Raw genomic sequence first — 72,089 nt, forward strand, 5'->3', positions numbered from 1 at the left:
ATAGCTTCAAATCCTACTGTCACTATTTTAATGTTAGTCTACAGTCCAGGTGAGGTTCCAAGCCCTTTTCTACTTTTTCTATGCTACTAATTTTTATATTAGAACCCATTACCAGTTTCCTATGTGCAGGACTAGAATATCTGTTCCATGTTCACTCATTCCATCTTTTCCAGAGGATTATGCTTCTGCTTTTATTGAGTACGAGTCCCTAAGACACTCTACCTCAACAGGAGGTGAGAGGATTGGTTCCTCACCTAAACCAATGGTAAGCTTCCTAACTGACCAATGGAAAGCTTTCTGGCTTTAGTAATCACAACACTAGGAAAACGTCCAGGACACTTGCCCAGGCTTCCCCGATGAGGTAGAATCCTACTGACTCACTCATTCAAAGTTACTTATGAATTAGGAATATTCACAGTGATCCTATTTCACTAAGAGCTCTAGTTCAAGTTGCCAGTATAGCTGCACTCACCAGAGGTTGTAAGTTCTTGCTTATTGTAACTTCTGGCTTTTCATGGAAATGCTACAAAGTCTGCTGCAAATGTTGGCGCAGTTTTATGAATTCCAGTGATCTTTGTGCTGCTGCACCAGGATTTTCTGTAATAGCCAGTGGAACTATTGCAGATCCCTCATCCAACTCACCAGGACCTCAGGAATGCATTTATCAAAAGAGTCTGTACCTTTGCTGCCATTGTCAACAACAAGTAGTAGGCTTTGCTTCTACTACTCCAAGTCAAGAATCACTCCACTTCGAGTCTCTTCTTAACCAAGCTTACTACATGGACACATTCACACACAAGCACACACTGTTAATGAAGATCATTCTGTATAATGTTTTATTTAAAACAAGAGTGACTCCAGTCTTTTGCACTCCTTCAGACCAGGAGATGGATTAATGGAATTACACATCAGGATTAGTTGCATAATGTATAGTAGATCCTTGAAGGACATCTGTGCCCTAATATGGTTTATAATGCATTGTTAAGTTACTTCTATTTTTGAATTGCCTGTAATTTATTGGTGGTTAAGTAATTCTTGTTTACACAGCAGAAGAGATCTTGTAAAGATAGTTCTCAAGTCTGGTGGAGATAACACTACTAGTATGCTTCTTCCAGAATATCTAGCTCTTTTCCTCTATTACTTAGTTTTATTTTTTGATATGTATCACCACTCAATTGGGTGACTTAAAATTGAATGTAATACTGTGCATTTGCATACAATCATCCACAACTTTGTTTTCCTATGCTACACAAGTAAGATACTGTAACTTGAATGACTGGAAATATCACAGTCCAGCAGGATTCCGTAACTTATCTGTAATACATCAAGCAGTTGTTGACTAGTCATTATTACAGCCTTCTCAAGTGGAAGATTATCCATTATGCACACGAAAAAACGACACCACTGTTTACTGCTGACTTGTCAAGTTCTTGACTTTCTGTTCTGTGGTCTGTCTGTACTCAGAAATTGTTATTTTTCATTGCTTTTCCCATAGTTCTTCTTCTCTAATTATATTATCTCACAACTCAGTTCTTAAGTGCTTTTATTAGATGCTGCTCTTTCAGACAAAGAATTGCAGTACAACCAGAAATGTACAGTGGCAATATTGAAAGACTGAAGTCTGGTTGTGGGCTGCACTTCCACTCTTGCTCTTAAGATGGTAGCCTCAACTAGGGTATGGAATCCATGCACTTTAGTTTTGCCCATAACTGAAATGACAGAAATTTCTCTTGTGATTTCTGAAGTAGGAATTTTTTAAGAGCAATTTTTAATGAGAGGTAAGGTGAAAGATTTTTGTGAATTGGAGAAAAAAAATAGAAAATGTAATTTATTTTGAAAATTTGAGCATATATGTGAAACAGAAAGTATATATGGAACAAGACAGGGAGGAATATGCAGTGGAAGAATAAGAGCTTCTGAAACTTGCCACCCAGATTTGAGGGGCAAATTTGGAAGGCAAATGTAGATAATTTCAATTAATCATAATAAATCAGTTGATTTCCCTTTCTTTCCTTTGTCTTCAAAAACCACTTTGCATAAGTTTTCCTATACCATTCATTACCCACTCTCTTGTTCTTAACAGAAACCTTCAAATATTTTCAGAAGATAAAAATGAGGGACTTCTACCATGTACAGCTAACATTGTTCTCCTTTAGGTTCAGCAGGCTTCTTTGCTTTTACAATGTCTTTTATCTTTTCTGTTTCCTGCTTATCACAATTCACATTCTCATGGATTTTGTGAAAGTCTAGGATTACATTTGTATCTTTGTAGTAACATTAAAATATCACCCAGCTCTTGCAGTTTTCCCCTCTCTTAATAACCTGCAAAGGAAAACCAGAAGGAGGAAAAAAATAACATGCACACCCTTTCTGAATTGTCACCAGATAAGCACATTGGATTAAATCCTACATACCTTCAGCACTCAGAATTTTCAGAAAGGTTAACAGGAGTTTTGTGAGAACATGGAATGTAAGGGTCAGGGCTATTCAGAAGGAAAGGAATCCATGCCATGTACTGTGCAAATTATGTCTGACTCTGCATTAGCACTGAAATTACTTTTATAATAGGCCAGGTAATAGCCATTTTGATTTATGTTTGAAAGGAAGGAGTTGAAGAGGTGGCTGGGATGACGAAAAACTGGAGACTATGTAGAACATTTTCCTGGAGTCTTTTTCTAGAATTTTTCTGTAGTAAGTTTTCCCTCTCAGGCATGTCACCAAAAGTCAGTTTGTGCATACTCAGTTATTCAGATTTATGCTTTTTTTAAAAAAAATTTCCTTCCATAAATCTAGGCTGACCTAAATGAAATGCACTGTGAAAAGTGTATAGTATCTCTGGCAAGATTGCAATTCCCAGTGGCAAAAGTGGCTTTCTTATTCACTTGCATTTGTAGCAGGAATGTGAAAACAGGCATTCTTTGCCTGTTGCCTAAGTATTTCCATATACTGGCTTACTTAAAATTTCTGTATTCCTACAAAGGGCAACACATCCTAACTGTGCCATATGATATATTGATAAGTCCCCTAGAACCATGGGGTGACTGAACTGCACAGAACCTACATTTCCCTATGATTGATAGTCTGCTCCTAATTTTGTGCTGTTAGACACTGTGATATGAGAAACACATTTTGCATGGTCATGCTTTGTATTTCTTCATGCTTATGTGGCTACTCATGGCCTACAGCCATAAGAGGGAAATTTTGTGCAAAGAGATTTTGACATATGCTGTGGTATTTGTTAGGTAGGGCCAAGCTGGAATTAAGAGATCCCAGGAATCAGGTCAGTGAGAATCAGCCTGTCAGAAACAAGACAATCAAGACACACACCAGGGAAGGGCATCACTGGCAGCTAGGGTAAAGACCTTATTTGCCTGGAACTTTGAGAATTAGGGCTAGGAGCCAGAGGAGACTCAGGAGCCATGAAAAGGAATTCAAAGAGCTAAAAGCAGGTACCAGGTATGTGGGAAAACACATTCACCAAAACTACAGAGTTACAATCCACCCCTCAACTACTAGCCCTTATCAGGACCTTAGTTTTTGAAAAACTGTCTATAGCCTCCTGCTAGACTGAATGGCCATGATCTGCTAAAGAGACTTTGGTCCTCGCAATATTCTTACATATTTAATCCATCCTCTATCTCTGTATTCTATTACATTTGAAAACTAACCCTATTGCAAATTGCAAGAAAACACGCTTTTGCACTATTATGACTTTACATTCATACAAGTGGGTAAAGGAGAACTGTTGAGTCAGATTTACTGCAATCTGAATCTATCTGATTTTATCCTGAGAGCTGTAATGACCCCACCCCACACATGACAACGTGGGGAATCCACCTGAGACAGTGGTTTGCAGGTGTTTGAATTACCCTAGCTGCTGCAGCTGTTGCCTTTATGGCCAGCTGAGACCTCTACCTGCTGTCTTGACGGTTACTTCTTTTACCTTAGAGCTGCTGTCTGGATAGCAGTAGCACTACTCCCCAGAAGAGGGAGGAGTGTGTCAGTACTTGCTTGTCCTGCTGATTCCAGCCCTCTAGGGCTGTGGAGAGACAGTAGGAAGCATTCTCTGCTTGGGAAAACAGCCTAGGAAAACAGAGATTGTGTTTGTCTATCATAGGCACATAACTTCAGTGTCTAAACATATTTCTCAGCTTTGAGTGGAGTTGCTTCCTCTTCCTCAAGAATATTAGGAGGATTGTTACAAAGCCCTCACATTTTGCTCATAACATCTGGCTGGTGTTACACTCTGTCCTCTCAATGTAGCAAGTAATATTTTTTCCCTATTATTACACTTTAACTTGATGCTTCCTCCTAGAACTGGACAATACAGTGAATCTTACATTTTAGCATATGATTCCTGACGTTTGCCTTAAAGCATTGTTTTTTCTGTGTAGCAATTTATGTTATTGTAGAATAGAATACATTATGGGTTTGCAAACATTTGGATGTGAATCCTGGTTTGATAAGTCTAAGTAACCACTAAAGAAAGCAGGAGTTTCAAAGAGATGACTCAGCTCAATTACTTTACATACTCCCTTACCTACTGATTCTGCCTAGGTCCAGGCATCCTGAAAAGAATAATTTTCCACTACAGAAGGAGTAAGAATGAAGGGACATTACTCTTGATTCAAGATACAAGAATATTAGGAGAGGTCTTCAGTGAAGGTAAGATTAGAAGCTAGAAGCATTTTTATTTTATTTTTTTTCTCCTGCATAGCTTCCAGCTTCTTCACAAGAGCTGTGGCTCCTCTCTTCATTTTGATATTTTTTCTACTGCTCTGCAGACATCCCCCCATGACACTGATTATGTTTTCCTATACCAAAACCTGTTTTTTGTTAAATAGAAATTTTTATCCCTTTCCTGAACAAGCTTTCCTGGAAGAAATGTGATGAAACAATGAGATATTTTAGAACGTTAAAGGAAAATTAAATATACAAGGTTTGCTCATTAATCTACATAAACTCTGAATCTAGCTTGTGAAGTAAAGTGATTTTGTTTGACTCAGAGAAGGTGGAGTCTATAATGATAATTTCTTTAAATGGGATTTGCAGACAGTTGGTGTGGGAGGTGTGTCCTTCTCTACACTACCTTCCCAGAGCACAGTATCTTTTAGGGCACGTTCCCACATGTTCACTCACCTAAAAGCTGTTTTGCCTGACTTGTTCAGCTGTCTATTTCAAAATTGTTTAGATGTTGATTTCCAGAAGAGCTCAAGAATATATAAGGAGGATTATTACTTCTAAATTTTAGACTTCAGAAATGAAATACCAGAAGCCTAGGATGTTGGTGCTGTATGAATTCTTCGGTGCTGTATAGGGTCTTTGTGAGGGGTAAGGCTGCTGGTGAGCAGTTTCTAAATCAGACACACCTTTGGGTTGGGCTATTTTGGAAACTAAGTACTTGATGAGGTTCAAGGTATGTTTGTTAGGGACAAGTGATTTTATTTTGTGTTTTTACATGTACTTTGATCAGCTGATGCAGCTGACAGACAATCTCCTCTGTAAGTAACAAACTGGGGGCAGAGGAGTGGTGAACTATAGTGAGCTTTCCCTGACTTTTTTTTTTTCAGAGCAGGGATTGCTAGTTTTCAGGCAGCTAGGCAAGAGAGAAAAAGGAACGTGCTATGGGGGTACCTTTATTTGGGGATAGCAAGCCTTTCTACTTCCGGATCTGGAATGGATTAAGTCAGAAACTGCAAGGCAAAAAATCCTGGGATAAACATCTGGATGAAATCTACTTAATCCAGCAGAAAAGGTACAGTGAATTTCAGTCTTCTTGTCTTCCCTTTCTTCTGCTGCTCTCTCCTTGTAGCTGATTCTCACTCTTTTCCCTCAGGCTTTTCTGCCAGTAGATAAACTTTAAACAACCCTGGAGCACTTCTCTCTATCAGATTTCTTCTTTCAAGGTGGAATGCTTCTGGAGTTCCAATCTTATCGGCTTTCACAGGTGGGTTTAGTAGGTCGCAATTGAATTATCTTGAGTGCAGGACTTCAGTCACAAAATAATAATGTATCCTCTTGTCTTTTCTGCTTCATCAGTAAAGCTCACAAAATCCACGAGGGTTTGTTTGTGCTGTTTATTTTTTTATTGAGTATGTGACGTGTGCTGCAGTTGGCTGAAGTGATGGCTTTTTTTTTTTTTCTTCTCAAATATTCTGCTTTCTTTTTCTCTAAAGATTGCCAATATTGTGGCATAGAGCAGACAATGTCATTCCACATTCTGGTGGTCAGTCACTTCCTGGGTCAGACTGCTCTTTCTCACTCCCATGGCCCAGGTGTCAACATGTACAGTGACTCCTCTTGTATGTTACGTTCTCAAGAAGACTGACTGCATCTTCACATGTAAATACTGAATCAAAGCTGTGTGTTACTGCTCTCCAGGCTTACTCCCTTCACACACAGGAATGCAGGAGTATCCATGGAAATCAGCTGAATATGTTTTTTGTTGTTTCTTGTAGTTTCTTCATGCACAAACACTGCAGTACTCAAAGAACACGTTGTTTCCAGTCCCTTGTAATATTTGTTTGTTCTTTTCTTACAAAACTGAACATCTCTGGGGACAAAAAGGTGCATGAGTGGGAGAAAATCTATCATCTGTATGTACATATGTATGTACGTATGCACACACGTATAGAAGTAAGTAGGATAGTACTTTAAGAGGGATGAAAGTACATATCTGTCTTTATAGAAGGACCTTATATATCTATATTATAATTTCTGACGAAATAACAAAAGCACATTCTATTTTACTTTAGAGCAGTGAAATGTAAATACACATAAAATGGAAGGGAACGACAGTATCTCCATAAGAATGTTGAAGTGTTTATCTTTTGGTATGTTTTTGAAAAGCAATACAGGTAACTGGGAAATAAGTTCTCAGCAGGTTCTGTAATATCCAAATGAATTTGTGCAAAAGAAAAGTATAAATATATTAATATTTTTATCATTATAACATTGTCTTTACATTTTTAAGTCATAGAGATATGCAAGGATCCTCTGTCTAACCTCCAGCTTGAAGCTGGTCTATTGCCAGCAATGGATCACTCACATTGCTTTGGCTTAGTCTACCTCAGTCTGGAAAGTCTTGCAGGATATAGATTCCACTTTATGTTTAGGTACCTGTTACAATGTTTTAACTTCCTAGTGAAAATGGGTTTTTTTTGTAATGTTCAACCTGAACCTCCAAAATAATCATTTGATGCTGTAATCCCTTGTTTTACCATCAGCTGTCACCAAGAAGGATTTAGCCCCTTTGTTTTTGTTGCTCCCTTTCACATAGGCTGCTATTAGATTATCATTCGACCTTCTCTTTTCTGGACAATCCTCATTACTCATGTGCTGGAGGCCCATGGTCATCTTGTGTGTTGCTATTGCTAGAGAAAAACAGAAAAAAAGTTAGGCATATAAACCCTTCTTCATAAACTTAAATCACTGTAGTGCAGCTGTCCCCAGATCTAACATTTCTGTGTTTCTTTATGAACTCTATGTAGCAACACAAGTAACACAGACAATATCATTGTCTGTGAAATCAGAGTTGCATGGGGACACAATTATTTATTTTGGTTTAGGTCTGTATGTTTCCCACAGCTTTCAGCTAACGTAAATGACTCTTCTGCTAGGTAATCAGAAGTAACATGATGCCAATATGTGGATATGCTTTTCCTGAAATGGAACAGGACTGTTTCTCCCCCTTATTTCTCTGCTCTTTCCTTTCTTGTCCCCAGAGATGCTCAGAGTTTGAGGAGGAAGAAAATCGACATTTTGCAGGGGACTGGAGTTATTTTATTGCTTTCATATTCCTAATTATGTGCAGATAGAAAAGCACAACAGGAAAACCTTCAGTGGTGACTTGTGTATGGTAAATACTCTTAAAAAACATTTGCTTTTGTGGAAAAAAACTGTTGCAACCCAAGGGTGGTTTCACTTCATCTTGTAATTTTGTTGTATGAAATTTCAGTGTGTTTTGGCTTCATCTTCAGTTCTTCTTAGTGTTAATGGTGCTGGAATACATACAATAATAAACAGGAATTAAATTCTACTATTATCTTATTGAAAGCCAGTGGTAAATATATTTCTATTTAACTAATATGCTATGGCTGCACACAGAAAGTCTGCAAGTTAAGAGCAATGATATTTCCCATCGTAAAACTGGTGATGATAATAACTTAAAGCTATTTCAGTAGTTCTCATCTTCATTGAAATTGCCATTCATTCTCTTTCCTCAAGTGTAATAGTTCTTTGAATCTCGTTGACAGTTGATATCAGCATTATCTACAGTGAGGGATTTCTTTGGCTTAAGCCTGCACTGTATAACATTTCCCACAGGGACATCCATGTTCAGAAAATGTGATTCAATCTCATAATATTAAAGAGGACTTTGAGTTTATCTTGCCTTACTCTGCTGGTTTCTTTCTTTTCAAGACTCATTTTAAAACAGCCTGTAGTTCAGTGTGGAGTCCTGTTCAGTGGTGACGTGTCCTATGTCCTTTCTAGAATTATCTTTGGAAGTAAACTCTGGAATCTACATAGCCTGGAGCATATGAACATAAAATCCCAATATAGGTCATAATCATGGGGAAAAAAAGAGATAAATACTTATGGAAATTCAACCGTGATAGAGGTGAAGAGGAATCACATGCCTGTCACACTCTAAGAGATCTTCCAGAAATTATGAAAGCTATTGCTCTCATAATAATAAGGAATCGTATACAAAATCTCCTTAGCATGTACTTTTAGAAATTCCACCATATGAGAACTGCACTGTTCATAAAAAAAGCCCTAATAAATAGATAAAAGCAAGTGATTATGTGGATCCAGGGAAATTATATTTTTCTTTTTGCTATTGCCTGCTTTTGAAACTTTGAGTATTAAATAATGTATCTTCTGTGTGACTCCTCTTTCACAGCTGCTGCTTAGAGATGAATGATATCACCTGGCCTTCATGGAATGCTCTGAGGCCTAATTATTCTAATGACAATAAAACACTTACTTTGTATGATTAAAAAACCCAAACAAACCAAAACAAAAATCAAAACAAAGAGCTTTTACACATTAATTAACTATATAATAATACATTAGAAGTGCTTGGGGCAATTTGCTTAACTTGCAGAATGCTATGGTTTTTCCAAACATGTCTCGATAAAAACTTTATATGCTCATCAGTTTCTAATTTTATATTTTTTTTTTTGTGGCTCTTTAGTCTCACAGACATAGTAGCAAAGTGCTTTGCTTGACCTGAAAACAAACATGGCGTAAATCAAAAGTAGCTCGGCCTCATGTTATTAAACTGAGTTACTTAAGAGTTGTACAGAGACAGAGAGCCTTCATATCCTAAACAAATCTTTCTCAGGCTAGTAGGGAATGAGACATTTCACTGTTCTGCTGTTCATTTGACTAAACATTACTGAGTTTACAGTGCACAAATTAACATAGGACTGTCCTGTCTCAAAATCCACAGTGCCTGTCAGTCTTAACTGGTTCCTCTGATCCCAAAGGTGACAGTGAAATAAAGATGCCAACTCCCAGTTCCATCTCTTAATTTGTCATAGGTTTCAATAACAGTGCTTCTGAGTAGTTCAGATGCAAAGAACACCCTGTTGGAAACTCTGCTGCTACATGTAAAATGAAGTCAAAGACATCACTGACAGCATTTCTGGTCTTTTCTTATGCTGTTCCACCTTCATCCTAATGGAAGTTTGGAGTCTGACAGTGGAAAACAATCCTCCTTCATTTCACAAGTGTAAAAGTCCTCCAGAACACACATTTTGCCAACGATGTACACACATCTGGCCTGAGTGCCTAAGATGTATCTTAGCCTCATAGATGTAGATATTTGTCTTCTCAAACTTGGCTATAGGTTTCCTTGTGAAGAAGTAAACATGAAATTTATGCTCTGGAAAAAAAACCCCACCCCAAATTAAAAAGTCTTTAGGGAAAACTAATTAGATGCAGGGTGAGGAAAACAACCTAGAATAAAACTGCAGGAAATTTCTATTGAAGATGTTTGGAAGTTTTGATGCAGGATGAGCTTATGCTTCACAGAACAAATTTGTTGTATGAATAACTCAGTGATAATAAATAATAACTAATATCTGCTAAACTGTTAATCCAGGTCTAACATGAGATTATTCTTAGGATGGTCTGAGATGCAGAATTAAAAAGAGTTTAATGATTGATGCAAGGAGATTGCCCTGTTGAAAGTGACAGAGCAAGATTTTTATTGCTTAGTGTGGTGGATAGATAAATATCTGAAGAGATAAGACTTCACTATCAGTTGCTTGTCTAGTAGCACCAGCAATTAGTAGTCTGGTTAATTTATTTCCAGAGAAGCTCTGTTTACTATCAGCTGAAGGGGCTTTGACATACACAAGAAGTTCCAGTTAATTGTTGAATACTGCTGTCTGTCAGTGCTGAAGAAATTTGCTGAACCTGTCCCTGTCTTGACGGTTCAAACCCCAGTTACCTCTCTCCTTTTCATATCATGCTATTACTTCCTAACTGATTCTTTAGCATCTTGCTAGGTGGTTGCATCAATCCTTTTTCTGGCTGGTTAGCTTCTTCTGAGCACTTCTCTGCTCTCCTGAAATCTTGCGCTCATTTACATGTATGTATCAGCAGAAGGAAGGAAGAAAATTAATCTCCTTTGGCAATTTCATGAGAGACTATTGATCATGGATATTCTGAGCAGCACAACAGGGAGAGAAAAGAAAGCTGAAATAATATCCTGGTGATGAATGCATAGGTGAGTTAAAAGAATTTCTTTAGACCCTCAGCAGCTGATGTGGCTATGGCAAGAAAGCATGAAGCTAGCAGATGCCCAACTTAAGCTAGAGCAAACAATAAGAAAATTCTATGCAGTGAATGACTCGAATAGAATCTGAGAAGGGAAGGACAAAGGAGAAGGAGAAGCTCCATTGTATCTCTGGTGAGCTCAGTCTGGAAAAATAGTTTTAGATTGGTTGTTGTCCAGACAGTTCACATACTTAACATATTTCCTTGTTTTAAAAGAATAACCTTATGAATCCCAATTCTTCTTTTTATAACAGAGTTAAGACTTACGGACTTGTCCTTGCATTCTTTATGTCTTCATAAATGTAGCATAAATGAGCAGGGTGGACTCCAAAATAAGTGCTTAAGAAGCTGTAAATCCAAAAGAGTAAATATTGCCCACAGAAAGTGCTTGTGAAAGCCTTAACCATTTTTTTATGTTATTCCCTCAGTCAGAATCTAACCTACATTCTATCTTCTCTTTGTTTCACAATGGATTTTTGGGTGTTCCTGATTTTGTACTCACCTATATTGAAAAACAAGCCACAGCTTCCTGCGCATATAATTGAATCATCTGTTAAAACTGATAGTAATGCATGATCAAGACTTACTAAGTGGTTCAACACAGCTACATTCCTTAGCTCAGTAAGAAGAAGCCAGTAGCACTTTCAGGTGGATACTGTTGTGGTTTTCATTGCCCATCAGATCTACTGGTTAGCTAGGTAGCTGTACTTATCCTAAACTGATCCTATAAGACAACATCAGTACTTCCTAATGTTACAGACCTAGCTTAGCTGGCTAATAAGGAGCTTAGTGTCCCTTGATGACATAGCTGATGAAGAGAATGATCTAGAACAGGAGTTTAACTCTGATGCTCTGAATTATCTTCTCAGAGCATCTTAACCAGTCTCTGCTGCATCATTCTCTGAAAGCCACCTTCTCCATCCAGGGAATAGAGTTGTAAAATGTACAATTAATGCTGTGTTTCATGGGTCAGGAAGAAAATTGGTTAAATATGCAGAACTTCAAGACATTAAAATGTTCTGAAGGTTCTAGATTCCCATGACTTTTAAAATATTGATAAATTTGGCTCACCTAGTACTTGACATTTATATGCCCAGCACATTAATGTATTAAAAAATAGTTTATAATTGCAATGGTATGTTTTAAAGGAGAATAAAATGTTTCCCCAGTTGTGGGACAGAAAATTAAATGAGAGTAAAAGCATATGATAGAAACATGTAAGTCATGGACCTTTGAAGCATCAGAGGCAGTGTGCCATGACATTTATCAATATTTCTGTGTCCTTTAACAGCTTGCTGTTTGGCTTGAAATCTCTACTGCTTTAATCCCAGTTGGAGATTCTCACAATAAGTAGAAAGGTTTGACAATTTTGCCCTACATTTCTGAAACCTGAGGATAGTAGTTATTAGGTGTTTTCCACTTAGCAGGCTTGTAATTTAATTAGTTGTTTACAAGGGCTTTTGAGAATTTTGTGAGAAATGTATGGTGTTTATGTCCTCCCACACTATCTCTTACTCAATCCTTCCTCCTCTCTGAGGTCATTTGAGGGATAAAGGCCTACCCAGTAAAGCATCAACATACTAATTGTAGCAGAGGTTGCAAGCATGCTTTACTTATACTGGATCTTAAAACTTTTACTCAGAGTGCCTCTTTATTTTGTTCTATTTGTCTGATACAAAATGCAATTTCATGTAATTAGCAACTATTGCAACTGATGTGTAAGTAAGCTAGAGAAGCAGCAAGGCTGAGTTTGAACGACACGTAAAAATACCTCAGAATGGCTCCTGTTTTGCTCGGGATGGTTCTGTATATGCTGAATATTTTTATTTCTTCTTTGTTCTTCAGTTATTTTCTAGTTTCTTTTCTAGTAAGTTTGATAAGGAGATGCTGTGGATAACAGGAAACACTCATTTTATGGAATGATAAATGTAATGTTGAGTTATGCTTTAATTACTTGTATCCTGTGCCCATTAGTTTACATGTATTCAAATCATTCCTACTTATCTGTGTAATTCTGGTTGTCTTTGTTTTGATTTATCCCCCAAATTCTCTTAATTGTGTCAGTATTTTTCTGCTATAAAGATATGCAGAACTCACAAATTTCAAGTGGATTAAATCCAGACACAATGACATATCAAATGATAATAATTATTATTTTTCTTCAAGATTATATTGTTCATAGAATTGTAGGATCACAGAATGGTTTGGGTTGGAAGGGACCTTAAAGATCATCCAGTTCCAACCCGCCTGCATGGGCAGGGACACCTCCCACTAGACCAGGTTGCTCAGAGCCCCATCCAACCTGCCCTTGAACACTTCCAGGGATGGGGCTTTCACAACTTCCCTGGGCAACCTGTTCCAGTGTCTCGCCACTATCATGCTAAATAATTTCCTCCTAATGTCTAACCTAACTCTCCCCTCTTCCAGTTTTGATCCATTACATCTTAAAGAATAATTTAAAGGAAGGAATATATATTTCTGTAAGCCTTAGAATTTATGTTGCCTGTTTTCCTATGTTTTTATTGTTAAATTATCCTATACATAATAACCACAAGGTCTGTTAAAACATGTTGTGCAGTCAGCCCATATTCTCTCTCTCTGATACGGGTTTTCTTGTGGCTTACAATTGAGTTATATTAATAAATAATATATTCTAAAGTCAGTATTTTCACTTAGTACAAAACACCTATTGCTTTATATTATATTTACCTATAAACTGTATCTAAAAAATCTTGTAACTAAATAATACTATAATACAAGGAAGAAATTTGGGTCATCACAAGGAGAAAACATTGAATATATCTGTAGGTATATGGCTTTACTATTTTTTTTTCCCCCATGTTTTGGTTGTTTTGGGGTTTTTTGTATGTGTGAGACTATTGGCTCTTGTCCAGTCTATTGGCTCTTCTTAGATTGTAGTAAATTGACAGACTGAGGCTGATAGGAAAATGAAGGCAGGCTGATGTTCTCCTAGTTCTTATCAGCTTGAATTTGTCATTGTTCTACTGTGTTCCTTGGACTTATTCCACGTTACAACTTGACCTGAGCCATGCTAGGTAATTAAGAACAAATTATACATCTCTACTACAAGAAAGCAGACATGAGATAAAAGCACAAAATTTGCTTCTGAACAGAGATCAAAAACTGAACTTACCCTGTTTGAAGCGAGGAATCTTTTTCTTAATCATACTGAAAATTCATGAGAAGTAACCTGTTCCTTTGTGTTTGATGGTCTTTATTCCCTTTAAATCTTTAGCTCCTGAATTTGGGCTACTTATAATTCTTTATTTGTATAAAACCAAAAATGTAAACCCCACCCCAATACACTTTTTATGAATTAAAACCTAAATCTGAAAATATTTGAGGATAACATAATTATTTATAATAAATTAGTAGATTTTGCTCTATTTGTTGTGATTTTTGAGTGGCCAACTCTTTAATTTGAACATTGACAATGCTTATTTGGATGCTAAGCAAGCAGACATTGCAGGTAACTCTTTGTACCCTCCATGGGATCATAGAATCACAGAATGCTTTGGGTTAGAAGGAACCTGGAAAGTCATCTAGCTCCAACCCCCCTGCATTGGCAGGGACATCTCCCATTAGACCAGGTTGCTCAAAGCACATTGATATGAACCTTGACTGGGCCTTCTTTTCTCCAGCTCCTGCTCTCTCTCTCAGCCTTTCCTCATATAAGAGATGCCCCAGTCCCACAGTCATCTTTGTGGCCTTTTACTGAGCTCTCTCTAAGTAGCTCCATATATCTTTTGTACTGAGGATCCTACAACTGACTCTAGGTATGGCCTTACCAGAACTGAGAGGGAGGATCACCTCCCTTGACCTACTGTTTGCATCAAAGCACATTGCTGTAGTGAGTTTGCTGACTGTACTTTCCAAGGATCTAATGAAATAACCCAGATCCTCCTGGAAGATGCAATGACTTTGTCTATAAGCGAACCATTCAGTCTGGAACTTGTTGGATGGCATGTTCTTTCCCTGGATAAGCATACATTTCAGTTCTCAACAATTTCCTTAATTTTTTCAGCAGACAAGAAAAAAATATCATAGCTAAGCTTTCAGTTTTTTCCTCATAACATTGTTTAATGAGGAGCTACATTTCAGAGCTCATTCTTCTAATTACACCATAAGAATTGTTGCTATGACACAAGAGGAATTCTTGTTTGTAGTTTGCCTTTTCCACCCATTAAGGAAGTAATTAAGTTGGTGACCATCTTTTAATTTATTGTCCTGTATAAAAAAGCTACTGACTTTTCCTGACTCCTGAGGTAACTAGTCTACTGGCAGTAAGGGCATCAAATGGCCCATTGTTCACTATCTTCTGTGCTTCAAAATGGGGGCTATATAAACCAGAAACAGTTTGGTTACTATTTTCTCCTATCTTTCCCTCTGCTGCCACCATATGGTTAAGCATCAATAAGTCAAGAGATTATTAACTACCTAGGTTTATAGCACTGCATTTATCTGCTTTTGCCAGGTGTTGTTTATTTATTTATTTATTTATTTTCGGGTGGGGGGCATGTTTTGTTTTTCATTGAAAAATCACCTCAGATGATAAGTGTGTATTACAGATATTTCTGTGAAAATACTGAAGATCCAAACTGCGTCAAGCAAAGGCCATGCTAGCTCTGGAGGGAGGCACCATGTGTTTGACTGCGTTTCTTAGCACCCACTTTTTCTTGACTACAGGATCTGGGAATCCCCACTCCTCCATGCTGCCAAAGAGAACAATCTCCCAGCCATTAGGAAACTACTCACCGATGGAACATGTGATATCTATCAGAGAGGTAACTTAGTTATTTGTGAGAAATGATTTTTTGTGGAAGATAAGAGTCTGCTACAATGAGTAGAGTAGTATTTGCATTAGCAGACTCAAATTTCTTAACTGTATGTCAGCAGCTTTGCAAGAAAGTGAGTTTTCTGATTTGGAGAGCTCATCAGACCCTAAAGGAATGCTGAAGATCTAAGGTTTACAGCTCAAATGAGCTTTTTTTCTAGAGGGGCCAAGGGAGGTGGTTTACTGTAAAAGGTATTCGGTGGAAGGGCTGTGTGTTCTTGTTCATTTCACACCTAAGTCTGCTGTCACTTTAAAACTCCTGAAATCTCTGTTCAGCTTTCAGATTTGATGGAGTGAAGGACAGAAATTATGCAGTTATGTGTCTGTTAACTTGTCAGGTGATGAGGAGACACCTGGCAGTACCCAGGGGAGGAACTAGCACTCCCGTGATTCTCCACCCCAATAAAGCCATTTCTGCTTCTGTCCCATATAGTTGAACATCTAGATGACTCAAGTGCTTCTACTGTTTTTAGGTGCAGTGGGGGAGACTGCCCTTCATGTAGCTGCCTTGTATGATAACGTGGAGGCTGCAGTGATTCTGATGGAAGCAGCTCCTGAGCTTGTCAATGAGAGGATGACATCAGAGCTTTACGAAGGTAACAACTCAGGAAATGAGGATGGGCGGGATTCTCTGCAGCAGGAGAGATGAAGTAATACCTGTGCATTTAGGAAACTGGCTTATATGTTCCTGGTTCAATATATTGCTAAACTGTTGCATAGCAAAACCAACAAACAAATTGCTCCGGACCATATATGGAATGTGGAATTATATTAAATGCAAATACATACATGTGAAAACATGCAAATGCATAATTGACAAACCCTTAACCACAGGTGGGCCTGTTCTCTGTAGTGGGATTGCAAGGTTATGGACAGTTTGCTTTTGGCCCTAGACATGTGTAACAAAGGGGACACCTTACTGATCTCCTCTGAAAGCAGAAATATGGTTCTTTGGTTGACAAAGAATAGGGATTGAAAGCAAATGTGGCCACTGTTTTTGAGTCTACACCCTGAGCCACGTTTTTGAAGAATTATTTTGACTGACTACACAGAAATGTCAGAGTCCTGAAACCACTAAAATAATAATTATGGGATTTTTAACGCTCTAATACCTACTTTGATGGATTAGAGTAAGTCTTCTTTGGAAGCTTGGTCTTGACCTGCCCTTCATGTCCCATGATGGATGAGCTTTCAGTATGCTTCCCAGGAGAGTTTAGCATGTCTTGTTTTCCCCCAGAAAAAAATTCTAGACAGTGCATCATGTGGGTTGTTGGGTTTTTTTGGCAGATTGTAAACTCAGTTTTAATGAATTCCTAAAAAATTTAAATAGAACGGGACCTGTGGAAAATCTGTAGTCCAACCTTCTGCAATCAACAGGGAGAACTTCAAAGCAAAATCCTGTAGCCATGATGGATGCAGTTCCAAAAAAACCTTAGTTTTACTGTGAGTGAAATGTGGATTGCAAGCTACTGATTAGCCTGAAGTTGTTTTCTTGGTAGGCAAAGTTTTATTCCTATGTCTTACAGGGCAGACAGCTCTCCACATTGCAGCTGTGAACCAGAACATCACTTTGGTGAAAGCATTACTCAAGAGAGGGGCCAATGCCTGCACAGCACAGGCCACTGGGCACTTCTTCAGGCGCAGTTCCCAGAACCTTCTCTACTTCGGTACAGTCTTATCCTCTCTCCTTAGTGCTGTGGGAGGGAACCGGCAGAGTGAGGAGGGAATAGAAGGGAAGCTTCCTTTAGTCCTCATCTAAACTGGATAAGCAGAGGCCCCTGTTTCCAAGTGTCATCAGTCACACACCTTTTAACAGACAGCAAGATTCTATCTGAGTACGTTAATACTACAGAAATAGAAATTTATAAATCATACACATTTTATATATTTTCATGTATACAAAATATTTATTACATAAGAATGTAGTGTATTCCTAGCAGCATATACTGCAACTTACTTGTGAATCTTCTTACAAAAATAATCTGGAAAGAATACTTCTTCCTGTTATTGTTGTGTAGGACAGGTCTTTTCTTCCTTTCAGAATAGGATGAGAAGTGGGACAGGAGATTTACATGTTACCTGAAGTAAATATTCCTTTCATAACTTCTGGTTTCATAACGTGTATAGCTTTCTCTCAGAGTGCTTTGACCTCTCCCGTCTCTTAGAGTTTTAATGTTGTTTCTCCATATTCCTTCATTTGCAGGAGAGCATGTTTTATCATTTGCTGCCTGTGTGGGAAATGAGGAAATTGTACAGCTGCTCATTGAAAATGGAGCTGATATTAGAGCTCAAGATTACCTGGGTATGTGCTGTGGGACCTAGGGAATTGCATACAATGGATCAGGACACTTCAAATAAAATTCTGTCATTTGTGCATGCACATTCTTTTTCTCTTACTACAAAAAGCTGTGGGATGAGGAAAATGAAAGCCATCATTAACGTGGTCAGTCAATTGCCAGTATTTAGACAGGGCTGAGCTATTCTCTGTACTTTATTTGGTCTGCTTCCTTTATAGGTAACACTGTTCTTCACATCCTGGTTCTCCAACCTAATAAGACATTTGCTTGTCACATGTACAACCTGATACTTTCCTACGACAGGAACAAAGAGGGACCAGGATCACTTGAATTGATTCCTAACAATGAGGGGCTTACTCCATTCAAACTGGCTGGAGTTGAGGGCAACACTGTGGTGAGTTTAAGTGACACCGTTGCCTTTCTACAAGAGACAATATTCAGAAATGGAGAACTTGAAATATCCAGACCAAGCGGGTTTGTGCATGTTTCTTAGTGGGCAGAAGCTACATAACAAGTCCCTTTTGTATTGTTTTTTTTTTTTCCAGAAGTCTCATGTAGGACCAGAAAACCTGTATAGAAAATTTCTTTATCCTAATGAAAGAAATGAGTGCTTAAAGAATAGATATTTTGACTCAATATTTGAAGCAGTTGAGCTAAGCAGGTATTAACAGAAAGATCCACACCAAGTAATTTTTTAAAGGTCTGACTCAAATTATTGTCTTTGTTGTCTAGATTTCATTATTCTAAATGGGAGTCACAGGAAACATTTTCAGGTATCCACAGACATTTATTCATAGTCAAGAACTCAATATTTAATGTATACTCTCATCTTTCTCTTTAACAAAAAGACAAAGATGGTTAGTGTTTCTTCTGTAGAAGAAGACCTCTTTCCTGATAACTTGTAGAAGGGTATAGAAAAATATTTTTTTTCTAACCAATATACAATTCCATACGAAATCTAATGACAAGATGTACAACTCTGTGAAGTAACTTCAGCAGTTTGATCAGAATAGAAATCACTTATCCTTTACGTCAAACATGAGCTAGTAATCAAATGGGAATCAGAAAAAGTTCCTTCACTTAGTTGTTTCTGAGAGATACAAGAACCACAACTACTAGGGTTGAGAAAAATACTTTGTAATTAAGGGTTTTTAAGAGCTTCTTTTTTTTTTTTTTTCATCGCAAGTACAGTATATACTGGAAAGTTCTGATATCCCCTGCCCCCTTGTTTTCTCCTCAGATGTTTCAATACTTCATGCAGAAGCGGAAACACAATCTCTGGTCCTTTGGCCCTTTGACCACTGTGCTCTATGATCTCACAGAGATTGACTCCTGGGCTGAAGATCAGTCCTTCCTTGAACTCATTGTCTCAACAAAGAAGAGAGAGGTACTGTGGGCATCACATGCTTTCTGTGTGCAGACCATGGTAATTATGAAAGGGGATGAATGATGAGTTTGAAGATTCAAGCACTTTTATATTATCCATAAAGCAAGTAGAGGGAATACATTAAATGTAGCACCTTCATAATGATCTGGCTACACTTGGTATGCTCTACACAGTTTCTCCTGCTGAGTGAAAGTTGCAACTGATTGAAAGAACTTAGTATGAGCAAGCTACAGGAAATTACTTTGTGTGCTTCAGTAAAGGATTCTCTCTCTTTAGCCAGGCTCAAAGATAGTAGTAAAAAGTAGCTGTAGAGTAACTCTTGCAAGCTGCTAGATATTAATTAAATTTCACAATATCCCTGTCAGACAACTATATTCAGAAATCCTAAACTGGAATGCATTTTAAAATTACTCATTATTATCTTTCTCTTCATTTAATGACATTGCTTGTCCAGGTTATGACTCAAAGTAGGTGGATTATCTCTACTGTATGCTCTAAAACATGTAAAGGGATCACTAAGATAAAAATAACGTAGTGCAATGGCAAGCTTAGACAGATCTGCTGATTACTTTTCAGGTACCCTACCCTGTAAGTTGTAATCACCTTAAATAATCCTAATAGAATAGGAAATTAATCAGAAGATACTTTAATTAGCACACTCTACCCATCCTGTATTATTTCCATCTATCAAAATTTTATGCAAACTTCTCTAACAGAACTTTCAGCTACTAGAAGGATTTGCACAACATGGAGGAAGTCTGTAAAACTCTCATTCACTTTTATTTAAAATCCTCTTAATTTCTCTGTGTGGCAGTAAGTGTGGAAGTTCAGGGGAGAGTAGTCTATGTAAGAAAAAAACACAGAATAACCTTAGAAACTGTCTCAGTCTTTCCCCAAAACATATAGGGCATGGACATCCAAGATGTCTAGTTTCAGAGGGTAAGGTGTCCCCAAATACCATGAGATATAATGGTGTGTTTCTTTTTCAAAACACTCTTAAATATGATTAATTGCACTATTTGCATGCATAAATAGTAATTGTTTTTGTATTTGATATACGTTTGGTCCAAAATGTTTGCTGTCTCCTCTAGAGGAATGCAGTGTGTCACCCCATCCTGTCATACCCTCACAGCCCAGTATTGGACTAAAGTATCATAGGCCCCAGTCAGAAGCAGCTTCCTCTTGTATTAAGGGAAATGCATACTCAGATAGGTACTAAGATATATTTGCTGACCCTTAAGTGGATAAAAAGTGGCAAAAGTCCAAGAGAACTAAGCTACAGGAAGATTATAGTAAGCTTTTAAACTTTTATTATCCTTTTGAAAATTAAATTTACTCTCCTCTGCAAAGAATTCTGGAATACTGACTTCTGCACAAAACAGAACACTAAAGGCTATCTAGGTAGATTAATTCTCTCTCACTTCCTTTTGATCATTTAGGATATTTCTTAGGCAATTCAAGAATCATGTCCTTTTACTGAAACATACACACTCCTTGCACTCCACATGATCTGTCTTTGGCTGACTTAGAGGAAACAGGGCAATGTAGAAATAGAAGTAAAACATCTAGAGTGCAATAAGTTTTCCTTTAAAGTAAATCACTCATATCACTTGGACTTACATCTTCTTTCTTATTGCAGTGGTCCCCTAAACATTACAATAAGAAGTAGATCTAAAAGAATTTATTAAATTGTGTGGGTCAAATTCATGAGCAAGATGTAAAGTGTGCCCTGTTTGTCCTACTTAAGCTCTAAGCGTCAGTCTTCTAGCAGAAGCTGAAGGCTTGTTATAGATTATTCAATTAATTATCTCCTAGATATTAATGCAGAAACTTTAAATGTGATATTTTTACACGAGCTACAGAGCCTTAGGCAAGTGCTAATCTCATTTGGAAAAATGTTCCAATTTTGTTATCCTAAGTCATTTGCTACAAAAGGCATGTATTGCTGCACTAACAGAAATATTCTGTCATCCTCACTTCTATGTCCACACACACACAAACATTTCAAAGGTTTTCAGATAAAATTTAGTTCTTAGCCTTTGTTTTATCCAAAATACCACCAGAACTCAGGATAATTTCCAGTCAATTATATGTCTGCTTTTGCTTCCCTTTTACAGAAAGGTGTTGTTGACAGTTTGGTACTTGGGAACCTCAAAAAGAATTCTTGGAAAAGTAGCATATTGCTCATGTGAATTCTGCATTTGTCCTGTGAGAACAGCCAGAGAAATTCTTCCCTTTTTTTTGGTAAAGAAACTGTAAATGAATAACACTGACTGTCTTAAAGTAGCTGAATCTGATTGCTTTTGACTGTCTCTGTAGTAAATTGAGCCCCTTGACCTACAAAGCAAGCTCTGATCCTACATAAACATGACAGCCATAGTCCCGTTTCTAGGCTTTCAGTATGTACATCAATAGAAATCCCACTTCTCACATAGGGGAGACAGACAAAGGACTACAGGCTCACTCTTCAACTCTAGAAAATCATTACAATTATAACTTCAGTTCAGCTATACTGACTTCTTCCAGATTGAGAACAGACCCTAAACAGTTATAATGAGATGACAGAAAATCACAAAAAGACTCCATGCTGATTATCTGGACTTGCAGGTGCCTATAAAACAAAATGTCTGTGTTTTACTTTCACTTTAACAGAATATAGCTTACAACTGAATGAAAAATATCATTAAAAAAAAAAAATAAAATTTCAAGGTGTTCCATTTGACGATTCCAAAGTAGAGAATGAGCTCTTCAGCTACTGCAGATCTTGGAGGCCATGATAACCTGAGTCAGTATCATCTGTCAACTTTGAAAATATCATTTGTCACTTCTGTGGAACACAGTTCCTTGCAGTGGAACTCTGTAGTTTATGACCACTAGGGAAATCACCACTAGGCCAATTTCTTTTCAAAAGAGCTCAGTATGAAAAGACCCTAATATTCCATTTTGTTAATATCAGCATAGTGTTCTTACCACTACAGCTTTGAATATATCCCAATAGTGCATTAAATACTAAAATTAACTTATTTCCCACGTGGTTCATTCTTTCCTCATGGACTAGTTTACTAAGCAGAGCATCTAGTTTTGGATGGGCTTGAGTGTGATTACTTTTTTGCACACCATTTTTTGTGTTCATATTGGAAAAACTAAGCTACTAAAGAAGTGCACTTGGGCTAGATTAATCCCATCTAGTATTTGTCACTGAGTTGTTTAATTAAGGAATATGGATTCCCTAAGTTTACATGTGGCTGATAGAGAAGTGTAAGTAACTCAGTATTTCCAGAAAGAAATTTAGATCTTAGGTGAACTTAATGGCAGTCTGTGAGACCCTGTTGCCTGCAAGGAGAAAAATCTTAGGACAAGCACATCACTAATGAAGATAACTCCTTTTTGGTGCCTAAAGTTATGTGATAGGGTTGCTTGTAGTATTGATACTCTAAGGACACAGATGAGGCAAAGTTTGTAGGAAAAAGTAATGGCATTTTTTAGACAGTTCGTGTAGCACCATTTCATCTAGTCCTAGGAAAACAGTTAAAAAGAGTGGAGTGACATTGATCTTTCCAAGTTTTACAGTTTTCATCCCAGCAGCAAAACTCAGAGACATGAATTAGCAATGTTCAATGTCTTCTAGATATATTTGACCTGCTACAATGACATTCTAAACAGAAGGGCCAAAACTTTGAACAAAATATCTAAAGGAAGGAGACTGAAGGAATCTGGTTTTTTTTTCACATTATATCTCACTGGTTATACCTCAGTTTTCATCATCATAGCTGATTAGTGAAAACTATTGAAAATCCAGTCCTTCAACAGGCTGCATTTAACCAGAAATAAAGGAACTTTGGAGGTCTTTCCAAAATTGTCTGCTTACTTGTCTGTTAAATCAAGGTAATATCTGTGTTGGTTTTTCAGAGAGCTAATGATCTAAAGGACCTTTTGATATGTTTCCTAGAGATTAAGAGTTTCCACAAAGGGTACAAAAGTTGATAGACATAGCTGTTCCAACCAATGTTAACTTACATGTGTAATTGTGGAACTCCAATTCAAAGAAAAAAAACCTGAGTGAGTTTCACCAGGTTGTGCAGAAACTTATTTCTGTACCCAAAAATGGAAACCATATTTTTTTTTTTTGACTCTGTGTTAAAATAATGATGTCTATTTTGTGCAGACACTATCCATCTGCTGTAAAGTGCACTGTGCTGTCTTGCTTAACACAAAATATTCTTCAAAATTTATTCCAGTAAAAGACAATTTGTGAATTGAAGTAGTTTTGCATGTATTTGAATCACTACTGTTCATAGGTTTTGTAAACTTTCTGATACAGTAAAATTAGCCCACCTCTAATATGCGTTAATAATTATAATAACAACAATAATAGCAAAATACTAATAACTGTTTTTATTTTCTGTAACATATTATCATATATTTGCAATTGTGGACCTCGATCATGTCTCAAGTGTTTATATGTGTTGACACCTACACAGACAACAAACTTATTCCAGTATCTAACATGCTTCTCTTACACTTCCCACTGGTACTCAAAAGCTGTTCTCTGCAGGATATATTTTCTGGTTTTTTTCAAGGTTCTTTACTGGCAAACTGAGCAAATCCAAACCCACTTAAACATCCCTCTTTGCAAAATATATTCAGTTTTCTAATACTGAATAGAGTAGGTAAGAATGGTTTGTTAACATTCTCCCAGGAAACTGATTGAATGATCCTTGTAAACAAATGTTCTTATGGCCATTAATTTCTTCTGCCTTTCTCAGGCACGCCAGATCTTGGACCTAACACCTGTGAAGGAGCTGGTGAGCCTGAAGTGGAATATGTATGGTCGTCCCTATTTCTGTTTCCTGGCTTTATTCTATGTGCTCTACATGGTGTGCTTCACTATGTGCTGCGTCTACCGACCACTGAAACCCCGAACAGGCAACAAAACAAGCAGCAGAGACAATACAATCTATGTCCAGAAAATGCTGCAGGTAATGTGTCTGTAGGAGTCAGAGCCCTATAGGCAGCATTGGACAAATCTATTCTAGGCTACTTAATTGGAAAGTCCAAGTCTTTCCCGGTTGCCAGCAATTGTAGCTGTCCTCCTCTCTTTCCACCAGCTGTGGAACTCTGTCAAGTGAGGAAGATTGGGTATGCCTTGTTCTCTGTTGCTGGGTCTGGGCTGGTTCCTGTGGCCTTGTCAGGCCTAGACATGTTTATTACACTAACAGTGAGCCTTCTATTTCCCCATGCTCTTTTTAAATTTCCTTTCACTCCTTTTTTTTTTTTTTTCCACCCCAGGAATCATATATTACATATGAGGATGAGCTGAGGCTGGTGGGAGAGCTGATCACAGTCATTGGAGCTATAGTAATTTTGATCCTTGAGGTAAGAGAAACTGTGAGCTATATAATCCTGAGTTTAACCAAGACGGATTTTACTTACTAGACAAATGTAAGTTTGTGCTCCCAACTTAATAGGGGTTATTTTTTTAGTCTAAGTTATCTGATATGTACCTATGGCAACAGACACTGTCAACAGTGTCTGTTAGATGAAGCACAGACTGTAACAATGTACTAGTAAGACTCCAGGTGTGGAAGAAGCAATTAGAACTGACTGCACTCTCAAATACTATCTGCAGGGTAATGCCACAGTTCCCGTTAGCACCATCTGTGGTTCCAGCTGAATCCCAGCTGTTGCATGAGATTCTTAGAGATTCTCCACCCAGTACTCTAAAATACTCGTGTGTTCAGGGGTGTTGGGTGAAGTGATTTCTGGACACACACAGAAAATTCGTATTTAATTGTAGACCTGTGACTTTATGGACCTATCAATGGAGCCTTACTCAACCAGAGTTCTGACGTGGACATGTTTAGGTGTTCTCTTTACCATGGGAAAATTTTTAAAATTAAAACAAGTACATGCTCCACTTCATTTGTATTGTGGTATGAAATATAAGACTGAAACTTCTCTATGAGAAAGCTCAAATGATGATGCCGGGGAGAACTGAAATAAAACAGGGCTTGTAAACAGCTTTTTGTCTGCCCATACTTGTTCCAGAAGAACAGGTCCTTCTTCCTGTATTTCATCAGAACTCTGGGGCTACACTACAACTAACACAGCGAGAATTATAACAGACTCCTTTGATTCCCCAAGAGGGTCTTTTTTGTCTTCTGTGCTGACGCTTAGCTGTTTGTCTGGTCTCTTCTCAGTAATCTATACAAACTTCAGGCTCACAGCTCTGTGCTGCAACACTTCTCTGCCACATGCCAAAGTCTGTCAATCTGCCCAGCTGTTCTTAGATTTTCCAGCAGTCTCTGTTGCATCCTGAGATGGACCCAGCTGACTCAATCATTCTGTTTTTAAAGTACTGCAGAAATCATGTAGAAGTTATGATGAATCAGGAAAAAAAGCAAATGCAGCTGGCCCGTAGATCCTGTGAATATCTGCAGTTACCATGATGTTTAACAGTATATTGGAATCCATCTAAGTCCTAAAGTCAGTCTCTCTTAGATCCCAGATATCCTGAGAGTTGGAGCAGCAAAATACTTCGGACAAACCATCCTAGGAGGGCCTTTCCACATAATTGTGTAAGTACACCACTTTTTAAGTCTAATAAATGTATTGCCTCTAATTTTGCCCACTGCTGTCTTTTGCCAAAACAGTGACTTTATAAATTTTTTTAGAGTATTCCTTTTCTTGATTTATTTCTCTTACTGGCTCAACTGGTGTGTAGAAAGCCAGGTGAGTGGACAGGTAGAGTTGACAGTGCTGAGAAGTCTCTGCTTATGGAGGTAGTGGCTATATGTGCCTGTCTTGGAGTTTTTGAAAATAAAACAAAAAGGAAGGTAAGATTCCTTTACTGAACCTTTTTTCACTGTCTCTTCCTCTTCCTTTGCAGCATCACATATGCTTGCATGATTCTAGTAACCATGGTGATGCGTCTCACCAGCACAACTGGTGAGGTGGTGCCCATGTCCTTTGCCCTGGTGCTAGGATGGTGCAATGTCATGTACTTCGCACGAGGCTTCCAGATGCTTGGACCCTTTACCATCATGATCCAGAAGGTATAAGACACAACCGTTATAGGCTTGTTGCACAAATCCTGATGCATATCTGCAGATGGGGGGAACAAGTGATGGCAAGTAGTGTTCTCTTCAATTACTCCAGTTGCAAGGAATGATGAGGGAACAGGAAGGGTCATCAGATCATATCTAGCTCCAAGGCTGATGGCACCAGTAGGATTTTGGATTTTTTGATCATGGGTCATTTTACATGACACCAGGCCTGCTGGCGACAGACAGGCTACACCTGTCTCAAAGGGGTAAAAGGATTTTAGCACAGGAGTTAGCAGGGCTCATTGATAGAGCTTTAAATGAGATTTTAAGGGTGAAAGGCATAATGGCAGGGTCAGCAGAGATAAGCCTAGGGGAGTCATGCCAATTTTTTTGAGACACTGTGCTAGCAAGGTCTGTGTTCTGCTGTCTCAGTAGTGGTAGGAAATTGAGAGATATGCTAGGGTTATTTATGGGATGGAAACCATGCTAGCACCTGACAATGATCAGGTAGGAATTAGGTCTTGTTCCCTCAGAAACATGATGGAATCAAGAGCCCAACTGAAATGCATCTACACCAATGCACACAGAATGGGCAGCAGGAGGAGATGGAAGCCATTGTGCAGCTGGCAAACTACAATTTGATTGCCTTCATGGAACCATGGTGGGATGACACACAGCTGTAGTGCTGTAATAGATGGCTACAAACTCTTCAGAAGAAAGAGGCAAGGAAGGAGAGGCAGTGGGGTGTATATTAAGGAGTGTTTTTATTGCCTAGATCTTAATGGTGGTGACAATCAGGTTGAGTGTGTATTCTTAAAAATCAGGGGGAAGGCCAATCAGGCAGATATCATGGTGGGAGTCTGTTACAGACCACCCAGCCTGGATGATATGGCAGACAAAATATTCTATAAGCAACTGGAAGAAGTCTCACAATTGTTTGCCGTTGTTCTCGTGGGAGACTTCAACTTACCAGATGTTTACTGGAAAAAGAATATAGAAGAGAGGAAACAGTCTAGGAGGTTCCTGGATTATGTGGAAGATAACTTTCTAATACAGCTGGTGAGTGAACCCATTAGGGAATGCTCCCTGCTGGACCTACTGCTTGTGAACAGAGAAAGACTTGTTGGTGATATGATGGTTGGAAACCATTTTGGGCATAGTGATAATGAAATGATAGAGAGAGAAATTGAAAAATTCTTGGAATAGTAAGGAGGGGGGTCAGCAGAACTGCTACCTTGGACTTCAGAGGGCAGACTTTGGCCAGTTTAGGAGACTGGTTGACAGAGTTCCTTAGGAGGCAGTTCTGAAGGGCAAAGGAGTCCAGGAAGGCCAGATATTCTTTAAGAAAGAAATCTTAAAGGCCATAAAGGATCTTAAAAGAGAGATGAGCCAGAGGAGAAACAGACCAACTTGGCTGAACAGAGACCTTTGGTTGAAACTCAGGGAAAACCAGTAAGTTTATGGCCTTTGGAAGAAGCGTAAGGCAACTCAGGGGGACTGCAAAGATGTTGTCAGGCTATGCAGGGAGAAAATAAGAAGGGCCAATGCCCAATTATAACTTAATGTGACTACTAGTTGTTCTCATGGTACCCAGTCACCCTGAGCTGGGAGAAAGGGATGGGGAGCAGAGTAAAGCCCCCATAATCCAAGGGGAAATTTTTAGCCATACCACATCAACACACACAAATCTATGGTATCCATCCAAGGGTACTGAAGGAGCTGGCAGAAGTGCTCACCAAGCCAATTTCTTTCATTTATCAGCAGTCTTGGCTAACCAAGAAGGTCCAGCTGACTAGAGTTTAGGAAATATAACACACATCTATAAGAAGGGCCAGAAGGAAGATCCAGGCAACTACAGGCCTATCAACCTGACTTCAGTTCCAGGGAAGGTTATGGAGCAGATTATCTTGAGTTCCATCATGAGGCATATATAGGACAACCAGGTGATCAGGCCCAGTCAGCATGGGTTTATGAAAAGCAGGTCTTGCTTGACTAACCTCATTGTCTATGACAGGATGACCTGCCTCATGGATGAGGGATAGGCTATGGATGTTATCTATCTAGACTTTAGTAAAGACTTTGACACAGTTTCCCTCAGCATTCTCCTGGATAAAATGGCTTCTCATGGCTTGGATGGGTGTACTCTTTTCTTGGCAAAGAACTACTTGGATAGCTGGGCTCAAAGAGTTGTGGTGAATGGAGTTAAATCCAGCTGGTGGCCAGTCATAAGTGGTGTTCTCCAGGGCTCAGTGCTGGCACCAGTTATGTTTCATATTTTTATCCATTATCTGGACAAGGAGATTGAGTGTACCAGCACTAAGTTTGCAGATGACACCAATTTGGGCAGGAATGTTGATCTGTCTGAGGGTAGGAACGTTCTGCAGAGGGACCTGGAGAAGCTGGTTCAGTGGTCTGAGGCCAACTGTATAACCTTTAAGGAGGCCAAGTGTCAGGTCTTGCACTTGAGTCACAACAACCCCATGCAACACCACAGGCTTGGGGCAGAGTGGCTGGAAAGCTGCCTAGTAGAAAAGGACCTGGGGCTGTTGGTTGACAGCTGGTCAATATGAGCCAGCAGTGTGCCCAAGTGGCCAAGAAGGCAAATGGCATTCTGGTCTGCATCAGGAATAGCGTGGCCAGCAGGAATAGGGAAGTGATTGTCACCCTGTGCTCAGCACTGGTGAGGTCACACCTCGAATGCTGTCTTCAGTTTTGGACTATGTTCATAAGGACATCAAGGTGCTGGAGCAAGTCAAAAGAATGGCAACAAAGCTGGTGAAGTGTGTAGAGCACAAGGAGTGGCTGAGGGAACTGGGGTTGTTTAGAGGTAATTTTTCTGCAGAAAAGGAGTCTCAGGCTTATTGCTCTCTTCAACTACCGGAAAGGAGGTTGTAATGAGATGGGTGTTGATCTCTTCTCCCAAGAAACAAACAATAGAATGAGGAAATGGCCTCAGGTTGCACCAGAGGAGGTTTAGAATGAATATTAGGAAAAATTTCTTTACTGAAAGGGTGGTCGGGCACTGGAGCAGGCTGCCAGGGAAGCAGTTGAATAAAAAATCGTGAAGGTATTTAAAAGATGTGTAGATGTGGTGCTTAGGGACACAGTTTAGTGGTGGACTTGTCAGGATGCTAGGTTAACGGCTGGATTTGGTGATCTTATGTGGCAGTTCCCACCAAAATGATTCTGTGATTCTGTTTCTATAACTGAAAGAATACTTTTTTCCCCTCAGGACTAGCATTAATGGCAAATGGACAAGTTCCTGTCTGCAGAGAGAGTTTCAGACTTCTGTGTTCTCTCTTTAGTGTAGAAGTTTCCTGTAGTCCACTCATGGTCTTAGTATCTGGAAAAATAGTTTATATAGGGTTGCAATGTGACTTGGAGGGACAGTTGGGCCTTATTGTGACTCTGTTTTTACAGATGATATTTGGAGATCTTATGCGCTTTTGCTGGCTCATGGCTGTGGTGATACTAGGCTTTGCATCAGGTGAGTCCACAAAAGGAAAACAGTAATGTTGTATCCTTGCCAACTTCTCTAGTATTAATTAAGTGCTTGGGTCTTTATTTATTTTCAGGTTGCCCTCTGAACTAGCTGGCAAAGGTGGTGATGATGTACAGCTTCTAGTACTTTTGAGCATGGTCACTTTCTCAGTTCTGATTTCTGTTTTTAGGAGTTTGGTTTTCAGTTCTTGCTCTTTCCAGGGTAACAGAAATTAGGATAATCCAGATCATTCCACATATATGTAAGTCAAGGCTTTAAAACATACTGAATTTATGCTATTTGTCTTTGGAAGATGAGATTAACACAGATGGCTTTATTAGATCCTTGAAGGAGAAAATATCACTATTTTGAGAACAAATTAATAATCAAAGTAATTCTGAGTAATTTTATAACGGAGACCAGTGGTTCTAGTCAGGTATTTGTCCTTGTTATGCTGTGTACTGCACATAGAAACACATGCAGCTTCTTCCCAGACCGCTTTGTATCATCAATATCTTTTATAGGACCCTGTTGTTGCTCTTGCAATGTGATTCCTGTTGTTAACCTATCTTGCTCTTTTTCCCTGTTGGTCTCCTCTAGCTTTTTACATCGTCTTCCAGACAGAGAACCCAGAAAACCTTGGGCAGTTCTATAACTATCCCATGTCCTTGTTCACCACCTTTGAGTTGTTCCTCACTATCATTGATGGCCCTGCAAACTATGACGTGGACCTGCCCTTTATGTACAGCGTGGTATACTTTGCCTTCGCCATCATTGCCACCCTCCTTATGCTCAACCTGTTAATTGCCATGATGGGTGACACCCACTGGAGAGTGGCCCATGAGCGGGATGAACTCTGGAGAGCCCAGGTAATTTAGTTTAAGTAATAAAAGACTTGCTTTAAATAAAGGAGGGGTAAAGTTGGCAGGGGAAAATGTGCTAGACAGTACAATTACTTACTCTACCGTCTGTGCTCTGCTTCATTTTTCTCAGGGGCTAATATCATAAGCCATGTCCTCTTAATTCTGTTTTACAGCTTCTGTACCCCAACTATCACATTTCTTTCATCCTTTCTATGAGTCTGAAGTGTCTTAAGTGCAAGACTACTCTTCTGCACATCTTTCAATTTGAAAAAGTTTTCCAGTGTACCTTTGCTATGTGGGTATTCCTAACTTGTTCAAATAGCAGCTAGAAGCCCATTTGACCTTTCTTGTTCCTTTTGTGACTCCCCAGCTTACACATGAAATCTCCTGTTAAATAGAACTGAAGTTGCATCTTTGTTCTTTTTCTTTTTTTTTTTTTTTTCCCTGTGTAACTGAGAGTTAAATTATAATTATGGGGATTGACTGAGGGGAGAAAGAATTCAAAGTAATGATTACAAGTAGCTCAGTAACATCTTTAGACTGATGAAGAGGAGTTGGCCTGACTCTCTTGCTTAAAAAGCAAAAAAAAAATTAAACCAGATCAGTCATATATCTGCTCTACAGAAAATCCATTTCCTTGTATTTTTCTGTGGGAAAACAGTAAGTCAAATGATTAAATGTGTGGCCACATTGGTAAATTCTGATGATAGTTAATGAGGATATAAATACTATCCTCTTCTCTAGCTTGCAATTTTTTTACCCTTCTTGTTGCCATCAGGTATAATAGGAAAGAAGCTCCACAGTGTTTTAAGAGCACCATCACTTCTTCAAAACATGGCACAGTTAGGACTAAAATAATGAATTGCCCTATAATAGAGTGTTAACGCTATAATTTTTCTTTATTCCACATGGAGCTGTAATGAAGTACAGCAACGTGTTAGTACTCATGAAACTGGTAATTTTGAAAAAGAGTCTTATTTTTTTTCTAATTTGTCCGAGTTATTTTTTTCTTCTCTAGGTTGTTGCTACTACTGTCATGCTGGAGCGGAAACTGCCGCGATGTCTCTGGCCTCGCTCTGGAATCTGTGGGCGGGAGTACGGGCTGGGGGACCGGTGGTATCTCAGGTGAGCTCTCTTCCAGTGTGTGCATCTGTAAGGATGCTAGAAGAATAATCTAATCTATGGATATTAATAAAGAGTCTTTCCAGTGGCCTGGGGAGGAGTGTTTGGAGTCCTTCCCTTCCAGAACATGGACTTCAATCTGTTTTTCTGTCTGCGCTTAATAGAAAACCGCTTTTCTCCTCAGAAAGCTCAGCTGTGCAATTTCTGGTGAAATCAGCTGGTGGGTTTTTATCAACTAGTTACAGGAGACAGACCCCAGAAATTGCCTGGGTTATAAGGAATTTTTCTTTCAAACTACTTATAAAATGTATCATGAAAGTTCACTTCTGTGCTTGGTTGACTGTCCCTATTCATTAGAAGAAATGGCAGAGGCAGAATCAATTAGGCATTCAGCAGCAATGGACTGCACAAGAATTATTAAAAAACCTAACAGGAATAATCAAAGGCAAGATTTCTTTCTCATGTTGACCTAGTAACTCTGTTATACTTTGCAATGACTGCATCAGATGACAAAATCTTAGGTCTGGGATTTCGTTTTAGGCGAAATAACAATAATCTGTAGCCAAGATGGCACTAGATTCCTCATTATTTATGATTTTAATCAACATTCATACAAGGGTGATAAAAGATTAAACTTTATTTGGGCATGTAGTTTTTTTAACTGCATCATCTTTTGCTGATAAAGCCAGAAGGGGGAGTCGTGGCTGTATGAAATAGCACTTTCTGCACTTTTTAGCAGAGAAATGGACCTTGTGGATCTTCAGGTTTGGTGGGCAGAACAAGCATTTCCAATGCAAGTGGTACCAATGCAGAACCTTCAGTCCAAGGTGCAAAATATAACTTTGAAAGAGCAATATCCCAGCAACAGTTCTTCACTGGATGCTATGAGAAAAGAGTGTGATCTAGCTCTAGCAGATAAGGGTACTGATGTCAATGACAGGGGTGAAGGCCTAGCAGCTGCTAGCACCATGCCTATAATCAGTTTCCTGATTCTGTACAGATTTTCTGGAATGTCTGTAGGTGTATTTTTGGGAGGGACTTGCTTCTTGGGGCTGATCAATTTTGTTGATAAACTGGCATGTTTTTACTTCATTCAGCTTATGTTTTTTAATCCTCTTACAGAGTTGAAGACAGGATTGATCCCAACAAACACAAGATGATGCGGTACACCGAAGCGTTTAAGATTCAGGATAGGGATAACTGTGAAAAAGGTTTGGAAAAGCTGGAAATCAATAGGGATGTCCTGTACAAGAAGGAACTTTCTCCTCTGTCACTGTCACGGAACACATCCAAGGCTAGTTCTCATCGTGGCTGGGAGATTCTGAGGCGCAACACTTTCAGTCAACTTCGTGGAGAAGTCAGTCATGCCATGGAAGAGGAGGTCTATGATGTTTAAGAAACCTCTTTTTTTGCTCCACAAACAGATCTCTCTTGCCACAACAATTGTCTTCTCCAGCTGTTCATATATACTCCAGCATGCTACACACATTCATAAGCCTTGAAGAGCTCTGCTCATGAACAGTTCCTAAAGTTCATGGCATTTAGGCTACGATATATGGATGCATTTTTTTCTCTAATATATTTAATTGTCTCTGCTGTTGCACTGATATTTGTACCATGCTGGTGGGCATGTTGAGCTAAGGTCTGTTGTGGTTTGTTAAGCTTTGTATTGCCCTACAAAAATAAGTGAAAGAAGCCAGAAATGTCTCTCCCAGACAGTTACACACAGTATAATCTCTCCCTTCAGTTTCACAAAATCCAATGCTCTTATAGCGAAGAGATCTGACTGAAGTTCAGTCAGTTAGTCTGGTAAGTTCCATTTTGTTTTGGTTTGCTTGATGAGGGGTTTTTTTTGGTGATGGTTTTTTGTTTGTTTGTTTTATTTTGATGTCACATTAATGCACTTTAAGCTTTTAAAAAGAAGTGATTGCTGTTCCTTGAAGGATTCTGAAGGATCTGAAGTAGGAACTTCTTTTCCTAAAGAGAACGTCTGACCTAGTTAAGCGACTTCCAGCAGTATGAAGTTTCAGCAGAGCTAATAATCTCCCAAGTGAGCTGAAGCTGGTCTTTTCTTTTCTGTGCATGAGTAGAATTCTGAACCATAGTTGTCTGACCTGTAACTGAGCCATCAAGGTTGGGTAGTGAGTACTGAAAGAAATGGAGAGGGAATGGGAAATGCTGGATAGACAAATCAAAGCTACTGCAGAGGCAGTGAAGAAACTGGTGTGCTCACTGTCTCTGAAAGTCTCATATTATCCAATGAACAACTGAGTTATTTGCACAGTTCCCCTCCAGGCATGATGCTGTGCCAGTTTGTCATCTGCCTAGGACCACTCCCAGAAAAATGAAGAAATCTTCAGAGAAATGAACTGTCATTTCAGGGTTTTTTGTATTCTCAGAGTGTGGAGTTCCATTCCAATAGAGGCAATAAATGGAAAGCATTCCATGGTCTTAACATTTCCTTCCAAAAGGACTTGTAACAGCAACTTTGTTGTTTAGAGAAACAAAGATCATTACCTAGCCCTAGACTTCTAGCCAAATCATACATAATGAAAGCAGATGATGGATGAAAAGGCTGAATCTAGTGGATTTCTTACTGTTGAAATATCACAGCAAGTATCTCCTGTAAGTCATCTCTTGCAGCTGCTGTAGGTAGCATCATGATCTTTGCAATCATATGTGTTTATTTAAATGTTCTATTTTTCTTACTTGATTGTGTATATATGCTCCAATGGAAGATTGATAGAACATGCTCTCTCTGGAATTCAACTGCATACTTTTGAGTTGACTCATTTCTGTAGAGTTGAAAATGTTGCCTGGTCTTGCTCACTTGTCAGTCCTTCCCAAAATCTTTGGGCTTTGTACTATTGATCTACGGAGGTGGGAACACTGTAGTACTTAAACCAGAATTCTAAATTGCTGCTCTAATTGTATAGGAATTTTCTGTCATAGTGAATAGAAAATAGCAGGAAGGAGAGAACTGATGGCTGCCCCTCCTCTCCCCTCCCCCAAGTATAATAGTCTTTTTACTAGTTTGAAAACTTCTACTAGTTTGAAATACAATTAAGATGAAGGTGCATATAGCCATTTCCATAAAAGGACCCATGTTTATAAAAAATAACAACAACAATAATAATATAGCTAGTTCAAAGTATAATCTGTGTAAACACTGGTTCTGATTTTGCATTCTTCTTCATTGCTATAAAGAACAATGAGAATTTTTATCTTGGTACTCAAAACAAAGAACTGACATTGTAGGAGGTAGAACAGAACTCAGTTAACAGTCCTAGGCCTTTATAGCTTTCTGTATCTGCTCTCCATAAAAATAATTTTAAAAATTGGGTAGGTAGCAGATATTTTTAAGGAAGTACCTTTTCTTGTAAAATTACATTCTGTGATAGTTTCAAACTCCGAGCACAGAACAGAATCAGAGCTGCCTGATTTAATTTTCTGTCTTTAGAGTTGCCTAATGTAAATAAGATTTCAAATCATAGAATCACAGAATATTTGGGGTTGGAGTGGAAGGTCATCTAGTCCAACTCCCCTGCATTGAGCAGGAACATCTTCAACTTGATCATGTTGCTCAGAGCCCGGTCCAACCGGAGCTTGAATGTTTCCAGGGATGGGGTATCTATCACCTCCCTGTGCAATGAGTTTCAGTGTTTCGCCAACGTCATCATTTCTGACTGCTATTGGAATTTGGCTTCCAGTTTCCTGAAGTGACTTGAATTTTAAAAAAAGCAAAAAAAAAAGCAAAAAAAAAAAGCTTGAAAGAGACCTTATACAAAAGGGAACAAACTATTTTACCAATAGAAATGATTCCCCAGTCAACTTTTCATAATCTTTTAGTTGATGATGGGTAGTGCAGACTGTTTTTAGCATAGTTTATTTGATGTAGAGGACAAACAGCTATAGAAGGTGGGGAAAATTCAGCAAATATAATGGGCATGCCAGAATCTGGAATTATTAAATTTAATATGTAAATGTGGAATACCTACCCCCTTCCATTAGGACATATACACATGAACTTTACCTATGTGACTCACAGGTGTTGAAGTAATCGGATGCACTAGACTAACATTTGAGCTGGTTCAATGCAATCTGTCTCCGACTCAGAAACAGCAATAACTGCAGTCACACAAAGGCAAAGCACTTGTACTGTAATATTCTGCATAAATATGCTGCTTCAGAATTTGCTCCAATTTTTTGCATTTTATGGGGTAGTTATATCTTAAAATTCTGAAACAATATTGCTGCTCTTTCCTGTTACAAGGTGTCTCTCCTCTCCCTGCGAACAATATTACGATTTCAAAGCAGACATTCCTTCTCTCCTTGAAACTGCTAACCTCAAACTATCTTCTGTGTTACTGAAGCACCTTTTGAGTTTATGATAATGTGATAAGAATGAATGTTTTGATCCAGTTGCTTGTAGCAAAATGAAAATAAATATATTAAATATATGGAATACCTCGTCTGTTTCTTTGTGTCCAAAATTAATATAATGGGCCAATTTTGGTGTTTGTTTCTCTAGTAGTAATCATGGACATTAGATGACAAATTGTTTGGATTGTCATGTTTTGGTCTATGTTATTTTTATATATATTTTTTTAAATTAAAGCTGCTTTTCCACAGCAATCCACTTCAGAAATTTCTTTATACAAAAGTTGTATAGAGTTTCAGATACTGATTTCCAGTTAAAATAAAGACTATCAAGGCTATTACTTTAAAGTCATTAAATGTTTAGTGAAAATTGGAGTACAGGCTCTTTGGAGAAGAAGCCATATTTTCATGTTGTTTGAATTACCAATCCTCAGTGGTGGGGTACTTGCTGTAGCTGCTTGCAACAAAATTCAACAAAAAAAACCAACAGAGAGTTTCCTTGGTGATGTACATGCAAAACAGACTCAGCTCAGTTTTGTATGTATCATGGTTTGCTGAATTTGATGGTTTACAGCATTTCTTAAATTATTACTATGGTTTCCTTTCCAGCCTGATTAAGGGCTTCATCTTAAATTAAGCATTAAAGCAAACAAGACAAAGAAACTGCAAGTCAGTCTAATGGGATTATTCCTGATGAGTGTATTTCCTGTTGAAGTACATTCTGTACTCTTGAGAAACTCAGATGTAAACAAAGAGTCTTGTTTCTTTATTAGATATCAATAAAATTGCTATTATATTGAAACAAGTTTCACTTAGCTTTGTATTTGCATTTGTTTTTTTTCTCTTGCCTGCAGTACCTAAATTTAACCCCAGTAGTATGTGCCATTTTTTCAGATTTTTATATTAAATACAACATTGGATTCTCACTATTTGGAAAACTTTTAAAATAGGAATTAATGAAATCTGATTGTGTTAAAAGAAGAATTTTACAGCAAATTCTATGAACAGAGCAAACAGTCCCGCTTTCAGGAAATAAGACTAGGTTACAAAAAGTACTTGGCCAGTGCTATTGTCATTTATATTTTAAACTGTTCTCTGGCTTTTCCCATGATGCTTCTGGTAAATAATATAAAATACTCTCGTTTGCACAGAAACACTCTTTTGGGAAGAAACTGTGTTCGTTCACCCTTCATCCTTTGTTTTAGAGTTCAGTGATTGACAAATAGAAGTGAAATGGACTAATTCTTCCCACAAATAAATACCACTGATTCTGATCAGAAATCAGTGGTATTACTTATGGGAGAATTCACATAATTCAATAGAAAATTTAAAAATAATACTATGATGATTTATGACAAATCATGAAACTGTCTTCCTATGTAGTTCAGTGGTTGTGATAAGACTAAGAGTGCCACATACATCTCTTGCTTGACCGTGATGGCTAGAAGGAAAGAAAAATATCTCTCATGGGAGGTACAGGTAGTTGCAGCTCATGAAATCCTCTGTTAAAGGGGCTATACATCACACAAGGATATGCAGACAATTTCCATTTAGCCCGTCTCTCTCTCTTCCTTGCTACTTTCATCCTCTTGTGACATATAAACATTGGGATTTAGCATGTGCTAAAAGCTAAATGCAAGGATTACGATAAGTTTTAAATTCCTAGCAGAAGTTAAAAATTTTAGCCATGATCAAACATTTCCTGAGAGAGGAAGGAAGTAGGGAAGGGGAGAAGGAGGGAGGGAGAGAGAGAAAGGGAAGAAGGGCAGAGAGGAAGAAGGGGGGAGGGAGGGAGAAAGAGAGGAAGGGAGGCAGAGAGAGGAAAAGGGAGATGATTGTAGGTGGAGGTGATAGGTTTGAAGAAGAGGAAGGGCCCCAGGGGTGGCTCCGTAAGAAGCTGAGAAGCTCCCCCTGCTCCAAAAACCAGCCAAGGAGCCATTAGATGCACCTCTGCCATTAACATACGAAAGAGCTGAGATAACACCTGAGCAGAGCGAGCACTTAAAAAAAAAAAAAAAAAAAAAAAAAAAAAAAAGGAAGGGCTGAGCTGGAGAGGCAGAGCTGTGCTGGTGGTTGGTGAGGAAGAAGGGGAAAAGGTGCCCAAGAAGTGTCCCTGCAACCTATGGTGAGATTTATTTTTTCCCCAAGTTGAGTCTATTTTGCCCAGGACCTTAATTGGTGAAGAACCCTCCTTGTCCTTTGTCTCAACCCATGAGCTTTGTCCTCCTCATCTCAGAGTGTGTGAGGGGAGAGTTGAGTGAGTGGCCAGGGGGCTGTTCCTTTGTTGTGGTGTTGGGCCGAAACCACAACAGTGATGTTTTTTCATCTGAAGCACTGAAGTTGAGTTGACATATTGTTACCTGACCAAGGCAAAATCCATTCTTAATAAATGACAGGAGGTCCACTTTGCCTGTACAAAAAAAGTCCACATCTCTTTAAAGGCTTTTAAAATCTCTCATTATAGAAAGAGTTTCATAGTACTGATATTGTTAGAAAAGGAGAAAAGAATCATACAAATCCAATTCCTGGAGCAATTTTTACACTAGATCAATGAGAACTGTGCTTTATAGGCTGAAAGTTTTCTCTGCATCTGTTTGTCTAAACTGGTTATAAACTGCAAGTTCAGACTAAGTTTCTGAGGAAGCCTGCTATAAGCTTTCAGTTGTAGATGATGTTGATTTACATAGCAAATGCTAGAACTTGAACTAAACGTGACAAATCCAAACATTTCAAAGATAAAAACACTAAGTGGGATATAATTAATTTTCTTGCTCTTGAACTGAAAGATAATAAAATAACAAGAATAGGTTTTAAGGAGGTACAAGGCAGATACAAAAAAGAATTTAAACTATGATTCTTATTTAATTTTATTTTTTACATGGCAATGAGATCACAGCTCCTCATAACTTTCCCAGAACTCCATCTATGCTGCATCTGCATTTAGATATACATAACGCTTCCACATATTATTCTTTATGACAGACATGGAAAAAAATCTAATGGATGCAGGTAAGAGTTAGTTCTTTATTCAAGCTCATGGTATTATTAGCTTGCTTGGCTTCTTGGGGACAAGACATGTTTTGGGGACAGCGCCCTTGAAACAAAAATTCGGAGCTTCCAAACCCCCTTGCTTTCTAACACTCCTCACCGAAGTGGGAGGCTGGGTGTGGCTGGGTGAGGATTCTGAGATCAAGACCCAATAACAACAAACAAGCTGTTATTGAGTAGGGATTTTTTACCGCAGTGCTGGGCAGCACTGGGGGATTCTCCACCATAAGTGCTCTAACAAGTTAGCAAAACACTCCAACTAATATACACCCAAAACATGCATATTCATATTTTATGTCAACATATGCATGCTTGAGGGTCTCCTGGGGGGGGTCTTTGTTGATTCTAGTCCTTTGTCTTCTTTGTCCTGTCTCCCATCCTGGTCCTGTCTCCAGTCTCCCGCTGGTAGATTACCCAAGTGGGCCAGAATGAACATGAGTGTCTCTGTAGGCACCACAGGTCTTAGAAGACTTGATGTTATCACAGCTTGCAGGATGCTTGGCATAACTAACTGACAGTTTCACAAAACACATTGTTTTAAAAGTAACTAATTATTTTAGTGAATTTTTATTAGGCTATATTTCTATTGAACCTACTAACGAGTACCCTATGACTATCACCCTTGAGTGCTGAAGTATTAGAGGCTGGCTCACTCTAATGTGATACATAGACGATGTAGCCAAGATTCTTGAGAGCACTGGCATGCTTATTCATCCCACATCTCAATGTTTGGGATGGGCCTCACCAACTCCCATTGGTAAGACCACATATGAAATAATCGGGAATGGATCATAGATGTCAATGTGCAAAAGGTCACCTCATGGCATTGTGTCAACAGTTGGCCCTGGCTCTGTGACTCTGCACACACATATCTGAGGGCCAATCAGAATTCTAAAACAACTGACCTTTTAACAAATACTAATCTTACCAGGGAGGGGCTAATGGACAGAGTGACTCACCAAATTGCAGATGGTGTTCCTAGCTGGTCTAAAAGCATAACCGTTTCTTCAGACTCATGGTCTGGTGGAATCCAGGCTAAAAGAAGGCATGTGGTCAGTCCAGGTTATTTGGATGTGCTAAGTAAGATCTTCAACCACCATCTTTTCACAACAAGACTGAATATTGTCTTCTTATTCTCTGTGATAGGATATTTTTAAATGCTTTTTACATACAGGAGTATTTCTCCCTCTTCATCACTGCAAACAGGAGTTGCCATTTATGGCTTTCTTCAACATTTTTCATTCATGAATAATTCATCTACAGCTTTGAACAGTGCTCAGGAAAACTGAGCATCATTGGAAGTGATTTTTGAATGATTTTAAGAGGGCTTTCCAACACCAGTAGTTGGTGAACTTGGTGCTAGGAGAGCCTGAGGGAGCACTACCTTACAAAAGCAGAAATGCTGCCACAGTGGTACTTCTCTTATTGGCAGAACAATCAATACAGACCAAATGATCTAGTGTCAGAATTACCTCTTTATAATACAAAATAGGTGACCTTTTAAAATTTGAATATACATGAATGCTGAAAAGTGAGGGCATTTTCTAGTTATAGCACAACTCTTCACTATTAAAAGCAAAAGGGTAAACTGATACAGTCAGAACCTGTGCATTTCCTTGGGAACATCTTTTCTAAATCCTTACCTCACCAATGCTTTCCAAAGACTTAAGTCCAAAGATGTAGGCATATGATTGAATGTTAAAGTAAAAAAATCTCTGCCAAATTTGGTGTAAATAAGCTCTGTTGCTGTCCCCTTATCCACAAATAAAACAGTTTTATCACAGAAAGCAATCCGTTTGGTTAGGCATGGTTTAACCTTTGCAAATCCATTCTGACTGTTCCAAATCACCTTCTCTGTGTGTCTCCAGAGGACTTGCTATATGATTTTGTCCAGTGACTAATATGAAGATATTCAGCTTCAAGTTCACCAGCCTGTGAGCATTGACCCACTCTTTGACCGGTAGTTGTCAATTAACCTTTTCATTGAACCTAATAGAGATTGTTGGTGAAGACCAAGCAAAGAAGGCATTGTGTCCTTCAGCCTTCTCTATGTCCAGTGAGTCTAAATTACCCACCCATTCAACAATATGCCATAATTTTCTTTGTTTTGGCTTTAACTACTAACATAGCAATAGAAGCTATTTTTTTGATGTTGATGTCATTGCTAGTGTCAAATCTAGCTGAGCTTTAGCTTTCCTAACACCATCTGTACCACTTTAAGCAATATTTCTCCTTTGTAACCTGACTTTTTTTCTCCATTTCTATATGCTACCTTTTTGCATTGAAGCTCCATCATGAATTCCCTGCTTAGCCAAACCAATCTCCTGAGACATCTGTGTTCCTGAGAAATGGGATGTTCTTGTACTTGGATGATGCTGTCCCTGAAGACCTACAAGTTTTCCTGAGCACTTTTAGAGTTCACTCTAGAGCTTCCTTATGTGGAACCTCATGCAGCAGCTTCCTGGAGAAATTGAAATTTGCTCACCTGAAACTCAGGGTACTTTGCTACTCTCTCATAACCTTTAGTATCTTGAACTTCCCTATTTCAAGGATGCCAATGATTATCTCATCTGCAATGAGTTCTTCCTGCTTACCAAGTCCTTCTGAGGACATAAGAGTTCAACAAGAGTTTGCCAGAACATTTACTGACTTAGTATGAAAAAACAACAGTGCCTTTTTTTTTTTTTTTTTTTTTTTTTTTTAAATTTGGGCAACACGGGTCTATAATGGCAAAAAGAGTGAAACACTTTGTGCTGGAATGAATGTGCCTTGATTTGGAAAAGGTGTGCAAAGTAAGTCCTAAGAATAGATGCTGTCATCCTGTAATGTAATGCATCATGTAATGTAATCCTACAATACATGTAGCACATTGGGTGCTTAGTGATCTAAGTGTTTCAGAGGTTTGATATATCAATCAAAATTAATAAACAGAATTTGCTGACATGAGTCAAGGCACCCTGAGAGTAATCACTGCTCTGACTCCACTGAGTATTCTTCTGCTTTCCCTAAAAACTATCCATGTCAGAGTTGAGGAATGATGTAGTGGTGTTCTCAGAAGACATTTGCTATCCATCTAAGTTTAGGCATTGTACCATAATAATAATAAAAATATATTGAGTACATCCATCAGAGAGATTAGAGGTAATACCAGCTAAAGCATCAAGAAAAATGGTGCATTGTATTGCTGCTGATAGTTTCATTGTAATAGGCCATCTTGGCTGTGTGTGATGAAGGGTAAGCCAAAGGACCCGTGCTGAAGTACAGCATACTCTTGCTAAGTTCATGCTGTCCTGTTTACCTCATCATTCTAGGTGGGAGAATCCACAACAGCCATGGAGTACATATTAGCCAGTGCTGAGCAAGAACAAGCTGTTGTAAGATACACTTGGTGATAGACAATCAAAGAAGAGGGGATGTGCCTGACCCATCCATATTCCAGACAATTCCCTGTTTGGGTCTATGTTGTCTGTCCTTGCCCAATTCCTTGCTGATGCAAAGTCTTTTATGCAAACAATCTGAATGCATATGAAGTAAGTCTCTGTCTGAGTATGGGTAGGCCTATGTCCTGAAGGCAGGTCAGATCCAGCTATTACTGGTGTTTATCTGAGAATCCTTCTCTGTAAATAGGAGTAAATAATGATGTTAATATCTTCCTTAAATCCTTTATCAGTCTATCCACAACAAACACATGGTCGACTGGAAGCAAAATCTGAAAGATGGTCCTTCAGCAATTGTGATGTTATTGTGGTACATGTGTGTGTAACTTTGTTCTGCTTTATCAATAACAGATGAGTGCATATTTCACTTCCCATCAGCAAATAATACACTCTTACTTTCTGCTTATCTAATGGAAGCACTCACACAGGCCTGCCTCTAGGACTAATAACTTTTGATGTTTATGAGTTACTGCAAAAGAATGGTATGTAGAACTAAAGCCAATGCTTGGTTCTGAAGAAAACATCAAATGCTCTGAAACCAGAATTAAAGTCAGGTTACATGTACATGGATGATAGATCCATAAGCAAAGAAAGCAAGCTGAAACTCAGCTTTTCATCAGCATCCTATATGATCTTGAAGTGCTTGAAGTCTGATTCAGAGTGAACTTTAGCATAGTATCATGGGAATTAATTCCCATGACTGAACACCAACTTGTAAAATGCTAAAGTTAAAAAGCCTGAGCTGTTTTGGTAAAGCTGTAGGGAGAAAAGGTGCCAAGCAGTTAATGGAAAAAAAATGAAGTTTAGTATAGCCACTACCTAAGAGCATTGCACTTACTGTTCAGACTATGACAGAGGCAGGGCTTTGTTACAGAATTCAGAGCCGTAAGACTATCCACTCTTCACTACAGCAGCTACTTGAGTTGAAGTGATTAGCATAAAGAATTGTGTCTAGATGAAATGTATTCTATCCAGAGGTATGCTTAAAGCAATTTTAAAATCAGTCTGTTTCAGTAAGACCCACATGATTCAGAAGCCATTATGCAGTCATCGGTAATTGCAGACTGAAAAATCTAGGAATCATAAGAGGACATACACACATTTCATATTAGAGCTGGAAGAGATTCCTTGAACAAAAGTGATACAAATCTACTGGATTGTCTGCAGTTGGAACACTGTGCTGAACATGCATAGGTAAATTAAAGTGATGGAGAACTTTATTGAAAATAAGTGTTTTTCCTAATGACTTGAAGAAAACGAAGGTCTTTCCATGTATTAGTGAGTACAGAAAGTATAATCACAGGCAATGCTGTGGGTGACAGTGGTTTCCTAATAATTTGATTTTACACAGTAAATGAAACAGAGCTTATTATGTCTTCACAATGCTTTGCTGTATTATAAACATTTCTTAACAATGAACAGGAAGATGTATAGTTCCTTTCACAGCTGAGGCTAAGAACATGAAAATGTAGCTGTGCTGGAGAATAAGAAGTATTATATGACCATTTAAGCAACTATTTAAAATGGAGCAATGGAGAATTCAGTGATCTGTCATGTTGGAAACCAAACCCTTTCTGCTTTGTTTACACAGATGCTGGAAAAATCTTCAAGTATAACATCAAAAGTACAGTGTAATTGCATTTAATCTGCATTAAGTCTTGTCAGATCAGGCCCCAGGTATCACTAAAGAAAAAAAAAATAAACAAAGGAATAAAAAAAATAATGAGGAAAATAGTATGAATATATTATTTATTGGGATCTGAAAATGGCAATAAAGAAATTGGCTGTTCCTCTGGCAGAATTCTTTGCACAGGTGCAGTTTAATGCGAAAGACTCCTAAATACTCTTCACCCCATATTTCTGCCCATGGGATACTCTTTGTCAAGACATGTATGCAACTATCCAAATCCTGGCAACACTGATTTGTAAAGTATTTAAACCCTGGAGGGATGCTCAGATTGCTCCGGAAACTTAATGTGTAAAGTGAATCTTCTAGGTATCTTCTCAGGCTCTGTTAATGGCCTTCTCTAACATCATTACAGGAAGTGAATTCTCCCGCTAAATCACAGCTTCAACACTGTTCATATTTCACCCACATGACACAGATCTGCAGGGAATGGCGATGAGTATTTCCACTTAAGATGAAGGAGTGGGATTTTGTCCTGATTTGAGCCAGGATAGAACTAATTTCCTTTTTGTGATTTTACTTTTCAGTTCAGTTCCTTCTAAGTAGCTGCAGTTGCTGAAATTAACAGCAAGTTTTTCAGTCAGTGTCTGCCTCTAGTGCTGATATCATTCGATGTTTATAGATACTGCAAGAGAATCATATGCAGAACTAAAGCCACTGCTGAGTTCTGAAGAAAACATCAAATGCTCCAGAACCAGAAAGGAGTAAGGGCTCACACCTGACACCCTCCTTTGTGGAGAAGCAGATCAGAGAGGTGACCAAAGTATGCCATCCCATACACATCATACTGGATATAAATTTGAGGTATCACAAGGGTCAGTGCTTGCTCTCTCGTCTATGGTCGGCATCCTGGGAGGATCCTGTCAGTTCATCTGCCTTTGATCCTGATCCCTGGCTCCTTAGTCCCTGCATTCCTGCATCCCAGCTCCCATGCTGATTCCAGGAGTGGAGTCCAAGACTTTTCTAGGGCCTGCCTTGCAGCCTCTATGGTGATGTGGGCATTACTGGGGGGGTGGGCAGAGTGCAATAGTGCTTTTCTGTATTTGTATATATTTCATTATTTTTCTTTTCATCACTACTGTCTCATTAAAGCTGAGTAGTTCAGTTATTAACCCATAAGCGTCTGTCTCCCTCTCTCCTTATTCCCTCTTTTCCCTACAAGGGGAGGAAGGGGGGTTAACAGCGAGGAATTTGTTGTTTGTTTAATTGCCAGCCCAGCAAAAAAACATGACTGACTACTACCCAATTATATTGTTATCTGCAGTTATAACTTCGGAGATAGGAAAGAAACAAGAGAAATATTGCCTCAGACATCCTTCCTAAATCTTGACATCTTGGGACATATGAATTTAGTATCATCTAACAACAACTAGCAAAACATCACACTGAGACAGAAGAAAAGGAAGGCCTCCCTTGGTTCACCGTCCATTTTACCTTAATCTTGAGACAAAAGGGAATATAGGCTTGAATCAAGCAGAGGGTATAATGGATATAAAGTTATATTAGTCTTAGAGGAGGCAGAGCTTTCAAAGGATGTTTATATATAAGCAAGTGAAATTCTGCTCTACTTCACTGGTTGAATTTTCATTGTAATGATGATGCAGGACTTCAGTTCATACAGCCTTGCCTTGAAGATCACAAAAAGTGAAGCAACATCTGTAGACTTGCCAACAGACAGAGGATCCACTCCTGCTGCAGACAGCGGAGCATTACTAATTTCCAGCATTTATTCTTTCTTACGAAAGTAATAAAGAACATCTGAAGTATTTTCTTTATGAACAAACAGCTTGGAGGAATCTCTTTTCATGTCTCTTAAGCTTGCTCCAGAGCTGTGTGTGTGATTCATTTTTTATTTGAGAAAACACATTAATCATTCCATCCGGAGATACGGCTTCAAATATTTCTGTTCCTCTATCACTACGTAGTATTCTCTTTGTCAAGTCAATTTCCATTTCCAGCAACTTGTTTCTTCTTCTGTTTGTCAAGACAATAGACAAGACATTGTGTCTAACAGAACAGTGTTGGGGGGTGAGAGTTTTAGACTCACAAATATGTGCTGCTTTGGTTTGGTGGGTTTTTTGGTAGCAGGGGAAGGGCCCCAGGGATGGCTCTGGTAAGAAGCTGAGAAGCTCCCCCTGCTCCAAACTCAGCCAAGGAGCCATTAGAGGGACAAGAGATGCACCTTTGCCATTAACATACGAAAGAGCTGAGGTAACACCTGAGCAGAGAAAGAGGGGGAGAAGAGCTGTGCTGTGGAAGGAGAGTGGTGCTGGTGGTTGGTGGGGAAGAAGGTGCCCAAGCAGAAGTTTCCCTGCAACCCATGGGGAGATGGCAGCTGTCCCCCTGCATTCATGGAGGAATGTGGTGGAACATTCCCTGAAGGTGCCAGGAGGGGTGAACTTGGCCAGGGGACTTGGATGTTGTGGCCAGAGGATTTCCTGCCAGTGGACTCTGATTATGCAGCTTTGGAGGACTGTAAGGAATCCTTCTTCCTGAGGAGGAAGGAGCAGCAGGAACTACCAGCCTGTGAAGTGACTCTAAACCCCATCCCCTGTCCCCCTGTGCTGCTGGGGGGAAGGAGGGAGAGAAACCGGGAACAAAGGGATTTGGGCCCGGGAAGAAGGGAGGGGTGGGGTAACATCTGCAAGCCCTGCTCTGTGTGTGTCTGTGTCCTGGGTGTGTGTGATTAGTGTGAAATTATTATTTTTTCCCCAAGTTGAGTCTGTTTTGTCCGGGACCTTAATCGGTGAAGAACCCTCCTTATCCTTTGTCTCAACCCATGAGCTTCTAGCTGGGCTTTGTTCTCCCCATCCCAGTGTGTGTGTGTGTCGGGGGGGCAAGTTGAGTGAGTGACCATGGGGCTGTTGCTTTGTTGTCCTGTTGGGCAGTACCCAGTAATTAGAAAATAAAGGCACTAATTGCCCTTTCAAGCTACAGCTCAAAAAGAATAGGAGGAAAAGAAAGGAGCTAATCAATAATTTGCTAGGTCCAAGACTGCCCAGACTTGCTAGCATAGGAGTGTGAATTATTTTCCTTAACATATATTGAAATCCTGGCACAGAAGAGATACAAGTGAATCAGGATTGAAAGATATTCTGTAAATTGCATTTGTAGCTGAGGTTTTCCTGATCAGCCTTGGCCAAGCCATGACTAAAATGAGCAATGGAAACTGGATCTCTTGAAAGTTGTTTCTCCAGCTGAGACAGCACATATATGAAAGAGAGCTATTTCACAGAGACATGGAGCAAATGAGATGGGAAACCCCAAAACACTGTGAAAAGAGGATGGATCCAATGCAATGCACACATCAGATCCTGCCAGGTCTTTATGTTTTTCTGCTTAAGGCATAAATAGAAGACAATATTCCTCAGTAACTGGTCTGCCAGACATTGTGTGAAGTATCATTTTGGCTTAGCCTTAAAAAGTCTGAAAGATAAAAGAAGATCAGAGGGGTTAAAGACAGATACACTATTTATCTTTCTCTCTGTGAACCCAGTGACTACAAAAAAAATTAAAGGTAAAAAAATCCTACATAGAGTGAAGAAGGTAGAAGTAGAAAATAGCTGTGGTGTCTCATTCCAGACAGAGGAGTGGCTAGGAGGACATGGTATGAAATAGAGAAAAGAGAACTAGGAAAACTACTATTTAGAGGGCCAATGACTCCTGGCTGTCTGGATGTTCTCACGGTGCTAACCAGGGACAGCAGTTTCATTACAGGAGATTAAAATAAAGATGTTATCCTTTAGGGAAGCATATAAAAGACTCTGACCTTTGTCTTCAGTTAGTATCTATATGCCTGTCACTTTGTGAATACTCATGTGTGAATTTGTTTTCAACTTCTTTCATAATTTTTTTAACAATCTGTTTGCAGGTCATTAGCCCTGGACATCAGAAAGAAACTGCAGAAAGTGGATGGGGCAGGAGGAATGCCAATCTCACACCTGTTTGAAATAGCATAGAAGGTGTACAGTAAATTAGATGAAGAGAAAAAAGAAAAATTAAACAAAATGAAATTCCAGGTGTCATTAATAGCTGCTGCTATAAATGAAAGTAATCTTGAGAGACGTAGGAGAGAAAAAGCAAAGGCTGGGGCAGTGTGAGATGTGTAAGGTCATTGTCTATGGGGGATCACCAAAATCAAGCCCTGTTAGGGTTAAAACCATGTGCAATTTGCCAGGAGGGATGCATGGAAAAGCGAGTGCCCAAACAGAAGCAAGGAAGAGAGGGAATAGGAAAAATTGGAAACTGATGTGAATTTGATGGTGGTGGAGAAATCTGGCTTGGATTGAAGGGGACTGGAGGAAATTATTAATATTCCCTCAGCTGATCCTCTGGTTCCAGTTAAGGGGGATGGGGGACGGGGACACAAAACTATAGATTTTTTTATTAGCTAGTGGAGCCACACATCCAGTAGTTACTAGTTGTAAGGAACCTTTAAGTAAATTGTTAGGGCAATGGGAAAGCAAGTTTTAAAGGCATTCCTGAAACCAATGGAGTGCACAATTGGAAATAAGAAATTAACTCATTATTTTCTCTATATGCCAGAATGTCCCCTGCCATTATTAGGACATGATTTGTTGTATATGCCTACTACCAGAGGCACCTTCTACTGAGGAACCTGAACATAACATTTCAGACACAGTGACAGATGCAGTGATTCCTCTGGTCTGGGCTTTAGAAGAGCCAGGTACAGCAAAAGAACGACACCTGTTAAGATAAAGCCTGGAACTCATCTGGTAAGAAAGAAATAGTATCCCATGAAACTGGAAGCCTGAAAAGGGTTGGAAGCGTTGATTAACACCTTTTTAAGTACGTGCAATTAAGGGAATTCCAACTTGGATTTAACTTCTAAATTACCAGAAAGAAACCTCAATCTTAAGAATACAGGTTGGTTCAGGATCTAAGAGAAATCAATCGGATAACTGTGGATGTGCATCCTGGTGTTCCCAACCCATACACATTTCTTACATCTATACATAAAACAAATGTTTATTTTACAGTTTTGGATTTGAAGAACATTTTCTTCTGCATCCTGGTGGATAAGGCAAGCTGAACCATTATAGCATTTGAATGGGAAAATCTGACAATGGGGAGGAAAGCACAGCTGTGTTGGACAGTGCTTCCACAAGGATTCAAAAACAGTCCCCACCTGTTTGGTAACGTACTAGCAAAGGAACTGGAGCTGTGGTAAGGTAACAACCAACACATCACACTGTTGCAGTACACTGATGACACTGATGGGTGCCAATTGCAGAAGAAGAACCATTGCAACATGACTGACTATTATTGAAAGGGTCTGTGCCAGCAGACCTGATTTAAAAGATGAACCACTGAGTAATGCAAACATAGAGTTATTCACAGAATGCCGACAATGTCAAACCACTCCAGTATACAGAAAAGGAGAACCAATTTGCAGCCACATTAAAATGTTCTAAAAATCAATAAGACTGGTTCTTACCACATCCAAAATTATATATATATATGTGTGTGTGTGTGTGTTGGAGGCTGCCTACTGCTCTAATAAAAACAATACCAAAAGTAAAAAGTAAAAAAAAGATTTTTCTTTTCCAAGATGCTGGAAAATGCAGTTTTAAATAAATGTTGAGAAAATCTACAGCTGTTGATATGTAGGTGAACCTTATATACTTTTCTTCCTTTTTTAAAAAAAATGACAAACCCTCAGAATTCTGTTTATATAGATTTAAGCAAATCATCCTCAGCTACAACCTTAACTGATATCCAAATATTTGGTTTCATTTTTTGACTGGACTTGATTGTCAGTATGCCTGGTAAAACAGACAAGCTTTCTTCTCAGTAGCTGGTAACTTCTCTCTCTACTTTTTTGAACAGTATTTTCTGTGTTTCTGCTCCCTGAGAACAATCTCTTCATATCTCCTTTTTTTAGCTAATAGTGTATCTTATTTTTGTCTTCTTATTTACACTGTAAAAAACTCTCAATAGACAATGCTCCATAATATTAAAATTCCCTCCAAATTTACCACAGAACATAAACATTTTCCAGTAACTATCAGCATCACAACAGAAGAGCTTATGCAAAACTCAGTATTCAAAGTAAGGTAACCATCCAAATAAGATATTTGTCATAAGAGCTCCAGTTTTATTCCTGTACAGTGTTTTTATTGCAGAGTCACCAGCTGGTTTGAGACAGTAAAATATATCAAATAAAAGAATATTGTAACAGAGTATTCATTTGTCTTATATCTAAAACCATTACAGAAATTTTTAAAAAAACAACAACAACAAAACCCAGACTTGTTATGGCATCACAGAAATAAATAATTATTAGCATTATGGAACAGGGATTCAAATTTTGCCTATGACGTGATTTCTAACATATCTTTCTTTCAGTTCTCAATGACAAGAGTAAGTTGCAAATTCATTTTTTTTAAAGTTTCATAAAAAATAATTACCATATTCAATTTAATTTATAAAAATTATGTTTACAACAATCCAAAAGGTTAAAGTATTATGTAAGAAAGGGGAAAAGCCAGGCAGCTTTGCAGATGTTTGCATGCCTTAATATTTTAAGCTATTCACGTTTGTCTGTAATACGTCACATGAAATGTTTCCAGTGTCACTTTACATTTTGCATACAAGGATCCTCATTAAAAATGCAGTACTAATCATCCTTCTTTTCAGTAAATCCAGCTGCACGCATTTACACTGGTCCCTGTTTTTGCCCTTTAATTATATTTTCCAGAGCATTGAAGAAACTGTGCTAAAAAGAACATCTTTACCAAGTTAAGCTACTGTTGTCCTGAAAGTGGGATCCATGAGCTGATCCACACACAGAGTGGAGATTTTTCCTTTAATTTCCAGTTCAGAGAAACATAGAATATTAGGGATTGGAAGGGCCCTCTGGAGATCATCTAGTCCAGCCCCTCTGCTAGAGCAGGATCACCTAGTCACTACCCAGTTGTCCAATCCATACTTCTCAAGTTCAGTTCTGCACAGAAGTAGGGTGGTATTCCACAAAGCAAGCTCAATTACCTGAAACACAGGTGCTACTTTTATACCCAAATAAATGAAAAATAACTTTAATTATATTCTATCACTGTCATACATGATTGGTTAACTAGTTCCTCACTTCCATTTAATGTGACAGCACTTAAAGATTTCACTACACATGCTCTAAGGGTAGGGGACTTTTTGTTAGTACGGGTCCTTTTGGACTATGGGTGGGTATTTTAGTATCTTAATTCATAATAATATATTAATGGTATGTTAATATGGCAAATCCAACTACTTAGTGTTTTATACTTAGTGCTCAAGTCTATTACCAAGGCGAGTTGTGGGAACTACTCCTTTCCATCTTTTTCATCTGTATTACAAGTGTCTCACAGGTCTCTCTTGAGGATGGGCTTGGGATGTCTTTTTATCTAATCGGGATTTGTTTTTTCTCTAATTCTTGCTGTTTCAGTCTTATACATGATCTGCATTTATTCTGCATGTCTCTTTTACTCTCTTTTATGTGATTTTTTTCCCAAATGTGATTTTTTTCCCCAACATTTCATGTATTTCAATTAATAATTAACATTGGTTCCCCCCTTTGAGACTAAAATGCTGGAGCATATTCAAAGAAGATAAAGGGTCTAGAGTACAAGTCTTACAAGGAACAGCTGAGGGAAGTGAGGTTGTGTAGTCTGAAAGAGACTGTGGGGAGACTTTATTGCTTTCTACAAGTACCTGAAAGGAGGTTGTAGTGAGGCAGGTGCTGACCTCTTCTTCCAAGTAATTGGAGGTAGAATGAGAGGAAATGGCCTCAAGCTGTGCCAGGGGAGGTTTAGATTTAACACTGGGAAAAATTTCTTTACTGAAAAGGCTGTCAGGCACGGGAATAGGCTGCCCAGGGACATGGTGGAGTCACCATTCCTGGAGGTGTTCAAAAACTGTGTAGACATGGCACTTCAGGACATGGTTAGTTGGCACAGTGGTGTTGGGTTGACAGTTAGACTTGATGATCTTAGAGGTCTTTTTCAATCTCAATAATTCTATGACCTCAATAACCTTATTTGCAGTATGAACTGAGTGCTTCCAAATCTCAAAGTTAGGCTTACTTTTCAATCAGAAATCCTGAAGGGACTTTTAGCATGTCAAGAAAGCTTACTGGAAACTGCTGGTGACACAGTAGCCCACTTCTAATGCAGGATATTATTCCACAGTTTTGAGGTTCATATTTACTCTAAGTATCTCCCTTCTGAAAGAGATTAAAATTTTTAATACTGTAAAATCCAGCTCCCTGAAGTATACATGAGATACAATACTTACATTGACTTACAGGATTGATTGATCTTAATATTCTTGCTTTTCTATTTTCTTCCGAATTTTTGTTCATTTACTTCTGTTTTTTTCTGGGATGTGTCTTCAGTTCTGCTTACTCATTAAATATCTTCCTCTTTTTGAAGGGTTTTTGCTTCCTTTTCACCCATCAAAATCCTTCCATTACCAATATATTTTTCATTAGCTCAGCTTGCTTTCTTCATCCTCAACTCATTATGAGAGGTTGCTTTAGCCGTTCTTTCCATCCTCTATTTCAGAGAGTACCAGGAGTTTTAAAGATAGCCAGACTTATGAATATGGTTAACACCTGACATTTTTTTGGAATTTGACCATATTAACAATCAATCATATTGAATATGGTATTTAGAAAGATTTTTTTTAATTCTTCAAAGAAGGATCTGTGAACATCACGTCTATCACTCCATTGTTATTCCTGGAACTTTTTTCAGTTAAGAAAAAAATTATATTCATAAATGTCTATTAGTTCCTAAAATTGTCTGATTACTAGGATCTGAAAAATCATATGAAGAAGAGTTTGCTAAGTTGAGGTAATGTTATTTCCATGCTTTAAACATTTCAATAATCCAGGCAGGGACCAGCATCATTACTATATGATTTTGAAATCTATTACAATATAATGTATTTGCTTTATTTTCTACCATGTAAAATCATTGTATCAACTCATGAGAGTGGTCATCTTGCACGTCTGATCTATTACTATTTTGTATGTAGCATGCTTTGCAACCTTTTATTTTGTAGGGTGATTAACTTTAGACAACAAGAAAAAAGATTGTTTGCCTCTTAGTTCCCAGATTAAATTTATAAAATTACCAGTTAATATGAAGGTAGATTTTTTTTTTTACTTTTCCCATTACAAATTTGAATCAGAGTACCACAGAAGAGTAGATTACAAGTATAGTATTTTGTGTAGACTCTGTATTTAGGGTTGACTTTTCAACCATAAACTACACTGGAAAATACTCTTGGCTGTGTTTTATGGATGAAAGGGAGGAAATGGGAATGCAGCAATAAATTCTCACCTAAAGTTAGCTAACTCATTATATAAGCACCCGAACTGGGAGAAGGTTCTTGTTAGTGTTAGAGTCAAAAGGTAGTACTATAGCCTGCTTAGGCTTAAACTTGCCTTGCTAACTCCTGTGCAAACTATAACCTCCACAAGACTGCATACTCCCTTATCTCTATTTCCTGCAATAATGTTTATCATCAGCACAGCAAAATCAGTATGTAATTGACACTGTTTCTATGCCTTGCACAATGATTCAAGTTGCTGTTTAGTGTGCCCTTGTTGCCAAGAAGGCCAACAGAAGAGTGTGGCCAGCAGGTCAAGGGAGGTCGTTCTCCCACCCTACTCTGCCCTGGTGAGGCCACCTCTGGAATACTGTGTCTGGTTCTGGGCTCCCTGGTTCAAGAGAGACAGGGAACTGCTAGAGAGAGTTCAGAGGAGGATGACGAAGAGGAATAAGGGATTGGAGATTCTCTCTTATGAGGAAAGGCTGAGAGAGCTGGGACTCATTAGCCTCATGATGAGAAGGCTGAGGGGAGACCTTATTAATGCCTATAAGTATCTAACGGGTGAGTGCAAGGAAGATGGAGCCAGGCTCTTTCCAGCAGTTCCCAGTGACAGGACGAGGGGCAACGAGTACAAGCTGGAATCTAGGAAGTTCCATTTAAACATAAGAAGAAACTTCTTTAAAATGAGAGGGACAAGGCGCTGGAACAGGCTGCCCAGGGAGGTTGTGGAATCCCCTTCTCTGGAGATATTCAAAACCTGCCTGGATACAGTCCTGTGTAAAGTGCTCTAGGTTATCCTACTTCAGTGGGAGAGTTGGACCAGATGATCTCTAGAGGTCCTTTCCAACTCTAACAATTCTGTGATTCTATGATTTCCTACCATCTCATGCCTACACAGAGTTTACAGTATTAAGGGCATAAAAGCCATTTATCATAGTAACATTTGAAATTATCATTGAAGATTGGGAGCTAATTGGTCACAATAAGACAAATAAAATATAGTGGTTTTGTTCCCATTTTGCATATAATGGAATTGGGATGGAGAGTTGAGCTGCTGGAGGAAATAAAAGTATTTGGTAGAACAGCTACTGTCACATTAATGTAACTTTAGTGTACACCTGAGATAACTACAGTGGTGTAGTAAGTAAAAGAAACATATTTTCCTCAATCTGCTCTACTGGTTACATACAGTATGTGCTGGATGGGCTCAGATCAAACTCAGGGGCATGCAGCCAGCCAGAGGGACCTCAGCAGACTGGACAGATGAGCCAACAGGAACCTCATGAATTTCAACAAGGGGAACAGCAAAGTCCTGCAACTGAGGATGAGTAATCCCACATAGGTTGCAGAGTGTCCGTTATTGGAGATACTCAAAATCAGCCTGGATGTGGTCCAGGACAGTCTGCTCTATGTGAACCTGCCTGAGGAGGGGGCTTGGACCAGATTACCTGCAGAGGCCCCTTCCAATCACAACCATTCTGTGATTCTGTGATAAAGTTACATATGTTCCCACTACCTCTTTAAAGCTACTGTCCCTGACGCTAGGAGACAATGGAAATTTATGTACCCAGTCACTATGGTTCTCACTCTTGTCCATGTATGCTCCATGGTCACCCCCTCCCACCAATTCCTTTGAAAGGAAACCAGCTGTCTTACATCCATCAGAGTGGTGAGACTTTCAGAGTTCACAGAGTTTATCCTCATGCAGTTCTGCAGACAGACTGTACCCAGAGACCTGGCTCAAGCCAGCTTGCCAAACCTGCATCAGATTACAATAATTATCATTCTAGCTCATGCTTTACAGATCAAAACAAGTTTTCTTTGATTTCTGGTCATGATTAGAGAATGAGGCTGCCATCCTTGGTTTATGGTGACAGCTAGATGATGCGGTGGCTTAGTTATGTGTTTAACAAGAAGCCTGTGACCTAACTCAGACTCACATATCAGTTTTGGATTGGTGTTCTTTTCATGCTCATTCAGTGAGTGGAATGAGAAAGAAGAAATGACAGCCTTATTTCTGGGCCCTCACATCTTTTCCTTGCCAGTCTAGCATAGTGAAATCTTGATTCAGGGATAGCAAGTACCTGCAAGTATATTTTTGTAGGTGCAAGAGAGGTCTGCATTAAAGTAAGCATACAGAGATGACCCCTTTTCAGTTCCTTTGCTGATATACTTTTGGTTTAATGACTCACACAGGGTGGTAAGATCATCTTATCTTGTTGAACGGCATGGGTAGCTGTTATCCATGACTGGCTTTTAAGCATATGCTTGCTTCTGGTGGCTAGAGACACAAGAGAAAAGTTTGCCTGGAACTTAAAGCAGAAGAACTTCAAGCAAATCTTCACATTTGGTCTCCTGTCACTATCACTGTTGACTTTTCTGTGACTGGAACAAAATACATCTGAAAGAGGAAGAAAGTGATAAGGAGAGGAAGTAAAATAGAGCCCCTGATAACACTTGACACTTCTGTTATAACTCTGCTATTTCTCTTAAAAATCTGTTCTTGAAAATAGGTCCTGGAAGTCCTCTGTGGAATATAAACAAGGCTATTTGGGGAACACAGCAGACTTCTTACAGCTTCTGAAGAAAGGTGCCTCTTTAAATCAGGAAGTAGTTTGAAAGAGGGGTGTGTGCTTGCTGTCTTTCACTCAGCAACTCTCCATCAGGCTGTCTCAGAAACTCAGCCAAGTTGACTGCCTTAGCCAGGTGTTGTAACTCTGCCACTCTTCTGCACTGACCTTTTCTCCAGAAGCATCTGTTTCCCACTTGGATTGTCTTATTGAATACTGAACAGGGGGAGGAATTGCTATTTACACATTAGAGGGAGAAAGAGATGGAGGCGCTGGTTTGAGTTCAGCTGAGGAGCGCACAGAACCATGGGGATGGTCCTGCCTAAGGATCAGACGTTGCTCCTCTGGGTCTGGAGCTCTTTTTTGGATGGCTTACAGGGTGAAAGCACTCAGGCTAGGTGCCTGTGTGAGATTGACCTCGGCAGCAAAAAATGGTGTGTTGAAGACTTGCTGTTCATTTCTACCTTTTGCTTCAGGTTTTTTTTTCATTTTCTGCTGTCCCCAGCTGGTCTTTATAAGATTTCTGCCCTAAACTTGGATGCAGAGAATAACTGCTGTCTCCAGGTACCTTGGAAACAGTTGGGTGTTTAGAAATGGGCATTCCAAAGATGCCAAGGACAAACAAAAAGACACTACAACAGAATAGCATAGCTGATTTGACAAGTGAGAATCCAGCAGCCCTCAATTGCCAGGGAAAGCACCATGCAGATCATAGGAATCTTTGCTATCATTAATAGTTTGTGGCCTTGAGGGAGCCATATTCTGACCTTTGGCCCAATTGCAATAAGAAATTTGATGTGTTACACCCATGATGATGTATTGTCTCCGATATGTGTCAATTTGCTGAATTGTTTATGGAGAGGGACAAATTTTTAAAGCATTTTAAAATTGTATGACTGTGGAGAAGAATAAAATATAGATTACAGGAATCTTCCATCATCCATATGCAAAATCCTAGGGGAAGAATGTCAGCTGGTGAGAAAATGTATAGCCTTTTCAGTTGAGGCTGAACAGTAAGCTGATATTATGTGTTTTGGCTTCCACTAAAACCAGAATCCTTCTCTCTGTCTCCAGAACCTTCTACGTCTACTCTATCAACTGTCTTGTGCCAGCAGTAATACTAGTATGCCTGTTCTGTCAGATGGAGCAGAGAAGTGAGCTAGCTTTGGACTAGAAACCTCAGAAAAAGGTTTTTTTCAGCTGGATGAGTTCTTGACGTATTGTGAACTGAACAAGAATTAATCCCAGTCCAAGAACATTGGGAGAATGCATGCCTGGGGCAGAGACAAGGATGAGATTAAACCCCCAAAATGGTTGTGCAGCTGCAACCCAAGACATCATTGTTTGTTTGTTGGTTTGTTTATCTATTTATTTTTATTTTGTTTTAGAATGGTTTGGGTTGGAAGGGACCTAGAAGATATAGAGTTCCAACCCCTCTGCAATGGCAGGGACACCTTCCACTAGTCCAGGTTGCACAAAGGCTGGTTAACCTAGCCCTGAACAGCTCCAGGGAGGAGGCATCCACAACCTCCCTGGGCAACCTGTTCCAATGCCTCACCACCCTCACAGTAAAGAATTTCTTCCTAACATCTAACCTAAATTTACTCTCTTCCAGTTTAAAACCATTGCCCCTTGTCCTCTCACTACACACACTGGTGAAAAGTCCCTCTCCAGCTTTTCTGTAGGCACCTTCAGGTCCTGAGAGGCTGCTATGAGGTCTCCCTGGAGCCTTCTCTTCTCCAGGCTGAACAGCCCCAACTCTCTCAGCCTGTTCATAGCAGAGGTGCTCCAGCCCTTTGATCGTCTTTGTGGCCCTACCCTGGACTCACTCCAAGAGCTCCATGTCCTTCCTGTGTTGAGGGCTCCAGAACTGTACAAGCATTCCAGGTGGGGTCTCACAAGAGCAGAGCAGAGGGGCAGGATCACCTCCCTGGCCCTGCTGGCCACACTGCTTTTGATGCAGCCCAGGATGTGGTTGGGTTTCTGGGCTGCAAGTGCACATTGCTGAACTCATATTGATCCACCATGCTCCGCTGCTGTACTTTTGAATTTCTCCTCTTCTGACAGTGACATCCAGTGAGATGTGCAACAGCTAAACACTGTGAAACTAGGCTGGCAAAGGGACTACCACTTCAACACTGAAGTGTCCTTGGTGAATGGGTTGCAAACTAGTTCCTCTGAGTTTTAGCTGTCTGAGAGGTAGCGCATTCTTACTTGCAGGGAGTTATATGTAACAGTCATCAATGCTACTACTTTTTGGGACATGGCACAGAGGCCATAGCATCAGTGTTGTTTAAATGGTACTTAAGAGAAGAAAGGGATTATCAAGGAGACTTGCTGCTCTATAGCTGGGCAGTCAGAATACAGCAAGAAAAACACTTATTGGGGTAAAACATTTTCACAATGTTAACGTAGTAGATGCTGTGGACTCTGCTATTTGGGGAAACTGAATACTGCAATGTGGGTGATTATTTCCTGTGGGTGGCCAAATAGATGAATTGCAGGACTGGCTTGATCAGTTATTTATACTATTAAGTCTAAGGGTGTGCATACTATTTGGCTTAATCATGATGACTTGCACCTGAAGAATTCATGAACATGAAGGCAGTAAAACTTGGCTTGAAAACTGAAGTCCAGAGGGCCAGTAATTGTACAGTAACTAGAAGGTTAGCAACGGGAAACCTTTCCTCTAAGCCCTTCTGCTCTGTTGCCAATGTTCACTACCTCTGAATTAATGAACTGTTCAAAACCAATAATTAAATTAATGGAATGTGTCTGAAAACAAGAAAGGGTTGAGATGTTAGAACATTTTTAATGCTAGTGAGTTCCTTTTTTAAATGTTAGCCTATTGAAAAGTAGGAAGAGAATAACAATGAGAATATTGTAATGTTTAGGGCTAGAAGTGGCCACAAGCTGAATGAGAAAAATGAACAATCACAGACGCAACATAATTCAGAAATTTTGCTCCTGTTCCATTCTGTAAATGAGGGAGACAACTTTCTACTGGAATCACTTGTTCAGCCTTGGTTGTCCTGTCTCAAAAAAAAGAGGAGAATAAAAGAATGAGCACAAAAACCTATTTAAAGCATGAAAAAACGATGATGTGAGATGGAGTTGAAATTCTTCTGTTTAAAAAGATTAGTGAGCTGGAGGGTGTGTCCATAGAGGGTAAGATTTCCTAAAACAATGAAAGAGAAAGAGGAGGCTGGTCCTGTCTTTCATATAATGGAAGAAATAGGAGATTTTGCCAAATAAATAAAAATAAGATAAAATAATAATAAAAAAGGCAAAACCCCCACATTTTACAGAAAGTGTAAGTTACTTCTGGGACAGGATATAGTGAGGTAAAAAGCACAGCACATGCAAAAAGGTAAAGCATAGAAAATCTAGAGATTTTGTGGTGTGGTTTGTGTTTGTGTTTGTTTTGGATTTTGGTCTGGTTTTTTTGGTGGTTTTTTGTGTGTGTGTATATGCATGGGGTTTTTTGTTTTGATGTTGTTTTTTGTTGTTTTTGTTTGTTTGTTTTTGGTTTTTTGTGTTTTGTTTTGTTTTGTTTTGTTTTGTTTTGTTTTAAAGTAGGTTACATTCAAACCATGGCTCGTAGCCTAAATCTACTGTATGCAGCTGGAGGTGCAAGACACTGGCTCAATGGTAATCTCAAGGTCAAACTGTACCAGGAAAGGGACAGTTAAACATAGTGCAGATTCTCCTCTCATCGATGCTGTTACGCTAGTTTACACAACAACCCCCTCCCCCAACCGGCACACATAACTGCTTTCTACGCTTCATGAGTGGATTGGATACTGATATTAACATTTTTAAAATCTCTGGCGTCTTTCCGCATGGTAGGTGTCAGTGGCCATGTTCTCTGGCAGAACACTGAGTTAGTGAGCTGCCATTGTGTCAGAGTATGGCCAAAGCCTTGTTGCCCTAGTTTAACAGAGTAAAAAGGAAATCATTATAAGCATCACGTAACCCTGAATTTAATTTTGGTGCATGGCCTTGGATAACTTGTACTACCTCTCCCCATTTTCAACCCTACAGACTGCAGCTTAGACCTTTCGTTTTGATTAACTCACATCTCTCAGTAGGTCAAAGTTGATTAAAACTTTGACAATATCTGAAGGGGTAATGTATTTTAATTCTTGGTTGCATTAAAAATAGGACTTAGTTGACCTTTCAGAGGTTTTTATTTATTTAAATGGCTATATATATTTTTTTTGATTATGCATTTAAAATTGTGATATAGAATTAGATTAGGCATATATTGTTAGAAAATGCATAATATTTTTCAACAATATGTGCATTCCTTATGTAGGTAAGGCCAAGTGCTATCAGTGGTGTATTCATGTTTCATGTTACACCAAAGTTGTTTATTAAGATATCCAAAAAGCACCTCACAACCTAGCAGGAACTGGAATTTCATGTAGAACTGTCTGGGACATTCTTCTAGATGATTACATAGATAACATGCTGAGGAATGCAGCACAACTAATAAAGTATAAGGAAAGTAGTCATTACCATAAATGACTGTATTTTTAAGAGTGACTTTTTCTAACAGGTTTATCTAAAGGTTTATTATGTAACAGAAACAGCCCACAGCTGTTGCATTTTTATGAGCTAAATCTTACTCTCAGTGACACTGTCCAACCCCATTGACCTCAGCCAGTACAAGGAGGTCCAAGAACCTTTTCACCAGTATTCACCTCTTTCTCTGTTGTCTCATAAGGCTAGCTAAATAGTTTAAGGTTTTTGTCATGTTTGGAATCCAGATTAATTTTCTTTTACAATTAGAATAGAATAGTATCATTCTAGTTAGAAGGGACCTACAATGATCATCTAATTCAACTGTCTGACTACTTCAGGGCTGACCAAAAGTTGAAGCATGTTATTAAGGGCATTGTCCAAATGCCTATTGAACACTGACAGGCTTGGGGCATCAACCACCTCTCTAGTAAGCCTGTTTGAGCACCCTCTCAGTAAAGAAATGTTTTCTAAGAGCAATTCTGAACCTCTCTTGATGTAGCTTTGAACCATTACCACATGACCTATCACTGGACCCCATGAAGAAAAGATCAGCACCTCCTTCTCTCCTTCCCCTCCTCAGCTGCAGAGAGCAATGAGGTTGCCCCTCACCCTCTTTTTCTCCAAACTAGACAAGCCTAAAGTCCTCTTCCACTCCACAGCTTCCCTGGGCAACCTGTTCTAGTGTCTTACCACCTCAAAGTGAAGAATTTCCTCCTAATATCTAACCTAAATTTCCCCTCTTCCAGTTCAAAACCATTACCCCTTTTCCTCTCACTACCAGCCCTTGTATAACGTCCCACCCCAGCTTTCCTGTAGCCCCTTCAGGCACTGGAAGGCCGCTATGAGATCTCCCCAAAGTCTTCTCTTCTCCAGGCTGAACAACCCCAGCTCTCTCAGCCAGTCTCTATAGGAGAGGTGATCCAGCCATCTGATCATCTTCACGGCCCTCCTCTGGACTGGCTCCAGGAGTCCCATGTCCTTTTTATGCTGGACACAGCACTCCAGGTGGGGTCTCACAAGAGCAGAGTAGAGGGCGAGAGTCACCTCTCTTGACCTGCTGGTCATGCCTCTTTCAAACATGGCCATACCTGCTCTTCTTACTGTTGGACAGCTTCTTCAGACAGATGCTGTGAGGAACAGTATAGAAAGCCTTAGTAAAATCCAGAAAAATTATGTCTACTGCCTTCCCTTCATCCACTACATGACTGATGTTATAGTAGAAGGAAATCAAATTAGTTAGACAGGCCTTTCCCTTTGTGAACACATTGACTATGCCTGCTGATTGCATTATTTTTTAAATCCTTTTCAGTAACACATTATTTTCTCCACAAATTTTGAGGTATGGAGGTTAGACTAGGTTCTGTAGTTTCCTGGAAGTATTTGACAAAAACTAGAAAATTATCCCCCCCAAATACTCAGTCCCATTAACTTAAGTGGTGTAAACCCGAGTATGATTATTAAGACATGCGGAGTATTTTAGTTCTGATAGATTTCAAGAAGTTTGATGTGACTCAACACTTCAGTAGTCAATAGGTTCTACAAAATGATATCACAGATAAGTGCAAAGCTGTTATCTTCATTTGCAAATCTACTCCAGGTTTTTGTCATATTATTCCAACAACTTTGCTCTAAAAGTACTCTGTGGCTAAAATTAAGATAAGGTGGAGTCCTAATTTCAAGAGTATTATGTCCCAATTTTAACCTAAACCTTAGTTTAGTTTAGCATATTTCTCAAAGAACTCAACCTCTGAGACTTTTTAAACAGAGACGTATTGGGGGTGATACAATATACCAGAGGAGGGGAAATCCTTATCTCCTGAGTTACCTATACCTGGAAGAAAGAGAGCAATAGATATTAGGTTTCCAGTCTATCTGTAGTGACTGTATTTGGAAAAGGACTCTGCTCTAGTAAGGAGAGATAATTAGTTATATTTGGACTTTCCAAGTTTTTCATTTTTATGACTATACTAAAGCAGTATTCGGTATTGTTCCTTAAAACTGCTTTCCTCAAATAGATCTGAAATAATAAACTATTACATTAGTTTTAAACTTGGAATGACCAGAGCTGTGTTGTTCTGGAATAGAATAGCTATTACATAAGAGTTTACTAGGACAGTAATTCTAATCAAGAGCTTTGTATGGATAATTCCTGAATTACATGTAGGTACAACTCAAGGAGCAAGACAAGGAGCAAAAGGGGGAAGACTAATTTGGTTTGCTTGATTTCATGCCAACTGAGTCACCACAGCATATTCAGAGTGATTAACTGAAAGGCTAAAAAAGAAGTGTTAATACATCCAGACATAATGTGTTTTGATCAGAAATGGATGTGCTGAAATTATTTTAAAGTTTCTGTTGACATCTTGTGTAAGATGTAATATCAGCAGTCAGCATAAATACGTTTAAGTTGTTCCTGACTAGAAACTGTATGGACTTTACAGGACCACTTTCCAGAAAACAGCTGCTGTTGCAAATAATGCCAGTGTTAGAGAGCCTCTTGCAGGCTTTATTGTTAAGAAAATGATGAACGTGTGATTACAAAAACTGTAAGCAAGGGGTTTTTTATTCATTTAGATCAATAAAACTTTTTAAATGGACATCTTAATTTAATGTAAAAGGTTCTTTAGATATATATTTAAAATATCTGAAAACATATGTATTTTATCTGCATATTATTGTAGTTTATATAGGGAATTTTGGGAGTTTTCTAATCTGCTCTCTGGAAGAAAGCATAGATATAGATTTTTCTGTAATATAGACTTCTGTCTTCCTATTTTTATTTCTCCTGATGTTTAGTCAAATGGATCATCCATGTGGAAGTCTGTAACTTCCAGGACAGTCACAACTAGGGTGAGATCTATGAGCAACCTATTCTGAAGTACAGCTGGGATGGATCCAAGGATTCTGTACTAAAACCCCTGATGTTCTGGGGAATCAGGTTTCCAAGAAATCATGGAGTCATCAGTGACTTCAGTGGAGCACAGAACATTCCCTAGCATCAGAAATAGCTCATAGTGTGGTGCTACTGGTATGTTTAAGATTTCTTGTGAGTCCTCTGAGATAAGAGCCACATGACCCAGTTAAATTGCTCTTGAACCCTGTGACTGGCCTGGTGACCATGACGAGCACAGTAGCTATGGCTGTAGCAGTGTAGAAATGAAAAAAGGGGGCCTGTGATCCTATCTGTGTCCAAGGCTAGACACAAACTAGATATTAGGGCTTTATGTTGCATTGTGCTATTTATGTGACAAGATTACTGGCAGAAAGAAGAGCTTATTTGAGAACACATGATTTTCACAGTGTTTTTCATGTCAAATTCCCAGGATGCTTTTCAAAGGTTACCTGAGTACCTTGAGACATAAAAGTAAATGTCATGCCCAGAGCTACAGAGTCCTAACTGGCTCAGGTCTTGTCCAAACGCAATGTGTTGTGGAAAGTACCAAGTCCCTGCTTGAAAACCTTGCTCAGTGTAGTGTGAGAGGATGAAGGTGATTGAGAGTTGGTACATGAAGTGACTCAGGTTACCTGGTCATCTGTAGACTTCACTGCCCTAGAATCACTAGTGATTCTCCTTTTAGATGAAGCAATAGCAGGATTGTGTTATGCCAAAGAAGAAACTATAGAATTCTAGAAAAGCAGCAACTTTTGGATTGCCTTCAGGCAATCCAGTGACTTCAGACATCCCTTATAACTCAGAGTATCTGAATGAGTTATACATCTTTGTGAAGTCACAAAATGCCTTTGTTTATGATGCATGTGCAGCCAGAGTATTTGCTGAACAGTGTTGTAGCAATAGCATGTCCTAGATATAAAATATGATACTGCTGGCCTCAGTTCTGTGATGAGAGATTATCTGTAGTGAGGGGTGTTCATAGGAAATGGGAACAATATAAGACCCATCAGTCTGCTGTTTTATCATTCTGGAATTGCTGTATTCCTGGCGTGAATCACAGATACAGAAGTGAAAGTAGGGGTTTTTTTCAGAAAAGGCTCTATGCCAAGCTCCTCTTCTACCCACAGTTCTTCAAACTACTTATCTGATTTGATCGCTAAGGATCAAGTCTAAAAGAAAACAGTCCCAAACTGATTTTGAACTAAGTCTTATTTTTATAATGTGGATTCTGATTTTGAATAATTGTATGCCCTTGGAGTTGGAGAAGCATAACCTGGAGAAGCATAATCACTGTCATTGACTGGGAGAAGCACTGTGTTGATATTTAGAACTGAAGAAGTTCTAATATATGCAACAGATATGTCTGTGATTTTAGGCACATCATATGTCTCTGTATGTATGAGTTTCCCTATCTGAATATATTGTGATGGTGCGCAGAAGGGATATATACTCTACTTTTTCAGAAATATTTAACTGACATACTACTAAAGCGATGCCTGTTTTAATGATCAGGTTTCAAGGCTTTTTTCCTTCTTGCCTTCCTCCCTGTCTTCCATCCTTCTTTCTTCCTATTTTTTCCTAAGAAGTTTTGCCACAGGCCCATGGAAATATTTTCCTAGTGGCTAAACAGCAGGACATCAGCAATCAGATGTTCAGACACATCGGTTCCCTTGGTTTTCCTGTTTGCTTTGGGTGTAATTAAATAACTGAAATTATTCAATCTCAAGAAATATCACAGTTTTTGTGTGTGTTTAAACATTTGCAGATTCTGTTGCAAAACCTCTATAAAGGAGGGAAAGAATAGATTTAAAATTCTGCCTAGTGACCTACCTAAAGAAGAAGGAATTAAACTGACATATTAAAACAATAATAGGCCACATATGCGCACAGATTACAGGGCACCTGAGAGAACTAACTGCTGTTCTTCAGAATGAATTATTTTATGCCAGATGGAGAGAGAACCATTTCTAGTCTGGCGTCATACAGTGGGGAGTGATGAATGGGAGATACAGGAAAACTTAAAACTCTAGGACAGTGCTTGTTTGTAGCTGGGAATAAGGTAAAAAGGCAGAAAAAAGTATCTGTGGGTGAACATGTTAGGACCAGGACATTGCTTCCATTATTGTTAGTCTGTTGGGAAGATGGGAGAATGGGAAATGAGACCATAGTCTTTTGCTCCAGTGCTCTCTTTCAGGTTTCACTGCAAGCTTAGTGTCAAACTGGATAACACGGAGATTAGCAAAACGCGACAAGAAGCATATCACTGCTGTTCAATATATCATCAGAGGTGCAATAATAAACAAAATTAAGATTTAAACAGAGCAGTTTTACAAGACACTTGTGTTTATTTGGCAACCTCGATCTCTCCAGAGAGATTTCAGTCTTGGGTGGGGTTTTTTTGATTTTTGATAATATAGCCAAAGAAACCAAAGTTTTATAGCTATTAAGGAAGAAAGCTGTCTGTAGCAACAGACTGGGTGTGGGGGGAAGCATTGCCACTGAAAACCATTTTGGGATAGCAGACAACAAAGAAATCAACATGACAGTCAATGTGAAACTGTAAAGAACAGTATTGAAATCTCTTGGTGTGCATTTTGAAAGCATTTATTCATAATCACCATCCGATCCTTGCATACTACTGGTTAAGATTTTATCTGTCTTGATTTAAAGAGACAGTACATTTTAATTCTACTCTGCAAAATCAGTGGGTAGGGGTCTTCAAGCAGAGATGGATATCTTAACTTCTGGAGGTCTGGTTTTCATATTTTAATTATAAAAATTCACTCAAGGGACATTATTTTGGCTGACCTAAATAGTTCTACGTTGTTCCTTGTGCTGATTGCCCAACATAATACAAAGTTCTGGTTTCTAGTATCTAGTTGCTCCCTTATCTTTCTGTTTAGCCTTAAATTAATTACTCTTAAGCAGTCCAGCAATAAACTATTAATTAAGTATTTTAAGCTATCTCACTTTGACTAAATCCTTTAAAGATTTCAACATCATTAGAACTATGCAGCCTGTATTCAGGGCCTTAATACATTTCGAAGACTGTTTTGCATCCCTACTGAAAGGCAGAATGCAGTGGGTTTCAAGTTCATGGCATTGATTTGAATATTTCTGTGATGTGTAAAAGAGACATCTCATGCTTCAGTTCCCTTGAGGAACTGTCTAAATGGCTAACTCCTTGGCACCTTGTACAGGTCCAGACTCCCCTACTAAGGGAATAGAAAATAGGTGAATGATCTCAAGCCCTTCCCGTTTTCCACTCAGATCGCTGCTGCTACCTTGTGGTCATTCGGTTTCACTGCAGTAGCATGGCTATCTTACCCCCACCACACAAACTGTCTAGGATTTTAGAGTAAAAATCAAGACTAAGTTCCAAGTTTACAGAACCATTTGAGGTAGTTATCTGAGGTAGATCTTCTTGTGCTGAGCCATGCTAAACGTTTCTCAGCTCAGCAAAGTTTTTTGTAGATTTCAGTCTTAAAAAATAAAAAAGACTAAATTTTTGTACTTGTCTCAGACCAAATTAATTACGTTTACTTCTAAAAAATAAATTACCTCAAAACCTAAATCTTAGGCCTTTGCATGGAATCTTATAGGCAGAATTACTTTCTGAATGGTTAGCAAATTTAGGTGGATTTATTTGTATTAGGATAATTCTCAATAATTTTATTTTATTTATAATCTATATATTTTTAGAAATTTATGTAAATAGGTTTCCCATTCAGGCCAACAAGCCATTGAATCTGCCCACACACATTGCTATGGGTGCTATTTCTGCCTCTTTAGCATGGAGGCAACTTCATCCATATAGTCTTCCCAAGTTTTGTGCAAAATAGGTGTACTTCTGTGAAACTCTTAAGTTTGGGGAGTGTCGCGAGCCGGTACCGGGGGGCTACCGGCTGTCAGGTGCTTTTGCGACTACCCCCCAAAATGGAGGGGTTTGTGAATAAGACTGAGGGTCACACGTGGTGCTGCCTCTCATGGAGGAACTTCTTCAGAAGTTCACATCCAGCTGTCTTTATCTCATATTTTTTCCATCTGGCATCAGATTTGCCATTTCGATGACAAATTTAACATTTTGATTTTGGGCTCGTTTTCTCAGGCACAGTATCACTAAGTCTTTGGGGAAACAAACAAACAAAAAACCCTCAATCAAATTAAAGCACTGCAATAGTAAGCTGGCCAATATATGTATCTTGCTGCTCCTCTCCCAGCAAAATACCACAGTTTGTCACTGGATGCCTGGTATTTTCTTCGCCCTTTCAAATCTAGTTTAAAGCTCTGCCAAGAAGTCCCACAAGCTCCAAAGCAAAGACCCTCTTCCCACTTTGAGAAAGGAAAGCAAGCCTTGTGCTGCGTAGGCCATCCCATTATCAAAAAATCCAAAATTGTGGTGGTGACATCAGCCACAGAGCCATTACTAGGCTGGATTCATCTGTTTCTTCCAGCGTCGCTGCCCACAACTGGAAGGAGAGAAGAAAAAATAACCTGTGCCCCAGCTTCCCTCAACAAATGTTCCAAAGCCATTAAGTCTCTTTTGATTGCCCTTGGTCTATACATTGCAGCTTCATTGCTGCCTACATCTAAGATCAGTAATGGGTAATAGTCCAAGGGCCGAAGCATGCAAGGAAGTTTCCTAGTCATGTCCTTTAGCCAGATCAAAGCATGCAGCAGAATTCCCTAAGAGGAGTGTTTGTCCATCATATTGGACCCTCTGTTCCCCCAAGACGGGAGTCGCCTACATCTATAACCCATCCTTTTTTGCTGGTGGAGGTGGCTGTGATACAGGGGGTAGGCCTTTATGACCTTGACCTCTGGTACAGATGGACCATGATCCCCATCATCCATTGACTGGCCTTCCACATCCAGAGCCTCATACCTGTTGTAGAGAGGCACCTGGGAAGGTGAGGCAGGCAAGAAGGGGGTTCACTTGCAGCCCTGAGTGTGGACTTGCCTCCATTCACTCCTTTTGTTTAAGTTATGGCTGTCTACCTGGTGTGGGGAGGATATCGAGTCCCCATGATCTTGGGTTTTTTTGGTGGCTGTTCTGTTTCAGAGAGGACACAGCACAGCTCCACCAGTCTATCTCTTTCTCAGACTCCCTGATGCTCCTGAACTATTCTAGTTCCTCTTGGAGCTCTGCCACCAGGCTGAGTAGATTGTTCACACCTCACACATCTGTCCCCACTATTACCATCCATTACCATTGAAAAGCTGTGGCATTCCCTCCAGCCTGAGACCTGGATGCCTACACATGTTCATGGGAGCTCTGTCTGGTTTCCTCCAGCACCCTAACCTTGTGATTGTTAACTGTACTCTCACTCTGCTTCACCATCTCTCTTGTACTGCAGAGCTTCTAAATGCAAACTCATGAGGCAAATAATCATTTCTCTTACCCTGATGGCTGTGCTCCCTAATACATCACAAGAAGTAGTTAAACTGCTTTGTCACAAAGGCACACTACATTGCTGACCCACATTCAAGTTGGAAGTCTTGTTGCAGAGCTATCCCCTAGTCAGTCCCTGATTTGAAGCGAGTCATTAGTTAGTTCCATTCCAGATGTGGGACTTAGCCTTGAATTTATGAATGGCAGGTTTTTATTTTCCCTTCTATTTTTTTTTTCTCTAAACTTGTTTTCAGGCGTGTAACAATAAGTAGAAAGACAGAATTCTCACTTTAAATGTTTCAGAATTGTTCACTTCATTGAGAAAGTGGATTATTTCTATCTTGTTATCTAGAGCAGAGAAGATATTTGATGCAAGCTTGTATTTTTCTTTGTATTTGAAAATTACTTCAATGAGTAGTCATATTTAGCGTGGTTAAGCTAGTTAGCCTGCCTAGAAAAGTTAGACAATGGTGTCAAAGGGAAGGAAAATTGTGAAAACTTACTATTTAGCATGTAAGTAATAAACAGGTGAATTGCTTTCATTTCTCAGAGGAAGAAGAAGCAAAAAAATCTGTCATCAGCAGAACAACTTTTCTGAACAGTTTTGTCTCTAAAGATTGATCAAGGAATTCTCCTTGCTCACTGAAGTGTGAAAATCCTAACCAGCCTTTCTGCTGCTTCTAAAATAGATGTGGGAATAGAAACCCTGAAGAACCCTAGCTCACAAACCATGTGTTTTTACCTTTTCCAGTCATGGGCTTCTATTTTCCTATAGACAGATTAATATCTTTGCAGCAAACTTTAGTATACTAAAAATTAGCTTCTGAAATAGAATGAAGTAATTTCTAAATCCCTTTACACTTTACAAGTAGCATGTTAACACACACTCTTTTGCAGAGTCCTGTAAGACAAGCTCATCAGATCTGTAGAACTATCCAGCCTTATGTACACATATCCAACCAGGTGATGAGCACCTGCTTTAAAATTATTCTAAATAATATGTAATATATTTTATATAAGTGTAATTAATATTTTAATTGAGCAATATTAAATTGACTGCATCTTCACAAAATTTTGGTAGGCTTTAAAATTAATTTTAGGCATTTTAGCATCAGGAAAAACCTGCTGAGAATAAAGATGGAGTGCATGTTATGCACAGGTATAAACAATTCTGAGACAAAAGTAGAATTTTACAGACTGTGGTCTTATCCTTAAAGATAAAGCACCAAAATTGTTTAGGGTGCCCTGAAAGAATACGGAGAACTAAAGAAAACAATTAGGCAAAACCAGAATATTCAGGTAGGATGATAAAATATCCTTCTGCACAGTTACAGTTCTGTAAGGCTATGAAACAGTCACCTCAAGCACAGAAGCCCAAATGTTGGATATATAAAGTATGTAGGCTTCAGAATGGTAGAAAGTGTGATTTTGGACTATCCAGGGTAGATAACAATGAAATTACATTCCAGGTTTTTATGTATATTTTCTTCAAGAAAAATAATTTTCCCAAGCTTGATTTTTGACCATTTTTTATTTCCTGCAACTCCATGTTCAAATATTTAATTATTCTGTGATCAGATTCCAGTTTCCCTATCTTCTGTATAGTTCAGGCTTAATCTTTCATAAAAGCATCAAATCCACTTTAACCTCAGGGCTTTATTAGTTCATTTCTAAAACTTCTTATTGGTCTGTAATGAGATTCAGGTCTCCTACCCTAATTCTCATGCTACTGAGGGACAGAAGAACCTCAGCAGTCCCTTTGAGGTAGCAACTTTTTGTTTAAATATGGAAAAGCAGACCATCTGCTGCATGGGCCTAGAGGACAGAAAGCACAGCCTTTTCTTCTCATTATCTTCTTCGTGTCTTCACAGAAAATTACAGATGATGTGATCTCTTGTGAAGACTGGGAATTAATTTTCAGAAGGTGAATTAATTTTGGACTCTATTAGTTTTGCAGAGATAACTCAAAGACCTTAGAGTCAATTCTGGAAAGGGCATAAAAGCAACCTGAACAGCAGAGCCAGGTGGTTCTTGTCAGCTCTCTAATTTCTCACTTTTTTTTTTAAATGTATGGTAACCTACATTGTTCCTTGGGCTACCTCCCTCCCTTGGATTTCAGCCAGCAGCCTCAAGGTGTTACATGTGCTCAAGTCTTGTTCTGCACCTTGTATTTGCTGTATATCTGCACCTGGGATAAAAGAATGCTTTGGATATTTCCCTGACCAGAAACTGTCCACAGCGGATTCTATATAGTAGCTGAACAGCTACTCTATGGTGACTCACTCTAAGGACTTCCCTTTGTCTTTATTTTGGGTCTGTGTGGCAGGGGCCAGGTCTCTTTGGTAGTGGGGGAGTAAGGCTACAGGGGTGCCTCCTGTGAGAAGCTGCTGGAAGCTTCCCTGACTCCAAGTCAGACCCACCTCTGGCTGAGGCCAAACTGATAAGCAATAGTGGTAGCACCTCTCTGATTAACATATTTAAGAAGGGGAAAAAGAAACTGAAAAAAAAAAAAAACACCACCAAAAACAAACATGCAGAAGAGACAGGAGTGAGATGTGACAGAAATACCTAGGCAGATACCAAGGTCAGTGAAGGAGAGGGAGGAAGTACCAGATCAGAAATTCCCCTAGAGCCTGTGATGAGGCAGCAGGCTGTCCCCCTACAGCCCATGCAGGATCATGGAGAAGCAGATACGGACCTGCAGCCTATGAAGATCTACAGTGTAGCAGATATGAATCTGGAGGCCATGGATGACCCCATGCTGGAGCAGGTCGCTGTGCCCAAAGAAGGACATTATTCTGTGGGAAGCCCACACTTAGTCTCCTCCAAAAGGAGACCAGTGGTGAGTGGTGTTCCTCAAGGGTTGGTACTGGGACCAGTGCTGTTTAACATCTTTGTTGGTGACATAGACAATGAAATTGAGCTCACCCTCAGCGATTTTGCCAACGACACCAAGCTGTGTGGTGTGGTTGACCCAGTG

General features: G+C 39.1%; 1 protein-coding gene across 1 annotated transcript; it reads left to right on the forward strand.

Annotated features, from left to right (window-relative positions):
• Window positions 1-5,624: 5,624 nt before the first annotated feature.
• On the forward strand, window positions 5,625-33,238 carry LOC127395965 (transient receptor potential cation channel subfamily V member 6-like). Its single transcript, XM_051643477.1, has 15 exons — window positions 5,625-5,755; window positions 15,499-15,596; window positions 16,120-16,242; window positions 17,173-17,313; window positions 17,850-17,948; window positions 18,162-18,337; window positions 19,184-19,330; window positions 24,097-24,309; window positions 24,620-24,706; window positions 25,832-25,908; window positions 26,220-26,385; window positions 29,797-29,863; window positions 30,458-30,726; window positions 31,739-31,845; window positions 32,965-33,238. The coding sequence occupies exons 1-15, from the start codon at window positions 5,625-5,627 to the stop codon at window positions 33,236-33,238; spliced, it is 2,175 nt and encodes a 724-aa protein (XP_051499437.1).
• Window positions 33,239-72,089: the final 38,851 nt, after the last annotated feature.

The sequence above is a fragment of the Apus apus genome, chromosome 1 (assembly GCF_020740795.1).
Source record: "Apus apus isolate bApuApu2 chromosome 1, bApuApu2.pri.cur, whole genome shotgun sequence".
In the NCBI taxonomy this organism is placed as follows: Eukaryota; Metazoa; Chordata; class Aves; order Apodiformes; family Apodidae; genus Apus; species Apus apus.

Excerpts from the sequence above, each read along its gene's own strand:
- LOC127395965 (XM_051643477.1), top strand. The coding sequence starts at position 5,625 with ATGGGGGTACCTTTATTTGGGGATAGCAAGCCTTTCTACTTCCGGATC. Across the intron at positions 5,756-15,498 it reads TACTTAATCCAGCAGAAAAG|GATCTGGGAATCCCCACTCC; the intron begins GTACAGTGAATT and ends TCTTGACTACAG. Across the intron at positions 25,909-26,219 it reads GGGCCTTTCCACATAATTGT|CATCACATATGCTTGCATGA; the intron begins GTAAGTACACCA and ends CTTCCTTTGCAG.